Raw genomic sequence first — 72,089 nt, forward strand, 5'->3', positions numbered from 1 at the left:
TTATGGTACAAAGATCACTTATACCTCTGTAAGAATTCCCAACTGAAACAAAAGATTCTTCTGGAATCGCACACCTCTCCTTTAGGAGGGCACTCAGGATTTTTAAAAACTTACCATAGGGTTAAGAAGGAATTTTATGGGATGGCGTTAAATCTGATATTCAAAGGTTTGTGGTGGAATGTTTGGTTTGCCAACAAAATAAAGTTGAGACAATTAAGACCCCGTGTCTGTTACAACCTTTATTCATTCCAAATCAAAGTTGGGAGGAGCAATGGATTTTATCACAGGTTTACTCAAGTCCGAAGGAAAAAGTGTCATCATGGTGGTAGTTGGGAAACTTACCAAGTATGCACACTTTTTTCCATTATCTCATCCATTTAAAGCTCGTACAATTGCTACTACATTTATGGAAACAATTCAAAAGCTACATGGACACCCAAAGATTATTGTAAGCGACAGAGATCCCATTTTCAATGGAAATTTTTGGACTGAATTATTTTCTTGTCTGGGTATTCAGTTAATTCATAGTTCATCTTATCATCCTCAATATGATGGGCAAACTGAGATGGTGAACAAATGATTAGAAGGATATCTTTGTTGCTTTGCATCTGATAAACAAACACAATGGGTCAAGTGGTTGCGTCTCGCTGAATGGTGGTATAACACTTCCTTCCATACTGCAACAAAAAGGACCCCATTTATGGCACTTTATGGATATCATCCACCGTCCATCACAACATCTTTAAGAGAAAATTCTAAGGTTCAAGCAATGGAATATCACATCGAGCATCAACAACAGGTTCTCCAACTCTTAAAGGATAACCTCACTTTAGCGCAGAATAGAATGAAACAACAGGCATATCAACATCGTAGCAAAAGAAGTTTTGATGTAAGTGACTGGGTATTTCTATGACTACAACCATACAAACAAATGTCCCTCAAGGAAGCTAAGAAGGATAAGAAATTATCACCAAAGTATTATGGTCCATACAAGGTGTTGCAAAATATTGGTACTATGGCATACAAATTGGAGATTCCTACATCTTCTCGAGTGCACTCAGTTTTCAATGTTTCATGATTAAAGAAGGTTATAGGTGACAAGCTCCCAGTTCAAACAATATTGCTAGAACTTGATGAGGAAGGAAAAATCATACTGGAACCTGAAACAGTCACAGAAACAAGAGCTCCGCAACTACGAAATCGATCAATTTTAGAGTATCTCATTAAGTGGAAGAACTTACCCACTGAAGATTCCATATGGGAGGATGAGAATTTTATCAAGAAGCATCCAAAACTACTCAAGCATTGAGGACACCACTTTTTTGAAGGAGAGGGGCATGTTAGGTCCCTATAATACTAGTGATTCCCCCATTAATATCGTCACTGTAGCCCCTTATTGTTATTGTTGTGCCCCTATTGTCCCCACATTGTTATTATTCTACCCCATAGAAACCCACTATTGTTATTGTTGTGTTCTTACATTATTATTGCTATGTCGACTTTGATTATATTGTGACCCCTTAGACTCCTATATATAGAAAGGAAGTTTTGTCATTTGTATCATCCAAGAATTGTTCATTTGTGTAATGTAAAGGAGGTTTCCCCTTCGAAGAGGCTGATTTTGAAGTCGTTGATCTATCTTTTCTATCTTTTGTGAGCCGGATTCATAATAGTAATAATCATAGAGCGAGGTCTAGACTCATATACAACATGTCGCTTCCACAAGTATGGTTGTCCTAATAATACATCACAAACTTCAAGAGGAGAAACATCACACAATACCTCAACCGTGAAGAGCTTGATGTTGTACTGCAGGGAAAATTTTAAGAACCACCCTAAATTTATATGTATAATAAATGGGCTAATCCCCATGATACATAGGAAAAATGGGAGGTGATTTTATCAATAATATAATATGTATATATAATTTTTTTGGTGAATCTCTCACCAGATTATATTATCTTGTACAATGATGGAGAATCTTTCATTGAATTATAAAATCTTGTAAGATCTTGGCAAATCTTTTACTGAATAATAAAACATTGTGAAGTCTTGGCGAATGTTTTGTTAAAGTATGAAACCATATATGATAATAAGAAAACATATTCATTAAACTGTAATATACTAACATACATGTTTGGAAAAAGAAACATAATTTTCTCTTCCTACAAACAATGTTCCAAGTTTCAGTGGCCGTGTTTGTCAAGGTTCTTACAATACACTCTTTCATATCCTTCTATTAGTTTTGATAATATTCCACAACAAAGTTCTTGTAAGTGTTGATATTGACAACGAGTTCTGTGAAGGTAGGAGAGATTAATCTTTTCTCTACAACTTTTGTCAAGCTACCACTTTTTTCAAGTTATCAAATTTCTTTCTTATTCCACAGACTCCAACTGCGAGATAAAAAAAACACATCAAGTTTGTTTACCCCAACACGCCAACAAGTAGCAAGCCCCAACTATATTATATAAGAAAGTATTAGGTATCCCAAGGGCTTGAAGGGGATCTAATTGAAAGAAGTGACCATTGTGAGAATCCTTCCAATCAATATATGAATATATAAATGTAGATTTATTATTATTTTAATTGGAAATCTTCAATTAAATAATAAAATTTAATTACGTCTCTCCCAATCTAAATTGCTTATTAGCATAATTCACTACCCTCATAGGTCTCGCATTTTTTAACAACGTTGTAACATGTAGATTAATTTCCTTTTTGGTGAACAATCTCCACCTTTTAGGAAAATATGGTGCAATGGCTCCAACCCTTACAGATCATTAGGACAAACTAAGAATAACACAGAAGATGAAAGTTTGTACAAACCAACTTATTTTTCAAACAACTAATCCAACATCAGTACCTAAACTTTTTCATGAAGATATCATATTGAGAATGTTTGAAAAATGGTGAGAAATCTTCTGCGAGGGTGATGCGGAAAGAGTGATAAGGTTTCATTGTTTTGAATTTTTTTTGTTAAATCAGAAAAAGTTAAAAACCAATATTAATGGAGATATTGGTATTTTTTACTAAATTTTGTGAAGTGACTAAATGTAGCTTTAACCATTCACCTTAAGATGTTTTTACAATATAATTTCCTAAGTCTATTTAATATATTCATTATCATAAAAACTAACGTATATCCATCTTAACTCCACATCTACCACTCTTAGGGGGATGAAATCTATTTATCTCTCTGAACACTTGGTAGACCCGGAATTAAGATGGACCTAAGATGATAGAATTTCCCCTTTAAATAGTCTATGCTCACATGAATACCATGGTATTACCATGGGTTATCATAAAACTGGAGCTTAAAAATTACTATTAGTAATTCATAAAAATTAATAAAATTAATAATTGATTTTTATTTTAACCAAGTTAAAATGTTTAACATACATTAAATTACAACATCCATTTTTACTCTTGATCCACCAAGCCCCGAGAGGGATAAAATATCTTTTCACTCTATTCTAGTTTGCATATCATGATATTTGATACGTCTCGGGGCTTAGTAGATTAAAGATGGATCTATGCTAGTTTAATTCCCCCATTTAAATAGGCTACATTCCACATGAATACCATGGGTCAATACCATGTGCCATTTTTATTTTTATTAATACTAATATTAGGGTTAATAATGTTTTTTTGCATGGTATTAATAATAATCTAGCCCATGGTATTTGGCCCATAGTATTTTTCCCATATGTTTCACCTAAATATAACGCATTTTTTGAGTTTCCTTAAATATAAGGTGAATTATGGAGTAAATATAAAAAAAAATAATGTTTTATTTGTTTACCATACCTCTAGTTTATTTATATTTTTATTAATTTACCATACCTCTTTTACAAATATGGTATTTGGCCCATAGGATTCACTTAAATAAAACCTCTTTTTTGAGCCTTCATAAATAGAAAGAGTGTTATGGACTAAATATAAAAAGAGGTTCTATTTATTTACCATACGCCTAGTTTATTTATATTTTTATTTATTTACCATACCTTTTGAGTAAGTATAAAAAGAGGTTTTATTTATTTACCATACCTCCACTTTATTTATATTTTTATTTGTTTACACCCTTGCATGTATATAAGGTGACTTATGGAGTAAATATAAAAAATGTTTTATTTATTTACCATACCTCTCATTTATTTATATTTTTATTAATTTACCATACCTCTTTTATAAATATGGTATTTGGCCCATAGGATTCACTTAAATAAAACCTATTCTTGAAAATTAGGGCGAATGGAAGGTTGTAACTCCTAATTTCAAGGGCTAAATTTACCTTTTTTACCCTCTCCCTTAAAATAAGGTGGGCTATTTGAGGCGATTTGTAAAAATGTACTATGATACAAAATATTCGCCCACTAAAAATTTAAAACCCCTTAATTTCGCCAAAGGGCGAACATTCGCCCCTAAAATTTTCCATGTGTTGTAGGGAAGACAACATTGTTGGTTGACGTGAAGATCTCGTCCTTGGTGAAGCCACGCGATGGTGTATGGTTGTGGATGTGCTATAGTCGGTAGGCCTAACCGCTTCATGACCTCTGTTGAAATGATGTTCTTTTGGCTCCCGTTGTCGACAATAAACTGCAACGAAGAACACTTCACCTGCATTTGTGAGTGGAAGAGGCGTTCCCCCTCCTCTGGATCTCTAGGCTCATTCTTTTGGATCTTAGTGGTGGCCACGGTGGCACTAGGATCCACATCAATGATCTGCTTCCCTTTATCATTCTCCTTGTCAGGTTTCGACTCAGAGTTGGAACATGCGTCTGATTCGGAAGCCTTCGGCTCAGCCACAAGTGATTGCTTGGCCTGACACTCACTTGTGTTGTGAGTGGAGCTCTTATGCAACTCACACCATCTTCTTGTGTCCTTCTTTGTCTTCATCATGTTGTTATTTTCTTGCAGCTTCCGTGGGTTGTCCTGGGTCTCCCCGCCTTGGTTTATCCTTTGTTATGTGGTTTTTGGGCGCCTTTTCCTTGCTTCGGATTCACAGATCCAAAGTCTCGCTTCTTCTGTTTAAACTTCTTCTCAATCTTGACAGTGTATCGGTACACCATCCGAGCGAGGAGATGTCTAGGAACTCCATCTCGTCTTGGATGTACTTGTGTAGACAGTTGCAGTACTTGAGTACCAAATGTCGCTCAGAATCCTTGATACCCAGCTTCATGCGAAGGGTATGGAAAACATTTGTAAACTCTGGCACATCTTGGTCCCTTCCCTACCGTAGCATGGTCCACTTTATGTATTTATTTTCATAGCTCCCAATAGGGTAATATTGTTCCTTGATGGCATCTCGGAAAGAATTCCAAGTGGGTGCAACTGAAAACAGTGAGGATTCTCTCTCGTCCTTTTATTTACAGTAGTTTTCCCATCAGTACTTGACGTGTGGGGTGGATTTAAGAAGTGAAAGTAATATTTTCTTGGTTGGAAAAGTCATGAACCAAAAAACATCCTTCGAACAGATTTGATCAATTATCTACGACGTCTACATCTATCTGGCCCTCAAATATGGGAATATCAAAGTTAACTTGTGTCTTAAAAGGAGTGGCACCTCGACAGTGGCTGCTAGATGAAGATGTGTTGCCTGTGGGTAATAGTCGAAGGATCTAGGAAAAGTTATCCATAATTGCATTCGTCTAACGCTGGAGAGCTTCCATGAGTAGTGTTTTTAAAGGACCTCCTGCCCCTTTGTTTTTTTTTTTCTTCTGCCATGGGAGGCTGTCAGGTTTTGCGAGGCTGGTCTTCCAAAGGTTCAACCAGATTGAGCCCTAACTCCTTATACCCTGACCTCGTTGGGGACATGCAAAGAAAAACAGAGAAAGAGTAGACTGCTTTGATACCACTGATCTAGACTTATGCAGGAATGCAACAAATACATAAATACCCATATACACAAAGATGCAACAGAAATAAAACTTCAATTTATTAATATGAAAGAACTGAAATATGCTTACATACAGAAAAATAAAATAGCTCGGGTGATGGTAGTTTATCTATGAGAATATATGTGGCGAATACATGCCTCTGAACTGTGTTACAATGAGTTTCAAAGACCTATTTATTATTGAGAAACAATGTAAAACCCTAAACATCGAAAAACCTAACCCTAGGAGATGAAGCGCCAAAACTGGAGCCTTGTTTAGGTAAATTGGTACATCAACTTCTTAGGGTCGTTACTTTGGCATATGATCTCCGTTTGGCTATCATATTACCTCGTTTTAGAGATCTCAAAGAGGAGGAAAAAAAACGAATTCAAGACTTTTCTAGTCTCTCTGTTTTCCCTAAAAACATCTTTTAGTCCCTCAAAACAGCTCTAGAAGTTTAGGGCTCGAAAAACTAACAAAAATGGTAAATTGTGATACAATTAAGGAAACTGAAAAGAAACAAGGGTGGGGGTACAAGTGGAATAGGTGGGTGGCCACCAATATCCACTTGGATCAGTCCTCCCCCCTTACAAAGCAATGGTCCCCATTGCATTGAGTGCCTCCATGATATGGGGAAACTTTTGCTGAACTTGGTCCCTCGTGAGCCACTTGCCTTGGTGCAGGAGTTGGCTAGCTTTGAAAACCCAATACAGTTGGATCTTCTGCTTGTGAGTGTTCTTTATCTGCATGTCTATGATCCAATCAGTTGTGGCCTATTCCATGCAGTCCGGGTTTAACTCTGTTGGTGTGAGTTGTTCTATAATGTGTGATGTGTCTAGTAATCATGGAACGTATGGTTGAAGGTGATCCACATTCAAGAAAGAGGGATAGAAACTTACTTGCAAACATTGTTCAAAAGATGGCCATGATGAAGACCATTGTTGGAAATTACATCCAAAATTGAGACCAATTAAGTTTAATAGTAAGGGGAAACAAAAGACTGCTGGTACAACTCAAGAAGATCTAGGATCTGGTTTAGGTGATGAAACTAAAATCATAGCCATGGGAATGGAAGGTATAGGTTCTAACACAAGTAATAGTTCTTCTAGGAAGTTTGTTCAATCTCAAAATGATAAAGAAAAAAGTGAGCTTTTTCATATCAGGGTCATTACAAAACATACAAACGTTGATACACTATTTGATAGTGAATCTCAATTCATTCTTATTTCTGAAGAAATTGTCAAGAAACTTAATTTAGAGACTACACCTGATGCAAAACCTTACCCTTTTGGTTGGGTATGTGATGATTACAAATTTCAATTGACAAGAAAATGTAAACTCAAATTTGCCATCACTGCTAATTTTATAGATGAGGTTAGGCTTGATGTTGTACCACTTGATATTTGTGGGATTGTCTTAGGGAGTCCATATTTATATGACCGAAAAGCCATATTCTATTGTCATGAGAACAAGTATATTCTTTTCAAATATGGAATTGAGTATATTGTCAAAGCACATCGCAAGAAGATGAAATTTTCTCTTTTTAGTGTAGGACAAATGAAAAGGCTTATGAATGTTAGTAATAATTTTGTGTTGTTGATGATAAAAGCTAAAGATACTGCTGAATTTGAAGCTTTCTCAATATGTGATTCCAAACTCAAGCATGAATTGGTTGAAGTTGTTAAGACTTATGACAAGATGTTTCAGGAACTTGAAGGGTTACCTCCAAAAAGAGGAATCCAACATGAGATACAATTGGAGCAGAATGCACCACTTCCAAATATTGGAATGTATAGAATGTTAGTCCATGAGAATGAAAAGATCAAGAAGCAAATCCAAAAGTTGCTTGACAAAGGGGTCATCAGACCTAGTACATCTCCTTATGGGTCTCCTATTGTTTTGGTTCCAAAGAAATATGGTACACGACGCATGTGTGTGGATTTTTGAGCTTTGAACAAGATTATTAGTTAAAGGATGTTGTTTATTTTACTAAGTTAGACTTGAGAAGTGGTTATCATTAGATAAAGATTATTGAAGATGATATTTTGGAAAACTTCTTTTAAGACAAAACAAGGATTGTTTGAATGGTTAGTTATGTTGTTTGGGATTTGTAATGCACCTGCTACATTCATGAGAGTTATGAATGAAGTATTGTGACCATTCCTTGAGGATTTTTTCGTAGTCTACTTTGATAATATTCTGATTTTTAGTAGGATTCGAGAAGAGCATGCAAAACATGTAACAAAAGTTCTAGATGTCTTGAAAAAGGAAAAGTTGTATTTGAAGATGTCTAAATGTAAATTTGGGAAAACTTATTTGGTTTACTTAGGTCATATTGGAGGAGGTGGTGAATTGAAGATTGATCCCTCCAAAGTCGAAGTCGTTGTGAATTGGCCTATACCCACCAATGTAACAGAAGTTAGGAGCTTTTTGGGAGCAACCCAATATTGGAGAAACATTATCGCTAACTTTTCATCTATTACAGTATCATTACATGCTTTGACAAGTGTGAAGTAGGTCTTTCAGTGGGGAGGAAAGCAACAGAAAGCCTTCGACACTTTGAAAGAATAAATTAGTACAACACCAGTCTAGCACTTCTAGATCTCAAGCAGCCATTCGAAATTCAAACTGATGCAAGCGAATATACTATGGGGGCAGTGTTGATGCATCATGGTAAGCCAATATTTTATCATTCCGAGACCTTTTCCAATACAATAATTAACTATCCAACTTATGATAAAGAGTTGTGCACTTTGGTACAAAATGTGAAGAAGTGGAAGCATTATTTGATGGGTAAAGAAATGATTATTCATACAGAGCATCAACCCTTGCAATATCTTCAATCACAAACCAAGCTACAACATGTTAGACATTTTAGATGGATGGGATTTCTGCATCAATTTCATTTCATCATTAGGTATAAGAAAGGTATTTACAACAAATTTACAAATATGTTGTCAAGGCTTATTGTTAATGCATATGTCATTCTTAAGCATAACTTAATCATGCATGAAATTTATATTGAACAATATGCTCAAGATGAATATTTTAAAGATGTTTATGCAACTTTGAGTCAAGAAAATCATGTTGAAGAGTTGGATTATCATGTTCATAACAAGTTGTTGTATCATCTTGGCAAGTTGTGTATTCCACAGGGTGAAAGAGTTAATGTCATAAGGGAAGCCCATACTTCTCTTATTGTTGGTCACTTTGGTGTAGGCAAAACAATTTCTCAATTGCAGAGGTATTGTTATTGGCATCGTATGAATGAAACTATATCAAGATATGTAAAAGGATGTTCTATGTGTGCTACTAGTAATCCAAGTAATAGGAAATTAGGTTTGTACACTCCACTTCCTATCCCTTCTCATCCTTGGGAAAGTGTTTCTATGAATTTTGTAGGGGGACTACCTATGTCTAGAAAAGGACATGATTATTTATATGTTGTAGTGGACCATTTTAGAAAAATGTGTGTGTTAATACCTTGTAAGAAACAGGTCACAACTGAACAAACTACACATATGTTCTTCCAAAATGTATGGGTTCACTTTGGGTTACCTACTTCTATTATTTCTGATCGAGATTCTCAATTTATCGAGAATTTTTGGTCAAGTTTATGGGAACTCATGGACACCAAGTTAAAGAAGAGCACAACATTTCATCCACAAACCAACTGTCATACAGAGGAAATGAATAGAACAATAGTGCATCTCCTTCGAGGATATTGTGGTAAGCATCCCAAACTTTGGGATGAGCATTTTCATTACATCCATCATGCCTACAATCATGCCAAACATTCATCTACACAAGTATCTCCATTTGAAGCTTGTTTGGGTTATTTTACAAAGTTTCCTTTGGATTTCATCTTTGGTAAAGATATTGCAGTAGATGGACATAGTGATGTGGACAAAGCCAAGCATTTTGTTGAACAAATCCATTTAGTGCATCAAAGAGTACACAAAAAACTAGAGAAAACCAAGCCGAGTATAAAGAAAGACATGATAAGCATTGGTTTGATCATGATTTCCAAGTGGGAGATCAATTTTGGTTGTACATTAACAAGGAAAGATTACACGGTGAAGGTAAAAATCTCAAACCAATCAGATATGGTTCTTTCAATATTTCAGAAAAGATTGGTAACAATAATTTCCAATTAGATTTGCCACCTTACATGCATATTGATTATGTTGTGAATGTGCAAAACTTGAGATTGTGTGAGCCTCCTATGATCACTGATCAAGAGGAGAATGTTTAGATTCCATCTATAGAATATTTTTTCTCCTGAATACTTTAATGAGTTGCAAAAAGACACTATTCTTGACAGGAGAATAAAGACTTCATGTAGGGGCAATGTGGAGTAACTTTTTGTGGGCCTCAAAGGTATTAATACAAGTAAAGGAAGGTGGATAGAGATTGAAAAATTGAGCCAGTTGTACCCCCACTTACTTGCTGAGTAAAAACAAACTTTTGGTGGTCCAAAAGCTTCGAGTGGGGAGGAGTGATCTAGGGGATCTAGAAAATGCACAAAAATCAAATTTCTTAAATTCTATCAAAACCAATGCCAAATCATAGAGCTTGTCGTTTTGATTCCAACGACACTTGAATTTAATCAATCCAAAACTGTATGAGAAAGTTATTGCGTTCTGAAGTTTTTGCCAAACAATAAAAAATTCAACTTCCAGGGTACATATGTTGACATGGAAGTCCGTACACTGACATGGCCAGTTTTCCTGGGTCATATGGATGGAATGTGGACCAATGGTGTGAGGACATTTGGTAGTCGAGTTGGAGGTACGGTTGGTGAAGTGGCCCGATAATAGGCCACCACATGGGAAAATCAGATTGTTGAAATATGTAATTAGGTTCGGTCTTTATAATGACATATGTAATCATGATTTTATGTATTTGATGTAAAAGAGAAAAATAATTTTATTAGTGTTATTCTTTGAGGCATGGGTTTCATGCTTAAGGGAAATTTATTTTTAGGTCAAGCACCCATTGAGTGCTTCTAGGTTTGTCATAAAATCAATTAAGTCATTGTCATGTATTGAAGACCCATTCGGGCATGTTACATACTGTAGAGAAAAATTTATTTGATTCAAAAGACCCTCCAAGACCTTGTCATGATGCAAATTTCAAATCAGCCTACACAAGGTGACATGTCGGCCTAGGAACAATATCAAATCGACTTCCTAGGATGGGTGAGAAGCCTATACAAAGGAGACCTTGAATTCACTTCGAAGAAACTTACTCAAGCATTGAGAACTTCAATCTAACTAATATAAGAAGCCTAATACCTAGCAAAGGAAAGGAAGGAAGAGCGAAACATATTTTGGTTTGTTTTGGGTTGTTTCTCTCCACATATGTGAAGGAATTAGGACAACTCTTGCAGTAAGAAGAGATTGAGTTGCAGAAATCAAGTTTGGGTATCAAGAAGGACACTTTGCAAGTCGAGTTCTCTAAGTGAGAGAATCATATCAAGTGAGGAGGACAAGAGGAAGAATCTACCATTATTTTCCACACTTGCAAACGCTAGTGTTTTTGTAGAAGAATTTGATAGGGAGGTTGAAGTTGTAGAAGAATTTGCTGGGGAGGTCGAAATTGTAGAAGAATTTGCTGGGAAGGTTGAAGTTGCAGAAGAATTTGCTGGAGGTCAAAATTGCAGAAGCTGATGAGGAATTGCTGGAAGGAAAGCTTGTCAAAAGGAAAGATTTGACTTGGTCTTGAAGGGTCTTGGTAAAAGGTCATAGATATGGAATTCGTTAATTGAAGTTCTATAAGAAGAGAATAATTGTAGTGGGTTTTAATCTCAATTGGAGAGGTTTTGGCCCTAGCTAATCGCCTATATATTGTGTCTTCATGTCTCAATGTTATTTATGGTTTGGTAGTTGTTTGATGATAAGAAAACAATAATAATCAAGTTGAACAAGGATATAATCTAGGTAAGTGAAAAAAAACATCACAAACGATTATCAAAGCAAGAGAAATCACCTTATCTAGCTACCATAGATTTCTTAAAATAGTATCAAAGCTAAGGTGACTACATCAAGGAAATGTAGCTTAAAGGAGGATACTCAAGGGCCGAAGCACAAGAAGATCATCTGGGAAACATCAAGAGCATCAACCATCAATAAGGACTAACCCTCTCATCATCTTGGAGAAAGTAATTAAGAAGCATCAAAGAAGACCTCAAAACCCTAGCCCATTTAAAGAAGGGTTCTTCAATTGAAGCATTGTTGGTAAGCTTACACATTGAACAATCTTCATCACAAAGAAAATAATACCTCAAGGACTCAACATCCTCTAAATCAAGGAAAGAATCTACATTTGAAGCACCTTGGGAAAGTCACCATAGTCTACATTACCATATGAAGAAGCAAGAAGGGCGTTGTCATCATCATAAAGGAATCAAGGTGATCTCCCTCTCTTTGAGTCAAGGATTACTTTTGAAGGAAGACATATTCATTATGAAGACATCTTCTATCATCAACATCATCAAGAAAAAGGGAATCAAGTTGAAGATATCATCAACAAAGAAGCATATTATCTTGACAAGTAAGTATCTTTATATCTATCAAAATGACTTCAATTTGCAAGTAGAGCAACAAAGGTTGGGTCATCAAATTTCCTTACATGGAATAAGAGGACACCTTTTATCCTCATGTAAAATGAAGTCGTTGGACATGTTAAGGGTTCAATCACTAAGCCTCCAAAGGAATAAGCTCAAGCTCTAGCCAAATATATGAAAGGGGAAATAGGGGCTCAAAGGATCCTTATAATGTCCATTAAGGATCCCCTCATACCATAGGTTGCAAAATTGGAGACATCAAAATAAATCTACTAGAAGTTAGTAGAATTATTCTTTGTAAGCACTGTTGGAGAAGTCATATGCTTAAGAACTGAGCTATATAAGATGGAGATATCAAAGGAGATATGATAAAGAAATGACCACCGTGGTGCTCAATGCACTACCTGATGAATGGGGCAACTTCGAATCAAGCATCTATGGAAAGAAAGAAGCCACCCCATTCAGTGAACTTTGGTCACTATGTAAAATTGAGGAAACCAGGTTGAAAGCAAAAAGTGATGTGGGATCAAGCGAACAAGTTCAAGCGCTTCCTGTCATGACTAAGAGAAAAGGAAACTTTGGAAATCTGGTTCTCATAAAAAGAAGAATAATATGTCAAAAGTCCAATGCTATGGTTGTCAAGAATATAGGCACTACAAGAGAGATTGTCCAATGCTCAAGAAATACAATAGGAAAAGGAATGAAGCCCATATCACCAAAGAAGTGGAAGAACATGAGAAGAAGAAATCAAAGAAGGAGGAAGTGAAAGATCTCTACCATGATTGAGATAATCTCCTTCACTTGGTCCTTTTTAGTTTTGTAAACAATAGCTAACATGGTAGGAAGCATTGTCGTTATGATAGAATGCATCATAGTAGAAGATGGCATCATATTAGAATCATACTGTTGAAGTAAGAGCTCATGACAGCTTTAGAGAAGCTTGAAAGAATAGTTGAAGTAGAATTCTACATGGATGTAGTAGTCATCTAATCTAAGTAGCACTTGGTAACCTCATTGAAAGCATATATAGTGCATATGGGTAGAATAAAGTCATCTAGCATAGAGTTCATCATACATCATCATCATTAGGAAGGAGCATTTGCAGGATGAGGATAATCAAGATTCTCCATTGGAATCTTCATTAGAAGGTTCACCTCTCTTGGAAGAAGCAAGTGTCTTGTTGATCATTTCACCTTGTGTGGAATCCATTGGTTAGAAGGATGATGGCATGGTGACCAAGGAATGAATCATGTCAAGATGGTTGAAGTACTTTCAATCAAGGAAAGAAAGCTTCCAAAGGAAGTCTAGATGACCCAAAGAAGAAAATAGCTATTTATATATTTGATAGATTAAGTCATGTCATCATATAGTTGCAGATAGCTTCGGTAAATGTGCTACCTCATGAGCATGGGCCTCTTGCCTTGGAAAGATGCATGAAGGCATGGTTCACATAATGAAAAGATGAAATCAACATAATATGTCCTCATATGAAATATGAGGCAGTTCAGAAAAATGAAGGAACTATGGATAAAAGTTCCAAGGAAGCAATATGTAAAGAGAGAAAGAAAAGATCATGAAAGATGCAACCATAGTCACATAAGGAAAACGGAAGTCAAAATATGATGACTAGAAGAATTGTTCATATCATCTCCTTAGAGAAAGAGACCATGATAAGTTTTGTAAAGAAAGGAAACCCTTGACATATGAAGTCTTGGAGATTTGCTTATGAATGTGCAGGATGTTGATATTATAAGCAAGCGAGATGTCATGATGAAAGACCACCACAAAAGGTAACTTTGAGTTGATGTTCATTCTTGATTTTTGAACAACAACTGGATGGGTTAATACAAGGCTATCGTAAAGAGAGTTGTAGATGTCACCTACAACCAACACTCATGAGATTGGATGGAAGATCCTAAACATGGCGTGGAAAATGTAACAGTATGAAGAAAACCCAGATGGACTAGAAGATCACTTTCAGATAAAGAGAAGGATGACATGGCCGATGTGGTTTTTGAAAGTGATGGATGGCTGATGCCCTACGAAAGATGAAGGCTCGATAATGACGAAGATGAAATTCACGACATCGAAAGAAGGAGCTTTATAAGAAGCAGATAGGACCATGATATTCACCAAAAAGCTAAGAGCTGTTGTTGGAAACAAGTCCCTGGTTAAGAGGGAGCTTGGAAAAGTCCCTGGATAAGAGGGAGTGATCCAGGTGGATGTCGGTGGCCACCCACCTATCCCATTTGGACCCCCACAATTGTCTCTTTCAGTCTTTCAGTTTCCTAAATTGCAGCACAGTTTACTATTTTTAGCAGTTTTTTGGGTCCTGAACTTCCGGAGCCGTTTTGAGGCCCTAAACGACGTTTTTTTGGGATTCTGGGGCAACATGGGTCCATGGACCGATGCTGCCTCCCAAAGTGGTAGTACTCAGATAGATCTTTCTAACGAGCTATCGTACGCGTCAAACAGAGATCGTATGCCAAAGTTACGACCCCGGGAAATTGATGTACCAATTTACCCAAACGGGGCCCACAATTTGGCGTTTCATCTTCTTGGGTTAGGTTTCGGGATGTGAAGGGTTTTCCATTGTTTCTCAACAATAAATAGGCCTTCGAGCCTCATTGTAACACAGTTCGGAACAGTTCAGAGGCATGTAGCCGCACATCTCTTCTCAGAGATAGCTACCATCGCCCTAGCTGGTTTCTTTCCATTTCTGTTTGGAAACATATTTCAGTATTTTACAGTAATGAAATGAAGTATTATTTCCGCTGCATCTCTGTTTTTATGGTTATCGCATCTCTGTATTTATGGTTATCTCTGTAATCTATTGCGTTCCTGTCTAAATCCGGATCAGTGGTATCAGAGCGGTCTGCTTTTTCTCTGTTTTTCTTTGCATGTCCCCAACGAGGTCGGGATATAAGGAGTTAGGGCTTGAACTGGTCGAACCCTTGCAAGACCAGCCTCAAAAATCCCGACGGCCTCCCATGGCGGATGAGAAGAAAGACGAGGGGGCAGGAGATCCTATCAAAATCTTGCTCGAAGAAGCGCTCGAGCGGCAAAGGAACGTGATGATGGATAGCTTTGCGCAGATCCTTCAGCGGCTACCCAGAGGCGACGCATCGACTTCCAACAGCGACTCTGGAAACGCCAAACCGTTTAAGGTACAAGTTAATTTTGAAATCCCCATCTTCGAGGGTCAGATAGACGCAGATGCCGTAGATAAATGGTTAAATCTGCTAGAGGGTTATTTTTCTGTTCATGAATTTTCAAGTCGGGAAAAGATTGTTTTCGCTCTTCTCAAAGCAGACCCCACGTCAAGGACTGGTGGGAAACCTACTGCGAGCAGAAGGATGAATGTACAGGCTCACTATTTTCAGCCACACCCACTTGGAATGACTTCCGGGATGCCATCAAGGAGCAGTATTACCCTGTCGGAAGCTATGAGGACAAATACATCAAATGGACCACACTGCGGCAGGGACGAGACCAAGATGTGCCGGAGTTCACAAACATTTTTCATACCCTTCGCACACAGTTGGGTATCAAAGATTCTAAGCTGCATCTGGTACTCAAATACCATGGCTGCCTGCACAGATACATCCAGGAAGAGATGGTGTTCTTGAACATCTCCTCACTCGGCACAGCCTACCGATACGCTGTTAAAATCGAGCAGAAGTTCAAACAGAAGAAGCGAGACTTTGGATCTGCAAATCCGAAGCCCAAAGGACAAAGCCAAGGCGGGGTGACACAAGACAACCCGTCGAAGCCGCAAGAAAAGAACAACACCACGAAGCCGAAGAAGGACACGGGAAAGTGGTGTGAGTTCCACAAAAGTCCCACTCATAACACAAGTGAGTGTCGGACCAAGCAGTCACTGGTGGCCGAGTTGAAGGCTTCCGAATCAGATGCATGTTCCGACCCTGAGCCAGAACCCGACAAGGGGAATGGCAAAGGGAAGCAGATCATTGATGCGGATCCCAGCGCCACTGTTGCCACTGCCAAGATCAAGAAAAATGAGCCCGAAGATCCAGAGGAAGGGGAGCGTCTTTTCCACTCACAGATGTGGGTGAAGGGTTCACCGCTGCGATTCATTGTCGACAGTGGTAGCCAAAAGAACCTGGTTTCAGCAGAGGTCGTGAAGCGGTTGGGCCTACCGACTACACCGCACCCGCAGCCATACAGTATCGGGTGGCTTCATGAAGGACGAGATCTGAAAGTTCGCCAGCAGTGCCGCCTTCCATACAGCATCAAGCCCTTCACAGACGAGGTATTGTGTGATGTTACACCTCTGGATGTTTGTGATGTATTATTAGGCCAGCCATACTTGTGGAGGCGACATGCTGTGTATGAGTCAAGGCCTCGCGCTGTCATTATTTCTTTGGGTGATTCATTATACAGGATACCAGAGGTAGCTCCACCTACTGCCACATCTTTGATCACTGCTAAGAAAGGCAACAAGCTCATATCGCAGACCAGGAAATTCATTTGTCTGGTTCACTCCCAAAATAAGGGGAAGATTGTTGTTACATCCATGACCCCTGTAAAGGGTTCCTTCATGCAGCAGCAGCAGCAAAGGGATACGGTCATGACAAAACACAGGAACAACTTCTCCTCACCCACATGGGTACCACACAAGTTTCAGGTGGGCAACAAAGTCTGGTTGCATCGACAGAAAGAACGCCTTACCAGAACCCATCAAAAGCTCAGATCACTCCGACATGGTCCTTACAGCAGTACCAAGGCTATGGGGAACAATGCTTTGGAGCACATCATTCCTCCATTCCTTCACCTGCACCAAATGTTCAATGTGGACCATCATCGACCATGCTTCCCACCATCACTGGATACATCAGAGATTGCAGGACAAGTTCAGCAAATGGAGGAACTCAACGCAATGGGGACCATTGCTTCCTAAGGGGGGAGGAATGATCCAGGTGGATGTCGGTGGCCACCCACCTATCCCATTTGGACCCCCACAATTGTCTCTTTCAGTCTTTCAGTTTCCTAAATTGCAGCACAGTTTACTATTTTTAGCAGTTTTTTGGGTCCTGAACTTCCGGAGCCGTTTTGAGGCCCTAAACGACGTTTTTTTGGGATTCTGGGGCAACATGGGTCCATGGACCGATGTTGCCTCCCAAAGTGGTAGTACTCGGATAGATTTTTCTAACGAGCTATCGTACGCGTCAAACAGAGATCGTATGCCAAAGTTACGACCCCGGGAAATTGATGTACCAATTTACCCAAACGGGGCCCACAATTTGGCGTTTCATCTTCTTGGGTTAGGTTTCGGGATGTGAAGGGTTTTCCATTGTTTCTCAACAATAAATAGGCCTTCGAGCCTCATTGTAACACAGTTCGGAACAGTTCAGAGGCATGTAGCCGCACATCTCTTCTCAGAGATAGCTACCATCGCCCTAGCTGGTTTCTTTCCATTTCTGTTTGGAAACATATTTCAGTATTTTACAGTAATGAAATGAAGTATTATTTCCGCTGCATCTCTGTTTTTATGGTTATCGCATCTCTGTATTTATGGTTATCTCTGTAATCTATTGCGTTCCTGTCTAAATCCGGATCAGGGAGCTTGGTACATTCCTTCTATAGGAATGGGTATATCTTCCCTAGTTGAGAGGGAGAGATAGACACATCATTCTTGTCTTTATACTGTAAAGAAATAATGGAGGATTGAGTAAGCATCTTGCATCCAATACTCCTTGAGGATGAGGTAGGGCATCAAAGATAAGAGTAGTTGAAGAGGTCCTATATTCTTTGAGGATTGGGAATTCAAGATAAGAATAGTCCAGAAAGGACATACCCTGTGAACAACTGGGTGGGGTATGTGCCTTGAGAGACAATGATGATGGTGTCTCTATCAATCATTGGTCTCGCCATCATTGTGCTCTGAACTTGTGGATATATAGAGTTTTTAGTGAGGGCCTTGCTACGTGACAATGCTGGTTGGTATGATGCAAATATATGGCTTACTAATTTGGCTCTTCTTATGAGAATTATTCAGATTTAGAATGTCCAAGTACCTTGTATGGATTATGAATACCTTCCTAGTTAAGAGGGAGTCTTGAAATATGTAACTAGGTTCGGTCTTCATAATGACATATGTAATCATGATTTTATGTATTTGATGTAAAGAGAAAAATAATTTTATTATTGTTATTCTTGAAGCATGGGTTTCATGCTCAAGGGAAATTTATTTTTAGGTCAAGCACCCATTGAGTGCTTCTAGGCTTGTCATAAAATCAATTAAGTCATTGTCATGTATTGAAGACCCATTCAGGCATGGTTCATATTGTAAAGAAAAAATTATTTGAGTCAAAAGACCCTCCAAGACCTCATCACGATGAAAATTTCAAATCAACCTACACAAGGGGACATGTCAGTCTAGGAGCAATGTCAAGTTGGCCTACTAGCATGGGTGAGAAGCACATATAAAGGAGACAGTGACCTCACTTGGAAGACACTTGCTCAAGCATCAATAAGTTCGATCTAACTAAGAGAAAGAGCCTAATACCTAGCGAAGGAAGGGAAGGAAGAGAGAAGCATCTTTTGGTTTGTTTTGGGTTGTTTCTCTCCACATGTGTGAAGGAATTAGGGCCCCTCTTGCAACAAGAAGAGACTGAGTTGCATAAATTGAGTTTGGGTATCAAGAAGGACACTTTGAAAGATGAGTTCTCTAGGTGAGAGAATCATCTCAAGCAAAAAGGAAAAGATGAAGAGTCTACCATTATTTTCCACATGTGCAAAGGCTAGGATTTTTATAGAAGAATTTGTTGGGGAGGTCAAAGTTGCAAAAGAATTTAATGGGGAGGTTGAAGTTGCAAAATAATTTTCTAGGAAGGCCGAAGTTGCAGAAGAATTTGCTGGAGGTCAAAATTGCAGAAGTTGTTAACAAATTGTTGGAAGGAAATCTCATCAAAAGGAAATATTTGACTTAATCTTGGAGGGTCTTGGTCAAGGGTCATAGGTCTTGTAATTCACCAATTGAAGTTTTATAAGAAGAGAAGAATTCTGGTGGGTTTGCCTCTCAATTGGAGAGGGTTATGCCTTGGATGATCGCATATATCTCGTGTCTTCATGTGTCATTGTTCTTTATGATTTGATAGTTGTTTGATGATAAGAACATAATAATAATCAAGTTGAAGAAGAATATAATCAAGATAAGCGAAAATACATCACAAGAAGTTATCAAAGTAAGAGAACTCACTTTATCTAGCTACCCTAGATTTCTCAACACAAAGGGCACCACATGGCCCTATGAGAGGCAGCCAGGTGGTTTATGTTTTAGCGCTAATTTTTTTCTTAATTGGTGGACTGACCTCGTGGGAAATTGAACGCATAATCTCTGACATATCAAACCCACACTTGACCAAAGAGCCACACATATCCCATGTTAATCAATGTATAGCGGTTATATTTAAAGTGGGCAGTTCGACAGTTGGGGGGATGAACGAGTCGACGGGCGCGTCTCACTGGCCCAGCTATTGGTTACATGGTAGGTAATGTGGCCAGGTGAGAAGGCATCGAGCGAGGAATGGGTTCGGGTGTGTGACACCACCGCCTTTGACCCCCAACCATAGTTATATGTGTTGAATGCGACCAGGGGGAATGAAATCAAGGGCACCAGAGGACCCAACAAACCATTGGTCACATGTCAGCTCACACGAACACGAAGGGAGAAAGGGTGCGGAGCCACAATGAGAGTGTAGGGTGCAGGCTGGTGGTTCCATGGTATATCATATGACCAATAGCAGAGGAAATGGAGTGGGCCAACGACCCATTTAAAATTTTAATATTAAACCAAATCAACGTAACCTCCGCCAAAATTTGTGGATCGAACGCACGACCTACAAGGTGTCTACAACACACCCAACCAATTGGACTATAATCATTTTGTTGAACATTTTAGAGGGCAAAGAGAAAAGGAGGAATAGTTTGCAAACAATTTGAAAAAGGGGCATATTTTGCTCAATTTTTAACCTTTTTGAGCTTAATAAGAGCTTAGATAGGGGTCTTTGAGAATTTTGAGTAACATGAAAGTGTCATATTTTTAGTTTGGAGCTTGTAAACTAATGTAATGAATATTTGAAAATTTTAATAAAGTGTTCACCATTGGAAGTTGGACCCGAAGACGTAGCCCAAGATGGGTGAACTCCGTTATCAATTTGCTCTTGTCTTATGTTGCATTTTTGTCCTCTTATTACTATAAAATTTCTGCAAATTAACTTATGTTTGTGTACTTTTGCAATTTCGATCTCTTGCCTAAAAGGACATAAACAAACCTGCAAATTAATCAATGAAACCTTCACTTTCATTTTTGGATCACCATGAGTCTCAAACACTCAACTACTCATGGGATTTTTAAAAAAATATATTGATGTTTAATAAATCTAAAATTAAAATGAATGATCCTATTTTTATATTATATTATGATCATTATTATTTTTAATTTTGATTTATAAATAATTTCATATTTTGTTCCCTGATCGGGGTGCTCGAGGGTGTGATGAGTGGTGATGGGGAAACACTGCTGCCATCTCATCTAACCTCAACATTCCAACCAAAGTGTTAATGCATTGCTAGGCAAATTTAATGGTCTCCTCCACGAATATCTATGTTGTTCACTTCATTTTCCCCAGATTCCTTGCTAGCATCTCTATCGCTCTATTCCTTTATGCCTTGAATCTTTATGGGCATATTGTTGTTTCCCTCATAGCATTAAGGGCGAGTCTTGGTCCTCCTAATCATGCCACCTTGCCTCCCCTTAACGATGTCATTTCTCTCAATTAGACTATGAATTTTGTAGCTGGTTCAGGTGCTAGACTCACCTCTTGTAGTGAATTCTCCTCTAACGACTTCTCCAGAAGATCATGCATACCCATCTCCATTAGCAGACGAGGGACACAAGAACCTCTATGTAATGTCCACTAGCGCAATGACAACATGTTAGATACTTTTAGTGAGGTGTGGCTCAAAAATATGATCCCCAACATAAGTTGCATCCCTTAGGTGGTTCTCTTTGGCATAGGATGCATCTCTTAAGTGTCGTCTCTTTGCGCATTCAATCCCTAACTAGAGGTACCATAAATCCATGTATTCCTCAACAATTATTTCATAAAATTGTTCCCCTCTTTTATGATTAAGTAAAAGAAATTATTGAGGGTCTTTTTCTTATGGACTACCATGCTCGTGGTATATTTAGTGCCTCAGTACACTCCTTGGGCTTGTCTACTTTCCACATTGCCTTGCCCCCCCCCACTTATCTGCAACCTTGTGCACCTCCCTTTCCACCTCACGTACACCTCCTCTTGTAACATCTTGACATCTTGCTATGTCTCTTGGCATCCTATGACTCTCTTCTTTATGATTTAGTGTTGGATACCTATTGCGACAACACTCACTATAGTTTTGATGTGTCACTCGCCATCCCTTCCCCTTGGGACCCATCTCACTAGATCAACCTTACCCCACCTATAACCCCCCAAGAGTCTCATAGTATGCCTCATGAAGGAATGCATTACCGTAGGGGCTCCTCGAGTTACAGTGTGGGAAAAGTCTGAGCTTGTCTCAGAGCCTTCTCAATTATTAGACAATTCAAAGCCCTCATTTTGAAACCAGCTCAAATTAACTTGAACAGAGCTTCATCTTCTACCATGGCAGAAAGGAACAAGTTCATTGATGCAGATTTTTGACTGCTCAGTGGCTCTCAAATCCAAGGCATAGTCGCTGTCAGGGAAACCAATTTATTTGCATGGTAGAGCCCTATTGGAATATAAAAACTTTGCTTGGATAGGTGTGAATAGAGACTCATGAGGTCTATCATGAGATCTTCGTACATGTCAACGATCTTATCACTGAGTGTAAATAACAATCCATGGAGTACCAAGACTTAGCCATGTGTTTGGGTCGCATTGAAAGAATCATCCTTTGAGGCAAGGGGTTGCCTCCCCTAGCACTTTGGCAACCCTAATTGATGTTTCTACATCGACTTGATTTCTAGCTTACATGCATCTTGAGTTTTTATTTTTCCATGCTTAAGAACTATCTTTTGTTTCTGCAGTAAGGATACATGCAAGTTTTATCTAGCTATCTTTTTTGTTGTAGATGTCATGTCTTTTACAATATGTTATTTGAATATCTTCGTACACATACAATATTTTTTTAGTCTAAAATCCTCATCTTCTATCAACGACCTGGTTTCGAAAAGCAAACCATAATGGCAAGAATAGGTGACTATGTATGTAATTGGAAGCTTTCATGAATGAGCAATAGAAACCGAAATTGCAAAAAAAAATATTATCGTATTTTGTTATTTCAAAAGACAAATATTAATACACACACATAAACATGTTTTATCCCTTTATAGGGTGATTGAAGGCTCGATAAGACAACACAGATATTTGGATGATTGTATAACCTTGCAACCCTCCACGTATAGGCTCAAGGATCTCCCACATGTAGACTTGTGTGTTTGGATGATTGTATAACCTTGCAACCCTCCATGTATAGGCTCAAGGACAATCTCCCACATGTAGACCATTAACACTTGAATCAGATTTTGATTAACGAGAATAATGGAATACGATTATTGCCAACAAAGTTCGGTTCTTTTGGTGTTGTAGGATATAATGATTATCATGAAGGAAATAGGTGCTTTAATGCAAAAGGGTTTGAAGCCTATCCTTGGCCTCTGGTTCCTAGAATTCAAAATGGATCTTTGCACTCCCCTTTCCCTAGCCAACATGCAAGTTGTGGTTATTGCAAAGCATAGTTCTAGTTCAATTTTGCTTGCTTTATCCTTCTGTGTTAGCTCTGCTCCTTATGGTGACTCATGCTACCTCTCGTGGTAAGGCACCTTTAAGGCGTACTAGAGCTGAGAATGATGTTGCTACTACAGATAAAGGATTTCATCACTTGTCCTACCTGCCATTCAAAAAAGGGTTGCATTTGATTGAGAACTTGGTTAAAGAGGAACGAGTCTCCTGGAGTGATGAGGCAGTGAATTAAGTGGTCCATGACTTTCTACCATACCTTGGCTTTAGTCACATTAAGGATACTATCATGTCAAATGTTTTGTGGCCAATGATAACTAAACCAAGAACAATAATTTGTTGATCTTTGATAATGTATGGATAATTTAGAAAAGCAAAGTTACCTCCAAGTTATTCTCAGCTCCAAGTTGGTTAAGAAGCATGGCACATCTTCCTTTAAAGTTCTCTTGGCCACCTGTAGGACAACCCCATTTGTATTTTGAACACAAATAATGCTCATGTGGATCTTGCTTCACCCTTATTATAGGCCTCGTTCATGAATTCAACTTATACTCTTCATAGTTTTTGTTTTTTTCCTTCAAAGTTTGCATGCATTATAGACCTCCAATTTAGAGAGGGTTTGGTTTCCTTCATGGAAAACCCTTTGTGTTATTTTTATAACCTTAAGGTTGTGACTCTTCCATTTTTGGTTCAGTGTTGCTTGGTTTCCCTCATGGCATGATTTTTGGGTTTTTTATTTCTAGATATTTGCTATGTTCAAATAGACTATTTGGGATTTGTCCTCTACTTTGGTAGAGGAGTCTTATTGTCTTGTTGTAAACTGACCCAATGCTCTTCATGATTTTTGGCCAACATGCTATATTGTTTTTATTACAATATTGAAATTAAATGGCTTATCAACAACCCCCTAAAGGAAAAAGAACATTTAAAATAAAATAAAATGGAAAATCTCACTATATTTTTGACCCATCAAAAGAGTTGTGATGTCCTATCTTCATGAATAACACAAACATGAAACCCAAGATGGTGAAGAAAGAAATAAGTGAGAGTGATGCTAAGATTGAGATTGATCACCATGGTGGAGATTCAAGCAATTTTGATAAATTGACAGGGAACCGAGGAACCAAGAAGAGGAAATTTTTCTATGTAATCCAAGCTAGTGAAGAAGGCATGGGAATATGGCTTCTAATGCTTGTAGGTAGAGAAATTTTTTCTCATAACCCAACATTCAGAGTGGGGGGTTGAGGAACTTGGATTAGGTGACCTCGATCTTCTTAACAATGATTCCCAACTTTCAAAATGTATGCAGAAGAAGTTTGAATCCAAGGAAATTGATGGAAATGCTAATCCTTATGATGGAGAGGTTAAGAAGGCCATGAACAAGTGCACCACTTGCAATAAGTTTTTTTTTGTTTTTTATTAGTCATAGAAAAAACATGTTATGTAAACTTGACCTAGTGATAGAGTCAAGGTTTCCTGGGCTAAGGTGTTGGCAGGTTTGGCTACATGTCAAGGAAAATAATAGATCTATTGTTACATGGTTTTTCCCTGTTTGGTAATTGCTAGGGCAAATAAAGTGTACATGGTTTATGTCTGTGTTTCTTTATAATTAGTTTTCTTCTCATGTCAATTTAATTATTAACAAGTGGCATCAAAGCCAAATGTAAGACGGAAAAGGAGAAGCCACTACTGGGTGAAGAAAGAATTCTAATGTTTGGTCAACTTAGGGCCTAGAGCAATGCAAGGATGTCCCAACTAGAGATGACATGAAATCATTGGTTTAGCAGGAATATGTAGAGGCAAATACCAAAACAAAACAAGATGTTTGTTGTGATGAAGAGAGTGTTTGGTGTGAGTAGGTGTGGGTAGCAATAACCCAAAAAATAATTGCGTTGGAGATGTAAATTTGTAAAGTACATGTAAATGGCATACATTGTGAGACTTGGTTATCGATTTCCTTGGTGATAAGAAAGAGGAGCATGCAGGTTTTTTTAGTTTGGATTTGAAGAATTTCCCTAGTCATTTTAAAGAGGGATTTTTTAAGGAAACTTGACTTGGTGAAAGTCTCAATATTGTTAGGTCAAAAATGGTAATTTTTGTAGAAGAATTTGGATTTTCCATAGTGATATTTGAAAATCGATACTGATTTTTGCAACAGAACTTTCGAATAAATCACATCAACAATATTTGATGGTCGACGTTTCGAACCTTCTAATGAGGTTCATTTGTAGAACCAAGGTTTTGAATCCATAAGAGGATCCATCTTCGAGACAATGGTTGAAAGAAAGAGGAGGAATTTTTTTTTTATATAAATACAAAAAACAAAAGAAAGAGAGAATTGTTGGTTGAGAAAACTCTAAACCTAAATTATATAAAAGCCATGATAACTCTAAATTTCTTTAATCTACATATTATTAACAACAATGGTATTACTTTCAATAATAGCACTATTCTGAATAATATTTATTATTAATAATTTTAATAATAATACAAATATATTAATTATTAATCTCAATAATATCTCTGATCTAAAAATCAATAATGTTATTACTACTTATACTATGTAAATAAAACCTATATCATTTATATTTTAATGTAAAACATTATTATTAATAATACTAATAAAAATATTATAGTTAATAATATCATTTTTAAAGACCTTGGAGTATGTCCTAAAACTACTTCTGCTCGTCTACTCCAGTGGCGTGATTTTCCTTGAATAATGGTGATGAGTCAGCCTATATTTGGGGTTAGTAGCTAGAGATAGTTGTCCTCACTGCTAGTTTGAGAGCCAAATTATGATATCAGTAGTGATATATTATTATAATTAATAAATAAATATTATTAGTAATATAATATTATAATTAATATATAAATATTATAATTAATATATAAACATGATTAGTAATATAATATTATAATTAACCACATATATATATATATATATCTATATATATATATATTGACCACATATTATATTATATCAACTATATTATAGCCCAATATAATGTGTAGCCCTCTCGTCTGTTATTACATTTGAAATTTTGCTCATGTGGACCAGATTAAAAAAAAAAAACTAAAAACTAAAATATTTAAATAATTATACAAAACATTTAAACAATGTTGGCTCATAAAAAAAATTCACGTGAAGTAATTGGATCTCTCTGAGCTCATGTTATATCCGTATTTAAGATGGATCTATGTTGGTTTAGCATAATGGGATGTTATCTAAATCTCATGAGAGGACATCTTTAGTCTATTGTGATAAGGCTTCAAGGAGTAAGCTTTCCCTTCAAGGAATAGACTCTCCTTTTATGGAATTTAGGCTTTTGCTAAATCAAATACTTGATATCTCTCACTTGTTTTACACTTAGTATTATAATGGTAGCCATTAAATTTAATCTTGAACTTCACCCAAATTACTATACCTATTCAACATAATAATAATAAAAATAAAACAACCACTAAAATTCATAACCCATAATATTATATATTAAGTGACTTAATTATATTTAAATAAAAAAATATATATATACTTTTAAATCATTTTTCCATATTGAAATTTTCTCAAATAAATCATATATACATAATTCATGTGTATATAATGCTTTGTAATGAAACAAAGCAGTGCAAAGACGCAAGGAGGAAACAAATTAATGAACTAGAGAAGTTAAGTCATAAACGTAGGGTAAACAGATTGATTAAATTGATTAATAAACATGCTGACTCAATTAAGTTAATCAAATGGGAGAGAGGAGAATCTCTCCCTGTGGGAGGCGAGGGATACTAACACACTGGAGTTAAAACCGTTAATTTTTTATTATAAATATGGTTAAATTTTTAGTATTATAGATATCCAAAAATCAGATTAATTAAAAATTTTGATAATGTTTTTGGGATTAATTTTGATAATTTTTTTTGGATTAACTATATTTTAAGTTGTTTACCAATGTTTTGAATTAATTTTAACTACATTAATTGATTCAAAACATTTATAAACAACTTGTCCCGACGATGAACCATACTAGTTGGTGTAGTTGGTTCGAAACGCTTCGACAAATTGTATTCCATGTGATTTTTCCCCAAAAATCTCTCACAAATTTGATATGGATCAGAGAAGCGTGAACTCTATAACTTAAAATGTAGTTAATCCAAAAAATATTATCAAAATTAATCTAAAAGACATTATCAAAATTTTTAGTTAATCTGGTTTTTGTATATCTATAATAAAAATAAAAAAATAAAAAAATATAAAATTTAACATTACTTGGTCCAACAAAAATGAAAATGAACCACTGGAAATGTTGACCAACAACATAAATATAATTATATCCTAAAACTATTGGCAAAATCAATATAAATCACAAAAGTCTAAAATCAAACATTTTAACCACAAATTATATATATATATATATTAAAACCAGGTCAGAGCTATTTTTGCATACATGGAATGGATAAATGTTTGAACAGTAGCAGCGTCAACTAAAAGAGAGCTGAAATGGCAAATCCTATTTCATCGTTCTCAATACAGAGGATGTTACTAAAAGAAAACTAAATCTGCAGACTTTATCTTATCATTTTCAATAAAAAATGAAAAAAATCACTCCATATAAAATAAAATGAAATAATATTTAAAGTCCACGAAACTAAAAATAATCCGCAATAAATTCATGCCCGACTGGAAAGAAAGGCGCCGGAGTCCCTCCGATGAGCGGCCTGAGAATGCCACCGCCACTTCTCAAGAGACTTATACTCTCGGGTTGGAAAGTCCTATTGTTATAAGCAGGACTGCATGCATAGTCAAGGTAAACACGTGGATGGTTGTTTATTAAAACAAGTAATATTGGGGGACAAAAGCTCTTCCTTCATATCTGCCTTCGGCATAATTAAGTGAGAAGATCTCGTTCCCAATATTCCTTGGCACAGCAGAATTACCATGCCAGTAAAAGCAGAAATTTTATTGCATAGGAACCTGTCATGGTAAATGGGCACTTCAGAGTGAACATTATTATTCAGCTCATTTGAATTAATAGACAAAATAATCTCATTTTTGGAATATTTTTAGGTTAATTTTGTCAAAATTGCGTAAGTTGTTTAATTGGTAAGTATTTTAGAGTCTTTTTAAAAAAGTGTTTAATTTATTTATGCTTTCAAAATTATGTTGTAAATCATAGTTATTAAATTTAGCCAAATTTTTTTTTTTAAAAAGATGTTTTGTTTAAAGATTACATGGGTCGGGAGATCTCAAAGAACATCAAAACTGATTTAATAAGAATTTTCTCTTCTCCAAAACATAAAAACAAACACTAATGCATTGTTGTTTATATTTCTGAGTGCTCAAAGAGTAGGACTAAGTTAGCAGGGTAAGCCAAAGCTGCAAAATATAAATGATTTTTTTGAAATATTTTTATTAGAATCCAAATTAGAATTTGACCACTTTAAATAATAAAAGTAGAAGAAATCATTATCTAACCCAAAATTGTATTGCCAAATTTTAAAGGAAAAAGCTATTTTATCTATTAGTTAGTAGTTAGTGTTGGGAATCATGATTGCCGTTAAACCAAAACTTGTAGGTATTAGTCAACAATAGCATCGCGAGAGAGAACGATCCACGAGAGGTGGTTAATCCATATCATATCGCATCATATCGTGACGAGAGGTGGCTAATCCGCATCATATTGCAATCCACGAGAGGTGGTTAGTCCATATCATATCACATCATTTCGCGACGAGAGGTGGTTAGCCCATATCATATCGCATCATATCGCGAAACACATGGGGAGCTGGTTAGTCCATATCATATCGCATCATATTGCGAGGAGAGGTGGTTAGTCCATATCATATCGCATCATATCATGAAACACATGGGTAGGTTGGTTTATCCAATGTCCAATAATCTCCTCCGAACGCGAGTTGGGTGTGTATCGAATTCGTGACCTATCCTTTCATACCACTTGTTGGGAATCACGCTTGTCGTTAGACCAAAACTTGAAGGTATTAGTCAATGATCGGATCGCTAGAGATGAGGATTCACGAGAGGCGGCTAGTCCATGTCGCCTGGTGCGTATCGAACTCGTGACCTACCCTTTGATTGCCCGAACTAGTTTATTTGCATTTCTGTATGTAAGCATGTTTTAGTTCTTTGATATTAAAGAATTGAAGTTTTATTTCTGCTACATCTCTATGTTTATGTGTATATATGTATTTTGTTGCGTTCCTGCATAAGGCCAGATCAATGCACAACCTTCAGGAGCAAGGCAGTGATTAGAGATGTTGTTGTTGAGAGGAAGCATGATTTAGCTCTCAAGAGGAAGCCTTAGCTAGTTGGCAATTGGGCTGACCAGGAGGACGATGATGAAGATGACCAGTTAGAGACCTCCAATAGGAGGAGAGTTTGACCCAAGTGGGCAGAGGAAGCACATGCAACCATATCTCTAGGAATGAGGTGGGGCGATGTAGATCTTTAGTCCAAGACTTACAAAAATTTGGGCAGGATCCATTGAAGTATGTTTGTCTCATGGATAATTAACTTGCTACCAGGGCTCACAGTCTTTAGTAGCAGGAGGATGAACGTCAGCAAGATACTAAGGACTGTTGACAATAGAGCAAGAGGCTCAGTAGCAGCACAATTTTCCCAGTACATAGTTGTAGATTGATTCGGTGTTTTTTTTTTTATGCTTCTCTATTGAAGATGTTACAGTAGCAACAGGAAAAAAGAGAAGTGTTGCATGTAGTAAATTCAAAAGGTGCTAGATCAAGGTATCCGATAATCCCTTTCTTGCTGAGAGGGAGTGTTGAAAATGCAGTAATAAATTCCTAATTTGATTTTGCATTGATTAAATTAGGAGAAATTCGGATTTCAATTTCAGTAAAATACTTGGAGGTAGTTAACTGAGATGACATGGGTCTTTTCACTCAATTAACTCAGTAAATTTGAGTTGGAGACACTTGAGCTCAGTTCTACATGGCTGATTTCTAGTTTGTAGCAATCTATTTCAGTTAATTTGAGTTATTGTCAGTGTAACTAGTTCTCACTATTAGTAGAATTAGTGGAGGTTCAGTCAAGGGTGTGTAACTTTTTTCAGACTTAGCGATCATCCAGTTAAACTGATCAATCCGATTAAATTAACTCATGCATGCAGAGAATTCAAGTTACCCAGTTGATATTGGAGTTCAAGGGTAGTGTACTATAAGTTGTAGAATTTTCCAAGTTGTACATGTGGTGCATGCAGTCAGAGAATTGGCATAAAGGAATTGCGCAATCCAGATGAGGGAATTTCCTAATTAATAGGGGCCTAATTCCCAGAGGAACAATGCAAGGAAATAGGAGCTTGGAAGGCTAAGAAATTGTCTAAGTATTGGCTTGAGTTAATCTATGAGACAATGAGATAAATTGTACTAGTGTAGAGGTTTCTCAGGCTTGAGCAAGCATTGTATTTCTTCTCTATTATTTGATTAATGCAATACAGATAGTAAGGGGTTTTGAGAAGTTGCTTTCCCCTAGATAAATCTCTGTGTATATGTGGTGAATCTTGATGCATGTTAATTATTTGTGTTCTCGATCATGATTTTTTTTCCGCAAATGAGTAGAGTAGCTTCAAGTCCTATGATCTAGTGAATTTCATGAGCAATTTTGAATCTACACATTAAATTTCTACACCTTGCTAGCTGTCCCTGCCAACCACTTTGCGGCTCCACATCCTTTGTCTATGCATTATGACTAAGGAGGAGAGAATCCAAACATGAAACTAGGACTACAACCAACTCCCCTAGAAATAAACCCAAGCAACCAATGCCCAATCCATTGAAAATTGACAACAAAGTATTTTGGGAAGGCTCTAATTCCCCCCCAATGCGATGGTAGAGAAAAAAAGTAGCAGAAATCCAAGGGATCAACCCACCTAGACCCCAAGCAACGAGGTAGCTATGAGAGGAAATTCACTTAACAAAACTAAGTTGAGAGGCGATAGACTAGAGGAAAGGAACCACAACACATCTGCCATAAAAGGGACCAGGCTTAACAATTGACAAAGGAACGAACGATTGAGCAAAGACTTGGAAACTCAATTGATATAGAAGCAATGGACCAAATGCAGGAACCACAATAGAAGCTAACCAACCGCCAATGAATAAAAACAATGAAAATCCAATAACAATAAGGAGAACATTACTCAGACATCGCTACCCAGGAAGACTGGGGTCGACAAAAGCCATGGTTGTGGCAACTGAGTGAAGGTTCCTACGAGGCCCACAAAACAAACTTGATATATCCAAATTATCCCACTTCATAATTATTTGACAACTCCAGGACCTGGTGCAATGCTTCCACCCATCTCCACAAAAGGCCAACATTCACATGCTGATATTAGGAGCACATTAAATTGAAAGAAAATCTAAGTCACTTCCTTTGTTGTACCATAGGCAAGTGACCCACATTGGTAAAGGCTGGATCTCACACCATCTTCCAGCCAAGAATACCATGAATCTAGGCATCTTAGAGAAGGACAAAGGGAAGTTTAATCCCGCTATCGACATGGGTGCACTCCCACTGAGATACAAATAACCAACTCTGTTGAGAACCATCACAATCCAAGGTGCCTTAAGAGGCAAGACCATAACACCATGGGAAGTAAAATATCACATGCATCTTGCATGAGAGGGGCTAGACACACAACCCACCCCTCTTAATTGCAATGGGAGGTAACAGGGTGACAAACACCTGTTCCAACCTCCTTTCACAAATGTCCATTCAACCCAATAAGGGGAAAGTAATTTTGTATAATTTCAATCTTTAATTTTTGTTTAGAGTTAATGATGATGTTACGTCTTACAAAGTCAACAAGGAAAAAATGAAAGGCCTATAAGATAGAATAAGCTAGATTTAATGAAACTAGAGAATCCCTCAAAACTATTCTTGACTCTTTTAATCATGATTTGGAATAAAATTAAATTGATGATGTTACATATTAAAAGACAACAAGGAAAAAATAAAAGGCCTATAAGATAGAATAAGCTAGATTCAATGAAACTAGAGAATCCCCCAAAATTATTCTTAACTCTTTTAATAATGATTTGGAATAAAATTAAATTATGTTAAAATAATCATTTCAAATTTCAATATAACGAGCCCATATCCATCTTAACTCTGGATCTACCAAGTGCCAAGAGGGATCAAATCTCTTTTCATTTTAACGTAGATTTTCACCTCAAGGGATTTGATCCCTTTGGATGCTTGGTAGATCCAAAGTTAAGATGGATCTAGGCTGGTAAATGTTATTTGTTAATTAATAAAATACAAATAACTACTTTTATTTATATTTTTTAAGTAATTTATTACAACTTTAATTTCTCTTTTTTTCTAAAGGGTGGCAAAGCTTATCATAACTCATTTGCTAATGGGTAAAATTAATTTTTATTTGTTGTTTCTCTTGGTAATGTAAACTAACTCATTACTATTGTTCAAAGAACCACATCAATTAAAACAATTTACTAATAATTTACAAAAAAATTATAATTTCACTATTAAAAGGTTAACTTATTTCCAAAAACAAAAAATACCCTTAACAAGTTAAAAATAATTTGAAATCTTTCTATAAAATTAAAATATAATTCTTAATTAATAATAATTATAATGAAGTCTTAGGGGGTAGCTCAATTGGTTATCGAAGTAATGTGAGTCATGAGAAAATGAATAGGTCCAAGGTTCAAACCCCAAGGTTGTGACTCCATTTACCTTAGAGGATTACTTAAAATGAATCTCCAAAACGAAAACAACTATCACTTAAAATAATTTATTAGTAATTTATAATTTAGTATAACTCCTTTTATTTATATTTTAAAAGTAATTGAGTACAACTTTATTTTCTCTTATGTTCTTAAGAATGTGGTAAAACCTAACATAATTCATTGGTTAATGGGTAAACATAATTATAATTTGTTATTAACTAACTCATCACTATTATTCTAAGGAAACCACATCACTTAAAATAATTTATTAGTAATTTATAAAAATAGATTTTCACTCTTAATGATTTAGCTTATTTACTCATTTTCATAGAACATGGACTCTTACAAATTAAAAATAATTTGAAATCTTTCTATAAAATTAAATAACAAAACTAATCCCCTATTAAAGTTAATGGAGAAATGTATTCTTGGAGTGAGTTAGTTCATTAGTTACGTGTGAGACTTAGATTACGAATTTGTTCCTATTTCTAGGTGGTTGTTCTAACCTTCCTATTTGCTTGTAAACTATATATTTATGATTGTTAATGAGAAGCTGTAGAGCGTTCTGCTAGAGGCAGTCTCTAGGTGAAGCCCTCACCTAAGAGTTGCTCAGTTTGATGAATAAAGTCCTTGTCTTCCATTTTAGCAAGGTATCAGAGCTTCAAGGTTGAGTGAGGTAAAGCGAGAGTGCTTTGGTGATTGGGTCAGTGCCTCGGCAAGATTGTGGCCCCGAGTCGTGCAAAGAAGGTCTAGTGAGGAGGTGGAGCACGGGGAATTTTTTTTCTCAGGAGTTTAATCTGATCAATGCCCATTTTTTCTCATAAAACGCGCATTTAGGTGTTGACCGGTGCCCTTCCTTGAGAAAAAAATCACGTTGTTTGACCTTCTCTTAAAGAAATTTGTTTCAGCGTAGGCCATCAACGCGAATTTGGATTTAGAAGTCGCGCTGCTTCGTTGACTAGTCTGTTGAATGCCGAGTTCGTGGTGTGAAGGCTGCCAGATTGTGGATCTATGGATAGCTGCCATCGAAGATCGTGGTGGATTGGCACAACGAGGTGAGGGGTGATCGGTGGACCGATTGTGCTTGATTCATGGTGGCCATGGAGAACTCCCATTGTGTGTTGCCGTTTGAGTGAATATGCAGTAGTGGGAGCCAGATTCGTTGGTGTGCTATGTGATCTGTCTAGATCATTGGAAAATCTACTGTCTGTTGGTGGAGAGCAGCAGATCTGGTGTAGCGGAGGCATGGTGTGGCTACAGAGAATCTGGGACTTCTCTTGAACTCTGGATGTTCCTACTTGTACTTGGTATTATGTCTTCTGTGACGATACCCATGTGATCAGAGTGGTCTTGCGCATTGCAAATCTTGATGGTGAATTAGTGCAAGCTTGGAACGCTTCAAAATTTACAAAATTTGCTGCTTGATAGAAATAAAATAAAAGGAAGCATTCCAATGGAATTGGGCAATCTGAAGAATCTGAATTACTTGGATTTGGGTTCCAATCAATTAACGGGTCAATTCTCTGCATCACTTGGGAATTTGAAGTCTCTTGAGACCCTCAAGGCTGAAGTGCGTGAACACTCCAAGCCGATAGCAAGTCGTGAAGACTTTATAGACGATGGCGTAGTTGACACTTCAAAGTCCTGTGTACGTAGTTTCTGAGTCAATTTCAAGAAGCTTCTTAGTTTGATCAAAGAATATTTTTTTGAGAGGTCATTTTTTTTGGGTCGCATTCAAAAAGGGGGATTTTGTTTTTTATTGAAGGAATTGTTTGAGAGGGATTGTATTTTTTTTATATATTTTAATAGAGGGCACACATATAATTTTTTTTTTTTACAGATCCTTGCTTTGGATCTAGAGATATATCCATTTTTTTAAGCAATTGCCAGAGGACAAAGTTTCCTTTGAGGTAGACCTGTCAAGATGAATAACCAGATGGCATAGGCATATCTAAATGAGAGCAATAATCTCGACGGATCTAATTACTCTAATTAGAAATTTAAGTTGCAGACCCTATTGGAGGGGCAAAAAGCATGGGTGATTACAAGAGGTGATGAGTTGAAGCTGACCCTAGCTATAAGCGAAACCACAACAAAAATCCAGGACTGGGAAAAGAGGGAGAACAAAGAAAAAGTGTTGTTAAAATTGTGAGTGAAAGATTGTATTATCCCTCACATCTGTGAATGTAAATCAACAAACGACATCTGGAAAACCCTCAAGGACCTATATGAGTTCAAAAACACAAATCACTTGTTGTTTTTGAAAAGAAATATTTTCTCCATTAAAATGGAAGAGAATGAATTAGTGGTTGCGTTCATATCTCGAATCAAGGAGCTCAGAGATAAGTTGGGCGACATAGGAGAGATAATGTCAAACATTGATCTCATCACAATCACCATGAATGGTATGATTGATGACTATCAGATGTTTATCACAGACTTAAATGCAACAAAGAAAGCCCCCAATTTCGAAGAATTGACAGGGATCCTGATACAAGAGGAAGAAAGGCAAATGACTCTGAAGCCCTAGAGTTCATGTCTTGCTCTAATGGCAAAGAAGAATACATTCAGAGGGAAGATAAGTGCAGGACTGAAAGGTGGAAGTACACCACAAAGAAAACCACCTCAAGGTATGTCCTAAAACATAACTGATTCAGGACCCAAATGTTTTTATTGTGGTAGAGTTGGTCACATAGCTAAAAATGGCCATAAGAAGAAGTTTGATGAAGGGTGTCATAGACATAAGAAGCATGCGGGACACTTTGCTGATGAAGATCAAAATCAGAATCTCAGATTGTTTATATCTCATTCTGCATTCTCTGTTGAGGATGATGAAGCATAAACTTGGTTTGTGAACTCAAGAGCTTCCACCCACATGACAAGTAACAGACATTGGTTTGAGAATTTTAAAGAAACCAGTAGTGGTGCAAATATCTACCCTGGTGATGATAGAGGGTACCAAATCATAGGGTATGGTATTGTTCTTGTATTTTTGCTTGATGGAAATATTAGGCATATTCAAAATGTAATGTATGTACCCGGAATCAAAAAGAATTTGATCTGTGTTTCTATGATAACAAATCAAAACCTTAAGGTAGAGTTTTTTTTAAGTCTTATTGTGTTATTAAAGATCTGTTGGATCATATGAAGCCAATTGCATCAGGTATTCGAGTGGGAGGATTATATAAGATGAATGTAAGAAGCACACCACACCAAGACTTGGCCTCATCAGTTATGACTACATAAGACTTATGGCATCAAAGATTCAGTCATATCAATTTCAATGACCTGCTGCTACTTCAGAAACGAGGTACGGTAAATAGTATTAATGTTTTAAAGAATGTTCATGTTGATCTTGAAGCATGTGCTCTTGGAAAGATGCATAGATATGAGTTTCTGGAAAATGTAGATAGAAAGAAGAGAGATACACTAGAGCTTGTGCACACTAATTTGTGTGGGCCGATTCAAATGAGGTCATTAGGAGGTGCACATTATTTCCTAGTATTTTTTGATGATTGCACGATATTTACTTGGGTATATTTTCTCAGAAAGAAGAGCCATACTTTTGAATAGTTTAAACAGTTCAGAAGCATGATTGAAAAACAGACAAGAAAATTCATCACAATTCTCCACTAGGATCAAGAGGGAGAATACAAGAAGGTGGTTTCATCAAATATTGCAAGGACCATGGGATAGTTCAGCAGTTCACAGTACCCCACACTCCTCAATAGAACAAGGTTGTAGAGAGGAAGAATAAACCTTGTGGAGTGTGCTCGAAGCATGTTAAAAGGTAAGAATCTGTCTAATGGATTTTGGGCAAAAGAAATAAATACTGCAGTATATTTGAAGAATAGGAGTCCAACAAAAAGCCTTGATTTTAAAACTCCATTTGAAGCTTTATTAGGTTTTAATCATGTAGTTAATCATTTAAGAGTTTTTGGCTCCAAATATTTTTCTCATGTTCCAAAAGAGGATAGGAAGAAACTGGATTCAAAGGCCATTAAATGCATTTTTGTTGGGTACTATGCAAAGTTTAAAGCTTATAAATTGTTTAATTCCTCTACTCATAAAGTGTTTGCAAGTAGAGATGTGGTATTCCATGAGAAGGTTGATGATGGAAACCATGAAAGAAACAATGAAGAATGGCACATGCCTTTGCTGGTGGAAGATGGAAGTGATGAAAGGGACAACCATGAGTAACAACAAAAACAATAGAAAATGGAAGATGTGGATGGTACAGATGCAGGTAGCAGGCGAGGTCCACAAAGGGATGATAGGAATAGATTTGAAGCCAGTCCACCACTCAAGAGATCAGGTAGGCAAATTCAATTCCCAGCAATATATAGTGATCATGCTCTTATAACTAGTATGTTAAATCTTATTGAACCCTCTAATTATAAAGAAGAAAATCAATATAGTGAATGGAGGGAAAACATGGAAGAGGAATATGAGTCAATACTTGAGAATAAAACTTGGGATCTAGTTGAACTACCTAAAGGAAAACAACCCATAGGTTGCAAATGGTTATATAATCCTAAATTTAAAGCAAATGGGAGCATAGATAAATATAAAGCTAGGTTGGTTGCAAAGGGGTATTCATAGAAAGAAGGCATAGAGTACGAGGAAACCTTATCCCCTGTAGCTAAATTAAAAAAAATTAGAATGTTATTTGCTTTAGCTACCAAACATCATTGGATGATAGACCAGCTCTATGTGAAATCTGCATTCTTAAATGGGGAATTAAAAGAAGAGGTGTATTTAATGCAACCTGAAGGGTTTGTTAAACATGGGGAGGAACATTTAGTCTGTAGATTGAAGAAAGCATTGTATGGACTAAAACAGGCACCCAAGTCGTGGTATGATAAAATTGATTCTTTTTTCCCATAAAATAGTTATAAAAGAAGCAAGAATGACCCTAATTTGTATACCATGTTTGATGAAAAGGGGAAATTGTTTTGATTTCTTTATATGTAGATGATCTTTGCTGATGAAGATCAAAATCAGAATCTCAGATTGTTTATATCTCATTCTGCATTCTCTGTTGAGGATGATGAAGCATAAACTTGGTTTGTGAACTCAAGAGCTTCGACCCACATGACAAGTAACAGACATTGGTTTGAGAATTTTAAAGAAACCAGTAGTGGTGCAAATATCTACCCTGGTGATGATAGAGGGTACCAAATCATAGGGTATGGTATTGTTCTTGTATTTTTGCTTGATGGAAATATTAGGCATATTCAAAATGTAATATATGTACCCGGAATCAAAAAGAATTTGATCTCTGTTTCTATGATAACAAATCAAAACCTTAAGGTAGAGTTTTTTTTAAGTCTTATTGTGTTATTAAAGATCTGTTGGATCATATGAAGCCAATTGCATCAGGTATTCGAGTGGGAGGATTATATAAGATGAATGTAAGAAGCACACCACACCAAGACTTGGCCTCATCAGTTATGACTACAGAAGACTTATGGCATCAAAGATTCAGTCATATCAATTTCAATGACCTGCTGCTACTTCAGAAACGAGGTACGGTAAATAGTATTAATGTTTTAAAGAATGTTCATGTTGATCTTGAAGCATGTGCTCTTGGAAAGATGCATAGATATGAGTTTCTGGAAAATGTAGATAGAAAGAAGAGAGATACACTAGAGCTTGTGCACACTAATTTGTGTGGGCCGATTCAAATGAGGTCATTAGGAGGTGCACATTATTTCCTAGTATTTTTTGATGATTGCACGATATTTACTTGGGTATATTTTCTCAGAAAGAAGAGCCATACTTTTGAATAGTTTAAACAGTTCAGAAGCATGATTGAAAAACAGACATGAAAATTCATCACAATTCTCCACTAGGATCAAGAGGGAGAATACAAGAAGGTGGTTTCATCAAATATTGCAAGGACCATGGGATAGTTCAGCAGTTCACAGTACCCCACACTCCTCAATAGAACAAGGTTGTATAGAGGAAGAATAATCCTTGTGGAGTGTGCTCGAAGCATGTTAAAAGGTAAGAATCTGTCTAATGGTTTTTGGGCAAAAGAAATAAATACTGCAGTATATTTGAAGAATAGGAGTCCAACAAAAAGCCTTGATTTTAAAACTCCATTTGAAGCTTTATTAGGTTTTAATCATGTAGTTAATCATTTAAGAGTTTTTGGCTCCAAATATTTTTCTCATGTTCCAAAAGAGGATAGGAAGAAACTGGATTCAAAGGCCATTAAATGCATTTTTGTTGGGTACTCTGCAAAGTTTAAAGCTTATAAATTGTTTAATTCCTCTACTCATAAAGTGTTTGCAAGTAGAGATGTGGTATTCCATGAGAAGGTTGATGATGGAAACCATGAAAGAAACAATGAAGAATGGCACATGCCTTTGCTGGTGGAAGATGGAAGTGATGAAAGGGACAACCATGAGTAACAACAAAAACAACAACAACAAAAACAATAGAAAATGGAAGATGTGGATGGTACAGATGCAGGTAGCAGGCCAAGTCCACAAAGGGATGATCATAATAGATTTGAAGCCAGTCCACCACTCAGGAGATCAGGTAGGCAAATTCAGTTCCCAGCAATATATAGTGATCATGCTCTTATAACTAGTATGTTAAATCTTATTGAACCCTCTAATTATAAAGAAGAAAATCAATATAGTGAATGGAGGGCAAACATGGAAGAGGAATATGAGTCAATACTTGAGAATAAAACTTGGGATCTAGTTGAACTACCTAAAGGAAAACAACCCATAGGTTGCAAATGGTTATATAATCCTAAATTTAAAGCAAATGGGAGCATAGATAAATATAAAGCTAGGTTGGTTGCAAAGGGGTATTCATAGAAAGAAGGCATAGAGTACGAGGAAACCTTATCCCCTGTAGCTAAATTAAAAAAAATTAGAATGTTATTTGCTTTAGCTACCAAACATCATTGGATGATAGACCAGCTCTATGTGAAATCTGCATTCTTAAATGGGGAATTAAAAGAAGAAGTGTATTTAATGCAACCTGAAGGGTTTGTTAAACATGGGGAGGAACATTTAGTCTGTAGATTGAAGAAAGCATTGTATGGACTAAAACAAGCACCCAAGTCGTGGTATGATAAAATTGATTCTTTTTTCCCATAAAATAGTTATAAAAGAAGCAAGAATGACCCTAATTTGTATACCATGTTTGATGAAAATGGGAAATTGTTTTGATTTCTTTATATGTAGATGATCTTTGCTGATGAAGATCAAAATCAGAATCTCAGATTGTTTATATCTCATTCTGCATTCTCTGTTGAGGATGATGAAGCATAAACTTGGTTTGTGAACTCAAGAGCTTCGACCCACATGACAAGTAACAGATATTGGTTTGAGAATTTTAAAGAAACCAGTAGTGGTGCAAATATCTACCCTAGTGATGATAGAGGGTACCAAATCATAGGGTATGGTATTGTTCTTGTATTTTTGCTTGATGGAAATATTAGGCATATTCAAAATGTAATGTATGTACCTGGAATCAAAAAGAATTTGATCTGTGTTTCTATGATAACAAATCAAAACCTTAAGGTAGAGTTTTTTTTAAGTCTTATTGTGTTATTAAAGATATGTTGGATCATATGAATCCAATTGCATCAGGTATTCGAGTGGGAGGATTATATAAGATGAATGTAAGAAGCACACCACACCAAGACTTGGCCTCATCAGTTATGACTACAGAAGACTTATGGCATCAAAGATTCAGTCATATCAATTTCAATGACCTGCTGCTACTTTAGAAACGAGGTACAGTAAATAGTATTAATGTTTTAAAGAATGCTCATGTTGATCTTGAAGCATGTGCTCTTGGAAAGATGCATAGATATGAGTTTCTGGAAAATGTAGATAGAAAGAAGAGAGATACACTAGAGCTTGTGCACACTAATTTGTGTGGGCCGATTCAAATGAGGTCATTAGGAGGTGCACATTATTTCCTAGTATTTTTTGATGATTGCACGATATTTACTTGGGTATATTTTCTCAGAAAGAAGAGCCATACTTTTGAATAGTTTAAACAGTTCAGAAGCATGATTGAAAAACAGACAAGAAAATTCATCACAATTCTCCACTAGGATCAAGAGGGAGAATACAAGAAGGTGGTTTCATCAAATATTGCAAGGACCATGGGATAGTTCAGCAGTTCACAGTACCCCACACTCCTCAATAGAACAAGGTTGTAGAGAGGAAGAATAACCCTTGTGGAGTGTGCTCGAAGCATGTTAAAAGGTAAGAATCTGTCTAATGGCTTTTGGGCAAAAGAAATAAATACTGCAGTATATTTGAAGAATAGGAGTCCAACAAAAAGCCTTGATTTTAAAACTCCATTTGAAGCTTTATTAGGTTTTAATCCTGTAGTTAATCATTTAAGAGTTTTTGGCTCCAAATATTTTTCTCATGTTCCAAAAGAGGATAGGAAGAAACTGGATTCAAAGGCCATTAAATGCATTTTTGTTGGGTACTACACAAAGTTTAAAGCTTATAAATTGTTTAATCCCTCTACTCATAAAGTGTTTGCAAGTAGAGATGTGGTATTCCATGAGCAGGTTGATGATGGAAACCATGAAAGAAGCAATGAAGAATGGCACATGCCTTTGCTGGTGGAAGATGGAAGTGATGAAAGGGACAACCATGAGCAACAACAAAAACAACAACAACAAAAACAATAGAAAAAGGAAGATGTGGATGGTACAGATGCAGGTAGCAGGCCAAGTCCACCAAGGGATGATCAGAATAGATTTGAAGCCAGTCCACCACTCAAGAGATCAGGTAGGCAAATTCAGTTTCCAGCAATATATAGTGATCATGCTCTTATAACTAGTATGTTAAATCTTATTGAACCCTCTAATTATAAAGAAGAAAATCAATATAGTGAATGGAGGGCAAACATGGAAGAGGAATATGAGTCAATACTTGAGAATAAAACTTGGGATCTAGTTGAACTACCTAAAGGAAAACAACCCATAGGTTGCAAATGGTTATATAATCCTAAATTTAAAGCAAATGGGAGCATAGATAAATATAAAGCTAGGTTGGTTGCAAAGGGGTATTCATAGAAAGAAGGCATAGAGTACGAGGAAACCTTATCCCCTGTAGCTAAATTAAAAAAAATTAGAATGTTATTTGCTTTAGCTACCAAACATCATTGGATGATAGACCAGCTCTATGTGAAATCTGCATTCTTAAATGGGGAATTAAAAGAAGAGGTGTATTTAATGCAACCTGAAGGGTTTGTTAAACATGGGGAGGAACATTTAGTCTGTAGATTGAAGAAAGCATTGTATGGGCTAAAACAGGCACCCAAGTCGTGGTATGATAAAATTGATTCTTTTTTCCCATAAAATAGTTATAAAAGAAGCAAGAATGACCCTAATTTGTATACCATGTTTGATGAAAAGGGGAAATTGTTTTGATTTCTTTATATGTAGATGATCTTTGCTGATGAAGATCAAAATCAGAATCTCAGATTGTTTATATCTCATTCTGCATTCTCTGTTGAGGATGATGAAGCATAAACTTGGTTTGTGAACTCAAGAGCTTCGACCCACATGACAAGTAACAGACATTGGTTTGAGAATTTTAAAGAAACCAGTAGTGGTGCAAATATCTACCCTGGTGATGATAGAGGGTACCAAATCATAGGGTATGGTATTGTTCTTGTATTTTTGCTTGATGGAAATATTAGGCATATTCAAAATGTAATGTATGTACCCGGAATCAAAAAGAATTTGATCTCTGTTTCTATGATAACAAATCAAAACCTTAAGGTAGAGTTTTTTTTAAGTCTTATTGTGTTATTAAAGATCTGTTGGATCATATGAAGCCAATTGCATCAGGTATTCGAGTGGGAGGATTGTATAAGATGAATGTAAGAAGCACACCACACCAAGCCTTGACCTCATCAGTTATGACTACAGAAGACTTATGGCATCAAAGATTCAGTCATATCAATTTCAATGACCTGCTGCTACTTCAGAAACGAGGTACGGTAAATAGTATTAATGTTTTAAAGAATGTTCATGTTGATCTTGAAGCATGTGCTCTTGGAAAGAAGCATAGATATGAGTTTCTGGAAAATGTAGATAGAAAGAAGAGAGATACACTAGAGCTTGTGCACACTAATTTGTGTGGGCCGATTCAAATGAGGTCATTAGGAGGTGCACATTATTTCCTAGTATTTTTTGATGATTGCACGATATTTACTTGGGTATATTTTCTCAGAAAGAAGAGCCATACTTTTGAATAGTTTAAACAGTTCAGAAGCATGATTGAAAAACAGACAAGAAAATTCATCACAATTCTCCACTAGGATCAAGAGGGAGAATACAAGAAGGTGGTTTCATCAAATATTGCAAGGACCATGGGATAGTTCAGCAGTTCACAGTACCCCACACTCCTCAATAGAACAAGGTTGTATAGAGGAAGAATAATCCTTGTGGAGTGTGCTCGAAGCATGTTAAAAGGTAAGAATCTGTCTAATGGTTTTTGGGCAAAAGAAATAAATACTGCCGTATATTTGAAGAATAGGAGTCCAACAAAAAGCCTTGATTTTAAAACTCCATTTGAAGCTTTATTAGGTTTTATTCATGTAGTTAATCATTTAAGAGTTTTTGGCTCCAAATATTTTTCTCATGTTCCAAAAGAGGATAGGAAGAAACTGGATTCAAAGGCCATTAAATGCATTTTTGTTGGGTACTCTTCAAAGTTTAAAGCTTATAAATTGTTTAATTCCTCTACTCATAAAGTGTTTGCAAGTAGAGATGTGGTATTCCATGAGAAGGTTGATGATGGAAACCATGAAAGAAACAATGAAGAATGGCACATGCCTTTGCTGGTGGAAGATGGAAGTGATGAAAGGGACAACCATGAGTAACAACAAAAACAACAACAACAAAAACAATAGAAAATGGAAGATGTGGATGGTACAGATGCAGGTAGCAGGCCAAGTCCACAAAGGGATGATCGGAATAGATTTGAAGCCAGTCCACCACTCAAGAGATCAGGTAGGCAAATTCAGTTCCCAACAATATATAGTGATCATGATCTTATAACTAGTATGTTAAATCTTATTGAACCCTCTAATTATAAAGAAGAAAATCAATATAGTGAATGGAGGGCAAACATGGAAGAGGAATATGAGTCAATACTTGAGAATAAAACTTGGGATCTAGTTGAACTACCTAAAGGAAAACAACCCATAGGTTGCAAATGGTTATATAATCCTAAATTTAAAGCAAATGGGAGCATAGATAAATATAAAGCTAGGTTGGTTGCAAAGGGGTATTCATAGAAAGAAGGCATAGAGTACGAGGAAACCTTATCCCCTGTAGCTAAATTAAAAAAAATTAGAATGTTATTTGCTTTAGCTACCAAACATCATTGGATGATACACCAGCTAGATGTGAAATCTGCATTCTTAAATGGGGAATTAAAAGAAGAAGTGTATTTAATGCAACCTGAAGGGTTTGTTAAACAGGGGGAGGAACATTTAGTCTGTAGATTGAAGAAAGCATTGTATGGACTAAAACAGGCACCCAAGTCGTGGTATGATAAAATTGATTCATTTTTCCTATAAAATAGTTATAAAAGAAGCAAGAATGACCCTAATTTGTATACCATGTTTGATGAAAAGGGGAAATTGTTTTGATTTCTTTATATGTAGATGATCTTATCATTACAAGAAATGCTGATGAACTCATTAAAGAAATCAAAGAGAAAATGTCATAGGTTTTTGAGATGAAATACCTCAGAGAGTTACACTATTGTCTGGGTCTGGAAGTCTGCAGGGATTCTGGCCAGACTTTTCTATCTCAGGGAAAGTATGTTAGGAGTTTATTGAAAAAGTTCAGAATGGATCAGTGTAAAGCAACATCAGTGCCTTTACAACATAATACCAAACTTCAGAATAATGATGGTTCTAAGGAGGTCAATGCAACACCGTATAGATAGTTGGTTTGGAGTCTAATTTACTTGACTACAACTAGGCTAGATTTGGCTTTTGAAATCAGTGTCTTGAGCCAATTCATGTCAAATATTCTTGAGAATCATTGGGTTGTAGCGAAAGGTGTCTTAATGTATCTTCAAGGAACCTTAGACTTTGGTATTAAATACACTGATTTGTTTGATGTTATATTGACGGGTTTCTCAGACTCAGATTGGGCTAGAAATCTAGATGACTAACGATCCATAATAGGTTATGCATTCAACATTAAGTCTGGGGTCATTGCATGGAGCAACAAGAAGCAGAACATTGTATCATTGTCTTCAACAGAAGCAGAGTATCAAGCAATGTGCACAACAACATGTGAGGTAGTTTGGTTGAGGAGACTTCTCCAGGATGCTGGAGAAGAACAAAAAGATGCAATTGTTATCATATGTGATAACTAGAGCTCAATCAAACTTGCAAATAATCGAGTGTTTCATAAAAACACCAAGCATATTGATACACAATTTCACTTTGTTAGGGAGAAGGTTCAGTCAAAGGAAATCCATATTGAATATTGTAATACTTGTGACAATGTTGCAGACATTTTTACTCAGCCTCTTGGAAGAAATAAATTTGAGTTATTTAGGGAGATACTAGGAGTTCTAATGAACCCTTTCTCCATTAAGGGGAGTGTTAAAGTTAATGGAGAAATGTATTCTTGGAGTGAATCAATTCATTAGTTACGTGTGAGATTTAGATTAGGAATTTGTTCCTATTTTCTAGGTGTTTGTTCTAACTTCCCCATTTGCTTGTAAACTATATATTTATGATTGTTAATGAGAAGAGGTGGAGCGTTCTGCCAGAGGCAGTCTCCAGGTGAAGCCCTCACTTGAGAGCTGTTTAGTTTGATGAATAAAGTCTATGTCTTCTATTTTTAACACCTCCTACAGCTTGTAAATAATGGGGTCTTCGTGAATATTGAGTTCATTGAGTTCCAAGGCTCTGAACTTTAGATCTTCAACACTTTGAAATGATTTTTATGCTTATAACACCCTATTAAATAAAACATCTGTAATCAAGTAATTTAAAAAAATGCTCAAACTAACTAACTTCATAAAATTAAGCATAAATCAAGTGAACAAATGAAGATACTTGTCATTTTCACCTTTTATCGTTTTGATTATGATTATTCTTGGATTCAATGTTTAACCATAGAATATGAGTAGGGAAACCATTATAACCATGACTTAAATCAAGTGAACAAATGAAGATACTTGTCATTTTCACCTTTTATTGTTTTGATTATGATTATTCTTGGATTCAATGTTTAACCATAGAATATGAGTAGGGAAACCATTATAACTATGACTTTGATTCTCATTAGTGTTCCGTCTCAATGTTTAACCATGGAACATTAGCCAGAAATGACTATTATAATGTGTGGGGATACAACAAAGAGATATCACTCAAAACCCCAATCAAATCCTTCTATTTGGAGAAACAAAAAAATCATGCCTTTAAATAGCCTACATTACAAAAAAGAACACCATGGGAAAAACCATGCATTAAAAACCATAGGTGAATACAATTACTCAAAAAGTTATTTTTATGTTATTTTAACATATAGCTATTTTATTTTTATTATTTTATTTGTATTGTTTATATGACAAGACAACCACTCTTACATACTAGGTTCGATAGGATGCACAGTAAAAAAATGAGTAATTTTTTTAAAAGAAAAAAATATATTATATTATATTTTCAAATAAAAATATTATATTCAAAATCTAGAATCCATAAATTTCCAATGGTAAATAAACTATTTTACTTTAATTATTATTTTATTTTAATTTTATTTTTATGTAATTTGACCAAATCAAAATGTTAAACAGGACACCACAAGACATGACATGAAAGGACATTACAACATCAGAGTAGTCAACTTATAGACGAAATGACATTTTTTCACGACATTTTTTTAGGTTAATTTTATTCAAAATCTGATAGAGAATTTTAAATTGTTTAATCTGCATAAGAGTGCCCTACGGGTTTTTCAGGGTGATGAATCGATTTATGCATTCAAAAATGTATTTTAAACAATAAAAATATTGAAATTGTATTGCCATTGTAACACCCAATGATGCTCCAACATTTAATTTTACAAAGTTTTACTTATTTACTGTCAATTTTACTTTCGTATTAACCTGGAATGTTAAAACTATTAGGCTACAAAGCCAGAACATGTGTTGTTAATTATTAATTTAAAGAATCTGATTAGTTATAAGAGAATTGAAGAATCAGTTAGAATAACTCCAGAAACAGTTACAAGCAGTTTTCCCATCTTTCCCTTGAAAAAGAGGAATGACAGAACCCTGAGGGGGTTGGAAAAATCGGTTGGAGAGAGGATGCTGTTGTGAATGGTTTCTTCCTAGAGCTGGACAAAATAGCCAGTGGGAACAAGACCTTGGGCAACAACTGAGAGGTACGAGACTTGAGGCTGGACATAGTCCGGACGCCCAAGGTACCAAGCTGATTAGCCACTGTTAGGAGCTGGAAGAGCTCGGGGGGGCTCTGGACGTAATTGCCAGGTCCATGGCTAGGTGGTGAGCATTCAACGCAGGGACAAATACGTACACACTTACAAGTAAAGCAGGGAAACAAATAAGTAGAAATTATATATTTATTAAGTATCAGTAGGTGACAGATTCTCTATTCTATTTTATGGATTGAACAGGTTGATATGCTAAGGAATGAATATTACGATTCTGTCAATAATAAATTTTAGGCATACTGTCATCCTCTACAATCTCAATATAGTCAATTAGTTACCGATATCATTGCTTCAAAGAAAATAAAGTAACGGATTTATTTCCATCTACTGAAAAGAAATACTCGAATTGTTCCAAGCTTTAAGTAAAAGAATCATTTTCGTGGAAGAACAATTAACTTGTATTATTCCCTAACTATCATCTATTGCACTCTAGATTTTAATAGCCTTTGGATTCATTTCAACGGAAACTATATTCAGATAATACATGAATCTTGATAGGCATTTATGCAAACCCTTTTAATAAAAGAAAACACACAAGAATGTCAACTCTGGAGTTCATTTGCAACATGAAATTTAACGATATCCACTTCATAGCAATTACAGTATCTAACTAAAATAATACATCTCAGTAAAGGTCGCTAACCTTAAATTTATAACCATAAAAACAAAGATAAGGACCAATCCTTTTTAATCACCATGCATCTGTATAGCTATGCATTGAATAATTGCTTAAGTAGCCAACCCCATTTCGGGAAAACACCTGACAACGAACCGTTTAAGAAAGAGAAGAGAAAACATTTGAATGTGAAAAATACAGTACAATATTCAAACCCTTGGATACAAACTACATTCATGAATTCCGATAAAAAAATATTAGTATAATTAGTGTACTAAAGACTGGGCCCATTTGTCCCCCATCTCTCTGTTCTACCATAACCCTAAAGCCCTTACATCCTCTGCACAACCTTAATAATTCGGCTGGCAAGCTACTCAATAAATTAAGGAAAATAAAGTTGAACTCTCCTCCAGCTAAAACCAAAGTTTTCCACCAAGGATTCGCCAGATAATCAAAAGGAACCAACCTAAATTCAAAGGAATGAACCAGTGTTAGAACGCAGTTCCACTATGAGGAATGTCTGCTGGAAGGTATGCATAAACCTTGCAACGGAATGTACCTGCAGACATTGAGAGCTTTAGAATAAGCCTGAGAGAAATCAAAAGGATTTTCGTAGAGCAAGGCAAATATTGAGAAGCAGGCTTACCTAAAGATAGAGTGGTCGAGCAACCGTGGCAAGTTGCACCTGCAATCCACATTTTATCATATAAATTCACCGAAAACATAAAAGAACCTTGTACGAATTTGCGCGGGCCTATTTACCTTACCTCGAGTTTGAATAACTAAGGCCTCAATGCATTCATCCAGATCCATGAACCCGCCATTGACAGTCCCATTTGTGAAGGAGCCGAACCGAGGGTTTTCATAGCATATCCAGAAAAATACATAACATAAGAGATAACAATTCAATGAATGAAGGTCGAAGACGGGTCTACTTTTACCCGTAGGCCTGTGGAAGCCTTTCTCCACCATTTTCACCCTCCGGTTACCTACTATTGCAGAGCCACATCTCACTTGTATAGGCATAAACCAAATGAACCCTACCTCGCTGAAATTGCATTAACTTACTGCTTTCAAACCCAAATTTTCGTGACCGTGGATCTTCTCAGATCCAATGGTGGACGGGTTGCTAGATGTTGTGGTTCGAGGTCATTCCGAACAACCACATAAATGTAGGTCTGTAAAGCCAGTGTAATGTAGAACAAGGATTACATGCAAAGGTCTCGAGGCTCTCCCACCTTAATGGAGGGGCGCCACCCAAGGTATGCCAACGTGGGAGATATTAAGTGAAGCTACGTGGATGTACAACTAAGGTTGTTGTGTACCTACAACATTAATCAAATAGCCCAGTTAATTTAAATGCAATTAAAGAGTGAATATACCATAGCAATCATAAGGTTTGCGTTTCAAAGTTTAGTTAGGAACTGTTATCACTCAGGTTGTTCCCTTTGACTCCTAAGGGAATACGGCCGAGGTAACCACAAACCAATCTTTGGATTGCAGGTCCTAGCCTACTAGCAGTCAGAGAGGGCTCTCCCATTAGGATTTAGCTTTGTTTAAGGGATGATTTTAGGCTAGATATGATGCACATGGGTTTTGTTGATTTTGGTGGGATGGTTGATCTATTCAAGCAGAGTTGGCATGCAAAGTGTAAGAAGTTCAAACCCTTGGGCATGGAGTCCATGAATGTGTGTTTTCCTTGGCAGAAGAGGGGAATATGGAGTAGGATAACTACACATGGCACAATGATTAATGCTGGAATTAAGATGAAATGGAGGTTAGGGGATGAGAGGCAATTAAGGATCTCTCATCCAGCCAAAGAGGGAAAGTGGATGAAGACTATATAGGAGCAATGAAGGATTCTTAAACAACATTCAGAAATGAGAAATAGCTTAAACATGATCAATTAAGTATGCATATTTATCACTAATTCAGAGGAAAACATAGAAAAGTTACAAGAATTGAGCACAGAGGGCATGAAAGCTAGTTCTGAACTATTCCTTCTTCCTGCAACTTAGATTATGATATACAGATGATACAGATACATATAAACTGATAAACAGAGGGAGGAAAGACTTATTGAACCATGAGCAAGCACATGAATTCCACATCAAGCTCTTCAGCCATTGAAAGCACAACTAGCCAGTTCAGATGCAAATATTCTAGCAATCTTTGATTACATAAGTTCTTAAGCTTACAACGCAAGTCTGGAATGAGAAATACAACCAACCAACCCTTGAAACAATGCACAGGGTGGTTTAAATAGAGAAAATATCTAAAAAAATATCTACAACAGCAGATCTGAGACAGATCTGAAGAAATAAATGCTTCTAACCTAACATTTATTGGAATGAATGTAAAAAATATCTATCTAATAGCTGCACTGGGGCAACAACCTTCAGAATGAATTAATGTGGTCCTTTTGCTGCAATGCGCTAGCATTTAGCCATAACTGTGCTTTGGGACTTGCAGCACCGCTCATATGTGTCTTCATACACAGTTTCTACAAAATCTGGGCCTGGTTCACTTGAACTGCCTCTTTCAGGCGGTTCCGCTGCCTTAAGTGGCTTTAAAGCTCATAACTGCGATCTGGTGAGCCTTTAATGGCTTTTACTGCTCCACTGATACTCTTTGACTTTGTGCGCTATTCTTTAATGCCATCTGCTTTGATATTTAAGTCTTTCACTGATACACTTTAATCCTCGGCTAATCTGATACTCTTTCGCTGAATCAGGCCTCTATCTCACATTGCCGAATGCTTTAACTGTCAAATCGCCCCCTTTGTAGCCGCCTTCAAGGCCAAAATAGCTGTGGTGGCACCTCTGCGGGCTTCTGGAGGCTTTGGAGGAGTTTCGACGCTTGGCCGATCAAAATATATTTAAATATAATGGAAAACTGAAAAACTGGCAGAAGGATGGGATCGAGGATGAAGTTCTCTGATCGGAAAAAGGTATGTATGCTTTATAAAGGGTTTTGAGGCCTCGGAAGGGGTCCGATAACCTAAAAAAGAGGAATTTCATGCTTTGGAGAAGTCCAAAGGCACTTGAGAGGGGTTTTATGGATTTGAGAAGGATTTTAGGCCTTTAAAAGGGTTTGTGCCTTGGAAAAGGTAGAAACAAGGCCAAAAAGATGGATTTGATACATTTGGAGGGGGATTTTATGCTTAGGAAGGGGTCCTTTGCATTGGAAGATGGTTTAAAAGGGGCAAAAGAGGGTTCTTGCTAAGTTTCAGGCAAACTTAGCAATTCCCAAGCATGGTTATGGTTATTTTTCAACCAGGGGGAGGGGATAAGTATATAGGGGAGTTATTAACATTGTTATAGTAAGGGGAGGGGAGATAGATAGGGAGTTACATAGTAAAGTTAGTAGTTAACATGATAATGATAAGAAAAAGCGCTAAGTATGAGATCTTAGGCTATTAGGGGGAAAATGACTCATAGAGGAAGTATGGACATTCCTTGAGTAAAGCAGATCTTTACCAAGGCAACTGATATGAAAATGATGAGACTAAGAGGTATCAAGCAGATCTTGACCTCTTTAGGGGAAGTTAGTGAGTGATTTGGGGAAAGAGGAGGAAGGGGAAGTTAGACATGCCTCGCTTGAAGTCCTTCAAATGGAAAATTGCCTCAAACTTGTGATATGAATAGATATGACACTTGAAAATATGAAATGGATCACAAGTCATGATTCTGCAACCACAAAGCTACCTACCCGGCCTACTCACCTAACATTTTCTCTTCTTTTTGGTTTGGGTGCACTTGAACTCGCATACCCAACTTTTCATTATTTTCTTCTTGCTGTCCTCCTATCTAAATCTACACTTATTGCATCCAGGGGCTCAGATTCAGCTGTTGAGCACCCTTGTTTCTCTACCTATCTACAAATCTGCCATGATTAAGCTATTTGGACAGATAATGATTCTCTATATTCTACAACAGGAAATTGAAACCTAGGGAGACCAAGATTAAGCTGTTTGGTCCTCCTTTAACTGAAAACTCATCAAAATGGATCAACTCATCAAAAATGGAACACAGCAATGGCACTTAGACTAGCACACTCTCATGGACACTTCTTTGGCCTCTATAGCAAATATGGAACATTGCAGCATGCAAAGTATGACATATTTGGCATGTAAAAATGTCGATCATGAAAGATGAATACCTGCTGCAGCAGGAGGCTAACAGTGGCTCCACTTGGGGATGGCTTTTCCTTGTGAAAAGCCAAGAACAACAGGTCAGATTGCCTTGAATTCAATTGTTGCTGTACTCTGCAAAATCTTTTTGGCTGGCTGCCTTATTAATCCTACCCACTTACCCTAACCAACACTTACTTTGCTGTTAGGTGAAATCAAATAGCCAATGCAACCACTTAAGTATTACAAACATCACTGAGCTTTGCTGCTTGCGCTTGCTGGTGCTTGAAATGGAGATCTTGCCATCAGATATAACTTTGTTAATCTTTGAGAAGATCAGGAAATTGCTGATCTCCTTTGCTGAATCTAAACACTGTACAAGAGGGTCCTGCATAATATATACATGATTCTTGGGCGGAATTAAACAACTGTACAAAGGTTTGGGATCACTATCATGCCTTGGAGTCGGGAGATCATCAACAACTTGATATTGAGAGTTGCAGCCTTCTAGTGGAGAAGAGCACTGATTTATTTCATCATCTAATCTAGCAGCAGATGAATCATTCAAAACCTGGAGAGAAACTTGCAACTCATTATAAACAGGCTCGAATGGGACCTAACTGATCTGCGCTTGTTGTTGTTCTTCTTCTTCAAATACCTGAGATGGCTGAAAACCAAGAGGCAGGGGATCCACTTGGATCATTTGGTCACATGCTGCTGCTTCTGACTCTTCCTCGATCTGACATTCGATGGCTCTTTGGAGCTGCAAAACTAGAGGCAATACATTTTGAACAATGATTTGGGCTTCCTCCAGATGATCAATATCAACACTTGTTGATACTTGCTTATTAATTGCATGATAGTTCTGCTTAATAAATTGAAAAGACTCAAAACAGAAAGGTAATGTTCCTCTACTGAAATCAAAATTCTCTGCAATTTCCTCCTCCTCTTCATAGCTGAAATGAGCAAGCAGATCACTGATTTCAGGCTGCTGATCCTGAATTGTGATGTCTGCCAAAATAAGCTCTGACTCCTCTGCAAGGCTGATTTGGCTTTGAGGCGCATAATCTTCATCATACAGATCATATTTGGGCAAACAATTGAAAGAAGAAAAGCTACCATATTCACATAGTATATCAGGAGATTGCTCCTTCACGTATGGATCTATGAATATGTCATCTGATTTGTGGTAGGTTTGTTCATGAATATCATTACTTTCCTTTTGCAAAACAGATCTGTTCTGGTGCTCTAAAAATTCCACTTTCATTGTGATCATTTGCATCATTTCCTCTGACTTTTGTAACAAACTATGAAGCTTTTCCTTTTCCTCTGCTTTGCGCTACTCCTCCATCATTTTTCAGATTTGCCTCTATGTCCACAGCTATGTCCTGCATCTGTTTCATAGTGGATGGGCTCCTTTCTCTTAAACAAAATTCTATTTCTGCATCAAAAGCTCTTGGATAATTCAATAGAGCTAGATCAGGAGGAGGTCTTATATTCAAAGGCATAGAATGATAGACTTGATTGAACTGATCAGAAAATTGCTGAAAAAATTCATTAGGGAGCCTTTTCAACTGATCATAATCTTGAATGAGCGAGAGGAAATTAATTTTAATCATCCATCTATCAAGGAAGAGTTTGAATAACTACTGCAGATTAGAGATGCTAGCCTCAAGCAATGCTTTAAACCAAGTCCTAACTTCGCTTTGCAAAGAAAGGGAAAACAGCCTAATACTAACATCCTCATCTTCTACTTCAAATATATTAAGATAGTCTTCAAAAGCTTGGATATGCTTTTGAGCAGTAACTCCATTCTCTCCATTAAATCTCGGGAGATACTCAGGATGATCTTTAGGCAAAGGATTGAGCACGGGAGGCAAAATGAGAGGCTTGTATCTATCAGGAACCTTACGAGGCACGGGATTATGTACAGGGATTGAATGACTGGGCTCGATATGAACAGGGATAGGATGATTTGCTTTGACATTCGCTTCCTCCTTGGACATATGATGATCTTCAACGGCATTTAAAGGTTGTTGCTCTAATGTGCAAGGAGGGCTTTCCTCAACATTTTCAAAAGGCAAATCATAAAAATCAAATTTAAACTCGTCTTTAAAATACAATATACACAAAAAAATATTATGGAAGAGAAAGAACATGATCTTTTGAACAATAACATAGGTCAAAAGCCTGATCTACTCATATAGTTCTTTTGGGTTCATTTCTCCATCGGAGTCTTTATTATGAGGATGATGTGGAGTCGCCAGGTGGATAAATTAACTTTGAAGTGTCTGATCTCTGTCCACCAACATAGACCAGAGCTAATATGAAATAAATCTGAAGAAAAGGGAGATTTCCTCCAGGAAACAAAATATTTTTGAGATTTTTTGATCTTTTGAGATTTTTCAAAATAAGTTTAAGACTTATTCGAAAGGCAAACTGATAAAAAATGGGGATTTATAGCAATAAACAAATGATTCATTTACCTAGTGGAGTCGCCATTATGTTATCACTCAGGTTGTTCCCTTTGACTCCTAAGGGAATACGGCCGAGGTAACCACAAACCAATCTTTGGACTGCAGGTCCTAGCCTACCAGCAGTTAGAGAGGGTTCTCTCTTTAGGATTTAGCTTTGTTTAAGGGATGATTTTAGGCTAGATATGATGCACATGGGTTTTGTTTGATTTTGGTGGGATGGTTGATCTATTCAAGCAGAGTTGGCATGAAAAGTGTAAGAAGTTCAAACCATTGGGCATGGAGTCCATGAATGTGTGTTTTCCTTGGCGGAAGAGGGGAATATGGAGCAGGATAACTACACACGGCACAATGATTAATGCTGGAATTAAGATGAAATGGAGGTTAGGGGATGAGAGGCAATTAAGGATCTATCATCCATCCAAAGAGGGAAAGAGGATGAAGACTATATAGGAGCAATGAAGGATTCCTAAACAGCATTCAGAAATGAGAAATAGCTTAAACATGATCAATTAAGTATGCATATTTATCACTAATTCAGAGGAAAACATAGAAAAGTTACAAGAATTGAGCACAGAGGGCATGAAAGATAGTCCTGAACTATTCCTTCTTCCTGCAACTTAGGTTATGATATACAGATGATACAGATACATATAAACTGATAAACAGAGGGAGGAAATACTTATTGAACCATGAGCAAGCACATGAATTCCACATCAAGCTCTTCAGCCATTGAAAGCACAACCAACCAGTTCAGATGCAAATATTCTACCAATATTTGATTACAAAAGTTCTTAAGCTTACAGCGCAAGTCTGGAATGAGAAATACAACCAACCAACCCTTGAAACAATGCACAGGGTGGTTTAAATAGAGAAAATATCTAAAAAAATATCTACAACAGAAGATCTGAAGAAATAAATGCTTCTAACCTAACATTTATTGGAATGAATGTAAAAAATATCTATCTAACAGCTGCGCTGGGGCAGCAGCCTTAAGAATGAATTAATGTGGTCCTTTTGCTGCAATGTGCTGGCATTTAGCCATAACTATGCTTTGGGACTTGCAACACCGCTCATATGTGTCTTCATACACAGTTTCTACAAAATCTAGGCTTGGTTCACTTGAACTGCCTCTTTCAGGCGGTTCCGTTGCCATAAGTGGCTTTAAAGCTCATAATTGTGATCTAGTGAGCCTTTAATGGCTTTTACTGCTCCACTGATACTCTTTGACTTTGTGCGCTCTTCTTTAATGCCATCTGCTTTGATATTTAAGTCTTTCACTGATACACTTTAATCCTGGGCTGATCTGATACTCTTTCGCTGAATCGGGCCTCTATCTCACACTGCCGAATGCTTTAACTGTCAAATCGCCCCCTTTGTAGCCGCCTTCAAGGCCAAAATAGCTGTGGTGGCACCTCTGCGGGCTTCTGGAGGCTTTGGAGGAGTTTCGGCGCTTGGCCGATCAAAATATATTTAAATATAATGGAAAACTGCAAAACTGGCGGAAGAACGGATGCTGGAGGCATGCCGAGGCTGAAATCCTGCATTTTGGGGCTCATATGGGCTTGGAGCGATTCAAAAATAGCTGAAAAAACCATCGTTCTTTGCAGCTTGGGCGGGCGCGGGCACCGCATGAACAAACTTAGACAAATGCCCCTTTTTCCACAAAACAGGCGGAATGCCATATAACTGTAAAATTCATAAATTTTGGGCGCTGGCGGCAACTGTTCATTTTATTAAATGCTGGCCGTTGGATTCGGCGCGGGCCGATCCAATGGCTGGCGCTAAATCGACGGTTTGGCGGATCGGCAGTCCCAATACATAACACCTCCGATGGAGCGATATAGCCCGCGGACCCGAAATTGCTTTGAGGCCTTCTTTATTTGAAGTCGGGTCCGGCCCATCGGTGGAACCCAAATCGGCGGTTTTGTAATGGAACGGGTCCGCGGACCCGAAATCCTTTAACACTACACTTTATTACTTTTCGGGTCACGAAACGGAGGGTACAGTACCACTCCTCTTCGGACTCGAAACCTTTATGCTCCATTTTATTGCTTTTCGGCTTCGGCATATCGGTGCCTTTCCTCTTCGTTGTACAAGGGGCCTTTACGGACCCGAAAACTATATATGCCATGCCTTTATAATATTTCGGCTCCGCTGGTTGGAGCCATATATGGGCCGCAATGCGATTTAAATATGGGTCGTTGATCTTGAGGGCCCGATCCAACGGCTCCCGATAAGTCGGCAATATCGTGTCGGCAATGGACCAGGGTGCGGGCCTTTGTTTATTAGCGATGCGATATATATAAGCGATGCATTGGGCGCGATAGCAATATCGCTATCGGCCGGAAAAAGGGAGGCACTGTAATCGGGGGTATATATATATATATATATATATATATATATATATATATATATATATATATATATATATATATATATATATATACATATATAAATGCCAACAGTTGACCACACCTCCGACAGCGATATCGCTTCGGAGGGGGTCAAAGCATTCAGAGAAGGCTTCAAAGGGATGCGATGAGGCTTTATGGGATCGGGGATGAAGTTCTCTGATCGGAAAAAGGTATGTATGCTTTATAAAGGGTTTTGAGGCCTCGGAAGGGGTCCGATAACCTAAAAAAGAGGAATTTCATGCTTTGGAGAAGTCCAAAGGCACTTGAGAGGGGTTTTATGGATTTGAGAAGGATTTTTAGGCCTTTTAAAAGGGTTTATGCCTTGGAAAAGGTAGAAACAAGGCCAAAAGATGGATTTGTACATTTGGAGGGAGATTTTATGCATAGGAAGGGGTCCTTTGCATTGGAAGATGGTTTAAAAGGGGCAAAAGAGGGTTCTTGCTAAGTTTCAGGCAAACTTAACAATTCCCAAGCATGGTTATGGTTATTTTTCAACCAGGGGGAGGGGATAAGTATATAGGGGAGTTATTAACATTGTTATAGTAAGGGGAGGGGAGATAGATAGGGAGTTACATAGTAAAGTTAGTAGTTAACATGATAATGATAAGAAAAAGTGCTAAGTATGAGATCTTTGGCTATTAGGGGGAAAATGACTCATAGAGGAAGTATGGACATTCCTTGAGTAAAGAAGATCTTTACCAAGGCAACTGATATGAAAATGATGAGACTAAGAGGTATCAAGCAGATCTTGACCTCTTTAGGGGAAGTTAGTGAGTGATTTGGGGAAAGAGGAGGAAGGGGAAGTTAGACATGCCTCGCTTGAAGTCCTTCAAATGGAAAATTGCCTCAAACTTTTGATATGAATAGATATGACACTTGAAAATATGAAATGGATCACAAGTCATGATTCTGCAACCACAAAGCTACCTACCCGGCGTACTCACCTAACATTTTCTCTTCTTTTTGGTTTGGGTGCACTTGAACTAGCATAGCCAGCTTTTCATTCTTTTCTTCTTGCTATCCTCCTATCTAAATCTACACTTATTGCATCCAGGGGCTCAGATTGAGCTGTTGAGCACCCTTGTTTCTCTACCTATCTACAAATTTTCCAAGATTAAGCTGTTTGGACAGATAATAATTCTCTATATTCTACAACAGGAAATTGAAACCTAGGGAGACCAAGATTAAGCTGTTTGGCCCTCCTTTAACTGAAAACTCATCAAAATGGATCAACTCATCAAAAATGGAACACAACAATGGCAATTAGACTAGCATAATCTCATGGACACTTCTTTGGCCTCTGTAGCAAATATGGAACATTGCAGCATGCAATGTATGACATATTTGGCATGTAAAAATGTTGATCATGAAAGATGAATACCTGCTGCAGCAGGAGGCTAACAGGAACAATGCATATAGTCGTTTGGACTATCAATCCGATTATGGATATTTTAATTAAACAAAAAATATAATTAACATTCTTTGGTTTAGGTTGTTACAAATGGTATCAAAGCGACAGGTTCACACAATGAGACTTATGGGCTCAATATATACACCTTTAGACATGAACAACAAAAGAAATATATATATATATATATATATATGAAATATGCCTGTGTATAATCAGTAATACTAACCAAGTAAGTGTAAATGTGTACACAGAGACAGAGGACAACATCAAAGAACAGAAATGAAGGGAGGCCCTAGAATACCACACCAGCCGGAAGTGCCTTATGTGGAGGCCAACCCAGACATATGGATACAACTGGGAGAAGAATCCCGGCAAGCCAATGTTGCTCTGCTTGAAACAGTGCAACAACTACGTGTAGAAATGATGAATTTAAGGACATACAATGAACGACTGAGACAAGAACAAGAAAATATCCTTAAAATCTTGTCTGACTGACAGAATCAACGAGGACCAGATCCCAGTACGGAGAATAGGGAGAAGACTCTAATACCCCATCATGACGATGATAATGCCGAGTCAATAGAGGGACATAAGGAGGATGAAGAAGGGCATTTGAATAATGTTTTTGACTTGAGAAAGTCCAAAAGACAGAAAGTGGAACTACAAGGTGAGTTCAAAAAAATAAAACTGTCACTGTTTGAAGGAGAATCTAAAGAAGCAGCTGAAGCATGGCTGATCGACATGGGTAAATATTTTCAGATTTATGAATATACTGACAAACTTAAGGCACAATTGGCAGTCTACCAGTTAAGGGGAAAATCTACTCTCTGGTGGGAAGAGATTAAAACTGTAATAAAAATCGACGAAGAACAAGTGACGTGGCAAGAATTCCAGAAACATTTTAAGGACAAATATTTAACTGAACGTTATTACGATGAAAAAGAAAAAGAGTTCCATGAGTTAAGATTGGGAACCTTGACCATGGACGAGTATGTGAAGCGTTTTACCTCCCTGTTGTGATATGTCCCATACATGCAAGAGGAAAAAGCTAAAATTCAGTGGTTTATTAGCAGTTTACCCAACTTCATGAAGGAAAAGTTAGAATTTGATTATCCTAGAACAATGGATCATGCGGTGCGAAAGGCCCATATCTATTATCAGTAGATGAAACAGAAGAACGAGGGTCCTAAAGGAACCATTGGCAGGAAAATGAGGAACTTACCCCCAAACAGACAACCGAAAGTCACAAATAATAGAAATAATCAGCAAAGAACTTTTGGAAAATTTGCAAGGAATCCACCCAAATTCCCAGCTTACACCGAGAATAGACAGACAGATGGAGTGAGTAAACCTACTACTGATCAACCACCAAAACAACCTCTGCAATGCTGGGGATGTGGGGAATCTCATTACTACAAGAATTGTCCACATAGGGCCAAAACAAAACAACTCTCAAATATGCAAGAGGCCTCCATAGTGGGAGATGTAGCAAGGAGCATGCCTAGAATTAACGCTGCTCTGGATGACCACCAAGTAGAATACCAACCCACCATGATCGAGTGCGAAGGTATGATTGTTGATCAACCTATTTCTGTTTTATTTGATCCAGGCACTAGCCTAAGCTACATTAGTCCTAAAGTGGTAGAGAAATGTTAGCTGCCAAGCAGTAAATTTAGGAAATCTTGGCTAGTTCAACTAGCCACTAGAACAAAGAGAAGGGTGTCGGCAAAAACAAAAAATTGCCTTATGACAGTTTCAGGACAACCCATCCATGTTGATCTGAATATACTTCCCTTAGGTTCTGTTGAAGCCTCGAAAATCAGGTCTACAACAAGGGGGATACCCACCCGGTCCGGACCTTGGTTAGTAGCTCCTTTTCCGTTTGGTATAATGGGTCCGACTGGGGATATGGGACCAGTTTCCCAATTTGTGTGTGTGTGTGTGTGATAGACTGATATTTCTCTTTCTAACAGTTTCTAAATGGAATACTTTTACTCTAACTCTAATATAATAATATGGAAATTATATTCTAATAAGCAGAAATATCTAAATCTACACTAACCCGGGGTGTAACCTTTCTTTTATGCGATCTAAAATGATTTAAAATAACAACTGATAATAAAGATCATTCAACTATTATGAGAAAAGAATTCAATAAAGATGAACCACTTCGTATAAAAAGTTAGAAAAAACAGTTGTGAAAAACATATCGCATAATAAGCTATTCATACATCAAGCTAAATAAATAGCTATCACCATACAAAAGTGCCAAATGATAACTCAGGCATTCATACATCAATACATAAATAACTGAACATGAAAATCACTTTAACACAAGGGTAGAAATAGTTAAGAGATAGAAGTACCATTTATAACTAGTCCTACGAGCTTCAAGGCATAATGATTTATCTCTTCTTGATCAAACATCCACTAAGAGTACAAAAGTGAAAAATCAGTAGTAGATATTAAATGCAAATATCAATAAATCTTGTTCCATTCAATCATCAAAACCTCCTCAGAGGGTATAGAAGTGCATGTTCTGGGGATAAGTTTTTGATAAATTTTAGGACCCTTCTCTAAATGCATGAGAAGGGTTTAAATACTACTAACTAATTCTAAAAATAACTTATTACAAAAATGTAGGATGCGGTTTAAATGACCATCCTCATTTCAGGAAAATAAAACAAAATTAAAACTAAAATTGAATCTAAAATTAAAACTACTTTTGTATCTGGTCCTTGAAATCGCACGCATGCAGCATCTGTTTGAGAAGAGTCAGCTGGCCGACTTCCGATTTTAGCTGAGCTGAGAAAATAGAATCGACAAGAGCTGGCGCCATATTTTCGGCTGAATTGATAATACACTTAAGAGTCATCCACTGGCTATGTGGCTTTACCAAGTATGCGCAATAATAATCCCAGTTCAACTTGGTTAACCCTTGGATTGCTTTTGGCTTTTCTTGAGCCTTCTTCTTCCACTCTGTCTCTATTTGTTGTACGTTAGGTAAATAGCTTGGAGTGGTTTCTGCGATCAAATTTGCCTTGTGCAAATTTTCATTTACACAATCAATAATACTGTTTGCCACCATGGCTGCTCCTTCTGCTGCTTGCTCTACCTCCCTGATTTGTTTGTCCCATTTGTGAAGGAGCATTTCTTTGTGATTTTCATTGATCCTTGGTGCACCTGCTCTTTTTCCCTCGTCTGTTTCTTGCCAAGCCAGATATTCAATAACCCATTTATCAACTAAATCATAATCACTTCTTAAATCTACAACTTGATTAGTGGTTTTATCACTTATTTCACAATAATAGTTCCACTGCGATATTTTTTGGCCCAACGCTTCCTGCTGCTGTAGTAATTGTTCATTCAAGGAAATGGATTCTGTGATGAATTCTGTAAGTTTAGGATTGTCCTTGTGCATCTCCTGTAAATCCTGTAATTGCTTTCCTTTCTTATCCAAACTTTTCTGGTAGCCTATCTGCATTTGTTGGAAGTCCTGCTGTAACCTTTCAAGCTGTTTCTGTGCTTCATTGTTGGTGTTGGCTTGTTGCAACTGTTGTCGCAAAACTTGTATCTAGTCTTCCTTTTCTTTTAGCAATTGCTATGCCTCAGATGCTTTATCAATAGTTGCAGAGGCATACACTCCTGCGATCTGAGATAGTTTGGTGAGATTCTCAGTGGAATTGCTAGTGGGATCTTGCCACAGTACGTCTAATTGTTCTGCGTCATGAGAGAGCACATTTTCCAATTTCCTTTTCTTCCTCTATCTTCTCACTACTACTTTGTGTTGTGGGCTATAAAATATATCAAGAGGAGGAATTTCTTCTATTTTGAGCATAAGCTCAGAGGATGGGGCAATAGGAATATGCTCCATATCTAAGACATTGCTAACTATTCTTGTGACTACTTCTTTTGTTGCCTGTGCATTGATCACAGGTGTTTTTATGGTTTGTCCTTCAAGATTGATCAAGTCATTGAAGGTTTCCCATTCTTTATATAGCTCGGCTGTGACTGATGGCTGCTGAACGACGAGAGGGGGAGGATCTCTTTCCGGGAAGGTAAAAACCTGTTTCTGTAGAAGTTCCGTTGACTGGGAAGTATCCTTTACTGACCCTTCACTCTTATCCTGTTCACTTTCGGATCTTTTAGAATGTTCAGGTGTTTCTTTTTCAGACTTGGATTTAGATCCGTTTGTGCCTGAACTTCCACTAAGACTAACACTTGGAGTTGGTTCCCTTATGGGTTCTAGGTGTAGTTTCTCCAAAGGAATACTAGCTAACCTTCTTTCCCTGTATATTTTGAACTTTTGAAATTCTTCTGGAGAGAATTGCATTTGGGCTACATGCAGAATTTCTTCAAGTGTGCTTTTCTGTTGGAATATGTCATCGAATAAATCATCTTCTCCAGAAAACACCTTTATCTTGACTGTAGTAGTGAAATTCTTAGCAACATCATGAGGGTCGAATGGTCTTCCTAAAAATTTGAATAACTGTAAACACGTTATATTTTTTACTTCTGTGAATGCATGGCCTACATCAAATAGCGAAAAGGCCCCACAGGCTACAGGAAACTGTGGCCATATAGCCTTCTTTTTGTCTTTCAAATATTTAGTCAAACCTCCTTCTCCACAGGTTTGATAAGCAATCTCTCGAGCCAAGAGTTTATCAGGGACATACAAAGGTAGGACATGAGGGGGAGCAGAACTTCCAAATACCTTGACATAAGTAAACAATTCCTCCCCGAACCATCTTGCGACGGGGAGTATGTCTACCTCTGCTTCAGGAGAGCATCTTGGAGCATCTTTATCATACAACATTCTGTACAAGGGCAGCATGATTCCATGACAAATCTGGTAGAAGTGTGGAGCGAACTTAGAGTCCCACAATTCTTTATGATAGATATGGATGGGTAAAGGGTCTTGAGTTGTCCATTTCCAACCCATAACCGGAAACTTAGAAACATAACATATCACATCCATCACATACGCAGATAGGTAAATGGGGGGATAAATTCTTTGAGGAACAGTTCTTTTAGATTGGTAATTTACAATGGCCGTGACTAGGTTATCAGACAATATTTTAGCCCAATCTACAATAGTGGCATTCGTGGTGGCATCTAATAACGGTAGCCATTCAGATGAAAATTTGTTAATATCTGGCATTCCAAACAGTCTACAGAGCATGGCAGCAGCAAAGCAATATGGGGAGGTGAGGGAACCAGTACTGTACATACCATGTTTATCTTTCTTGAGTGGTTCGTCCCTCCTTGACCAGTCTTTAGTGGTTTCTGCCAGATCTTGATTTTCTTTTGCAAATTTCTCCATAAACTACTTGTTATAAGTTTCCTGTGGCTCTGGTAAATGATACATGAGCTTTAAATCCTGTGCAGCGAATGAGCCGATGAGTCCTTGACCCTGAGTCTTAAACTGTCTATTTCTGATATCAACGCTGTCCAGTATCCACTTAACCATGTCCGTGTATGGGAGAATTTTGGGCCTTGCTGCTATCCAATGCAAGAATGAGCAAGCTAGCTCAGCGATGGATGCCTCAGAAGAACTATGTGAGCCTACAGTAGCAGTAACTTCCATTACTTTGGGATTCTCCACCTCAAGCAGATTATACATGCCTTCCCGCGTAGCAATTCCTGCGCCTCTGTTACAGGCCGTGTTTGTATACAAGGGCGTTATTTCTTTCTCTTCAGAGCTCGGAGCTTTGCTTTTCTTTCCCATAATATCCTGCGTATTGCTTTGTATCGTTCTCTGTTCTTCGTTCCTGCAATTCACAAGTGAAGTGAAAATAATGGTAAGGCAGGGTGATGGGAAAGTTTTAAATGTCGAAGATGCATAAAGTATACCACCTTACGTGAGATGATTTTTTGATAAGCACGAAACCATATTCCATTAATAACTGGAAACTAACTCATTTATTAGCATTAAAGCGCATAACCAGGTGTCAGTTTATGGAAAATACTTTTTTGAATACGAGCTCGAAAGATCTGCGATGAAGCGATTTTGCGATTTGCTTCGCAATATCGCAGATCACAACATCGCAGAATCATAACATCGCTGAGTTGATCGCTCGTGACATCGCATTATCACATTGTCGCTGATATCGCGAAATCGCAATATCGCAGATCGCAGGAATGTGATATATGACAATCTTTGTTATTCTGTTTTCTGCGAAATGCGATTTGCGATATGGGTCATCGCATATCGGCAATTTAAGATGTTTCAATGTAAGTTGTGCTTGATGTATGCGATGCGATATTTGTTTATTATTGCGTATCACGATCTCGCAATGTTGGAATTCGGCTTATAAGGAGGTATCTTGTTATCCTTTTGCGATGCGATATTTCCTAAGGAAAGATTTTGTCTTACCTTATCATAAAACTTAGATTTTTTAGATTTTTCAAGGGGATTTCCTAAGCTTATGATGGTAAGTTTTATTAGGAAAGGAACTTAAGCACTACTTTGATTTTTTAAATTTTTAACTAAGGGTCCCCAATTATTTAGTATTAGGAATAACACTAAATAAAAAGGGGGGTTGTTGCTGGCCACAACAGGTTCGTATGATGTTTTAATAGGGATGGACTGGTTGGAAGGGCATTGGTCCCTAGTCGACTGTAAAGAAAAATCTGTAAGCTATCTCACAGAGTCAGGGAAGCGAAAGGAAATTCTAGGAATCAAGAAAAACCTTAAATTATGTCCTATTATGACTAACCAGCTCAGAAAATGCATTAGAAAGGGATGCCAGATTTATGTTGTCCAAGTAGGATACACAAATGACCGAAACAAGATGACTTCACGGGAGAATATTCTCGTGATTAAGGATTTAATGAATGTGTTCCCTGTGTCAATCTCGAGGTTGCCACCTAGACGTGACATTGATTTCATTGAGTTAATACATGGAGAAAATCCTGTTTCGAAAGCCCCTTACCGCATGAACATTCCTGAGTTAACAGAACTCAAAATGCAGCTTCAGGACCTTTTGGATAAAGGATACATTCGCCCTATTGTATCTCCTTGGGGAGTCCCTGTGCTGTTTGTGCAAAAGAAGGATGGGACCTCAAGGCTATGCATTGATTATTGTCAGCTAAATAAATTAACGGTTAAAAATAAGTACCCTTTGCCTCATATGACGATTTATTCGATCAAGTGCAAGGGGCTAGCGTATTTTCAAAAATTGACTCAAGGTCCGGTTACCACTAGATCAGAATAAAGGATGAAGACATCTGCAAAACTGCTTTTCGAACTTGTTATTGTCACTATGAGTTTGTGGTAATGCCTTTCGACCTTATCAATGCTCCAACCACTTTCATGAGCTTGATGTATGGCATTTTTCAGCCATATCTAGATAAGTTTGTACTAAATTTTATTGATGATATACTAATTTATTCAAAAAATCAGGACGAGCATGAGAAGCACTTAAGGACAATATTGAAGATTTTGCTAGATAATCAGCTGTATGCAAAGTATAGTAAGTGCGATTTTTACAAAAGTCAAATTCAGTACTTAGGCCATGTTATATCAATTGAGGGAATAGCGATGGATCCAGAGAAGATCAAAACTATAATGGAATGAACCACTCTGAAAAATGTTATTGACATAAGATCCTTTTTGGGCTTGGCAGGTTATTACCATCGATTCATCAAAGGCTTTTCAAAAATAGCTTTTCCATTGACCTCGTTGCAGAAAAAGGGGTGTACCTTCCTTTGAACAGTGGAATGTTAGCAAAGTTTTGAGCAGCTGAAACAATTACTTACTACTGCACCGGTGCTAAAGGTAGCATATCCGGAAAAATCATTTATGGTATGCACAGACGTGAGTAAGGAAGGTGTCGATGGTGTATTAACACAAGAAGGAAAGGTCATAGCCTATTAATCATGCAAACTAATGGATTATGAACAATGATACTCAACATATGATTTGGAATTGACAACAATAGTACACGTGCTCAAAATGTGGCTGCACCATCTCCTAGGAAAGAAATTTATGCTATTAACTAATGTTAGGAAACCAACTCACAAAAAGATAGAAAAGATAGATCAACGCCTTAGAATTCAGCCTCTTTGAAGGGGCAACCTCCTTTACATTACAGAAATGAACAATTCTTGGATGATACAAATGACTAAACCTCCCTTCTATATATAAGAGTCTAAGGGTCACAATATAATCTAGCCGACATAACAGTAATAACATAAGGGCACAAAAATAACAATAGTGGGTTTCTATGGGGCATATTAATAACAATATGGGTACAACAGGGGCACAATAATAAAAAATAAGGGATACAATGACAATAGTAATGGGGGAATCACTAGTATTATAGGGGCCTAACATGTCCCTCTCCTTTCGAAAAGCATTGTCCTCAGCGCTTGAGTAGTTCTAGATGCTTCTGTATAAAATTCTCATCCTCCCATGTGGAATATTCAATGGATAAGTTCTTCCACTTGATGAGATACTACGAAATTGATTGATTTCGTAGCTGTTGAGTTCTTGTTTCTGTGACTGCTTGCGGTTCCAATATAATTTTTCCTTCCTCGTCAAGTTCTGGCAATATTGTTTTAACTGGGAGCTTGTCACCTATAACCTTCTTTAAACATGAAACATGGAAAACTGGGTGCACTCGGGAAGCTGCAAGAAGCTCCAATTTGTATGCCATAGTACCAATATTTTGCAACACCTTGTACGGACCATAATACTTTGGTGATAATTTATTATCCTTCTTAGCTTGCTTGAGGGACACTTGTTTATATGGTTGTAGCTATAGGAATACCCAGTCACCTACATCAAAACTTCTTTCGTTGTGATGTTGATCTGCCTGTTGTTTCATTCTATTCTGCGCCAATGTGAGGTTATCCTTTAAGAGTTGGAGAACTTGTTGTTGATGCTCTATGTGATGTTCCACTGCTTGAACCTTAGAATTTTCTCTTAAATATGATGTGATGGATGGTGGATGATATCCATAAAGTGCCATAAATGGGGTCATTTTTGCTGCATTATGGAAGGAAGTGTGATACCACCATTCAGCCAGAGGCAACCATTTGACCCATTGTGTTTGTTTATCAGATACAAAGCAACGGAGATATCCTTCCAAACATTTGTTTACTATCTCAGTTTGCCCATCAGATTGAGGATGATAAGATGAGCTTTGAGCTAACTGAGTACTGAGACAAGAAAATAATTCTATCCAAAAATTTCCAGTTAAAATGGGATCTCTGTTGCTTACAATAATCTTTGGGTTTCCATGTAGCTTTTGAATTGTTTCCATAAATGCAGTAGAAACTGTACTGGCTTTAAATGGATGTGATAATGCATAAACGTGTGCATACTTGGTAAGTCTGTCAACTACCACCATGATGACACTCTTTCCTTCGGACTTGGGTAAACCTGTGATAAAATCCATTGAAACTTCCTCCCAACGTTGGCTTCGAATGGATAAAGGTTGTAATAGACTTGGGGTCTTAATTGTATCAACTTTATTTTGTTGGCAAACCAAACATTCTGCCACAAACTTTTGAATATCCGATTTAAGGCCATCCCAAAAAAATCCTTCTTAACCCTGTGGTAAATTTTTAAAAATCTTGAGTGCCCTCCTAAGGGAGAAGTGTGCAATTCCATAAGAATCTTTTGTTTGAGTTGGGAATTCTTACATAGTTATAAGTGATCTTTGTACCATAACGAATCATTTTTCCAGCTACTGGGATCTTGTTGTAACTTTCGAATGAGTGCCCACACTTCTTCGTCATTCTTCCATTCCTCCCTTACTTCGTTTATCCAATTTGGTTGGATAATAGAAATGGCGCACAATAATGCTTCCATATCCTCATCCTTTCTTGAGAGTGCATCTGCCACAAAATTTTGCTTCCCTTTTTTGTAGATTATTTCAAAGTCATAACCGAACATCTTTGTGACCCATTTTTGCTGCTCTTCAGAGGATAATATTTGTTCTAAAAAGTATTTAAGACTATCATGATCCATTTTTACCTTGAAGTGTCTTCCCATTAGGTAGGGTCGCCATTTCTTAAGTGCATGTAGTATTTCCAACATTTCCTTCTCACAAATAGATTTTTGTAAATACTTTCCCTTGATTGGACGACTTTCAAAAGCAATGGGTCTTTCCTCTTGCATTAAAACAACACCAATTCCATTTCTTGAAGCATCACATTCCACAATAAAGGTTTTTGTGAAGTCTGGCATAGCTAAGACCGGTGCTTGGCACATTGCCTCTTTAAGATGTTTTTAGGCCTTTGTTGCTTCTAGAGTCCATGAAAATGCATCTTTCTTCAATAATGTTGTTAGAGGTGCTGCTATTCCCCCATAATTCTTAACAAACTTGTGATAATACCCTGTCAGCCCAAGAAATCCTCGCAGATGCTTTATGGATGTGGGGATTTTCCATTCCTTAATGGATTTAATTTTTCTAGGCTCTACCTTAACACCTTCATGAGATACAATATGACCCAGATATTCCACCTCTTGTACTCCAAAGAAACATTTGGAGCTTTTTTCATATAATTGTTTCTCCTCCAATAGTTTGAGCACCCTATCAACATGTTCAACATGATCCTTCCAAGAATTGTTGTAGATTAGTATATCATCAAAAAATACTAACACAATTTTTCTAAGGGTTTGAAAATGGAATTCATCAAATATTGAAATGTAGAAGGTGCATTGGTAAGGCCAAAAGGCATGACCAAAAATTCATAATGACCCTCATGTGTTCTAAATGATGTTTTCGGAATGTCTTCAGTCTTCATTCTGATTTGATGGTATCCTGAACGAAGATCCAACTTGGTGAAGTAAATTGATCCATGTAATTCATCCAATAATTCATCAATGACAGGAATGGGAAATTTATCTTTAATAGTGAGCTTGTTGAGCTCCCTATAATCCAGACATATGCGCCATGATCCATCCTTCTTGTGCACCAATACTACCAGAGCAGAGAAAGAACTTTGACTAGGTTGAATTATACTAGCCTCTAGCATTTCTACATCCATACGTTCAACTTCACTCTTTTGGGCATAGGGATATCTGTATGGCATGATATTTGGAGGAACAATTCCTAAAATCAAATGAATAACATGATCATGATCACGAATAGGTGGGATACATTTGGGAGTCTCAAATACCTTGGAATGACTGTCGAAGGCTTTTTGGATATCTGGAGAAATAGATGATTTCGATGTGGGAACCTCTAGCGAACATAATTGTGCAATTACACCTCGTTGTTCCTTCTTTAGAAGCTTTTTCATACCGTTAGAGCTTATTATCTTTCCCGGTTTCCCTGCAATTCCCCTTAATTCAACTTCCTTTCCTTCCGCACAAAATTTCATGAAAAGTTCTTGAAAATTAAAAGCTATTGTACCCAAGGATTGTAGCCATTGGACTCCTAATACAAAATTAGCACCACCCATTGGAATGGAAAGCATTGGGCTATTCAATACATATTCTCCCATGGATAGTTTGATATTATGGCACTTTCTAGAGCAATTTATGGTTCTTCCACTTGCAACCATTACTTGACACTCTGGTGCTGGATATAGGAAGCAATTGAATTCCTTTGCTATCTTACAATGAATAAAATTATGGGTACTTCCCGAATCAATCAACATTATTACCTTTTCTTCTTGGTATGTCCTTCTATCTTGATAGTTTGAGGAGTGGTAATTCCAGCCAATGCATTACATGATATGGTCAGATTCATTTCTTCTTTATCTAGGGTTTGTTCCTGGAGTGTATCCTCTTCATTTGAAATTTCTTGTTCTTTTTCTTCCTCCTCTTCACAATCTATGTAGAATAATCTCTTCTCAGCGCACTTATGACCTTTAGTGTATTTTCTATCACAACTATAACAAAGCCCTTTTTATCTTTTTTCTTCCAATTGTTGTGGTGTCAAACTTGTAGGTTGTGGAAGGCTATGGGCAACAACACTTCCATATTTATAGTTGTGAGTAGTAGGCTTCCTGTTTGCCATAATTTTTCTTTCCATTTTTCTTGCTAACCTGAATGCCTTCTCTAATGAATCAGGTTCCCAAAGGAGAACCTCATGTTGGATATTATCCTTTAAAGTCCCTATGAACACATCAATCCTATGTACCTCTGGAATATCTTTTACCCTTATGTTCAATTTTTGGAAGTCCTCAATGTGCTCCATCATTGAACCCTTTTGTTTGAGATTTATCAATTGGCTAAAAAATGTGTTGCTTTTTGTATCCTCATAATGTGCTATCATTTCTTCCGTAAAAATTGCCCAAGTGACAATTTTTTTACAAGAGCAAAGCCATCAATACCATACAAACTGATTTGGTTCTGTTGAGGGCCCCGAAGTAGGGTCGACAACAAGGGGGATACCCACCCGGTCCAGAACCTGGTTGGCGGCTCCTTGCCCGTTTGGAGTAGCGGGTCCGACTGGGGGTAATGGGACCAGTTTTCCAATGTGAAGGATGTGCGTCTGTGTGTAGAGTTTGATGATATTAATCTAAAAGGTTTCTCTGAACTAGTCTTAATTCTAACAGATAAACTACTTCTATACTAATGTGATCTAATGAAGAGAAACAATACATCTAATATACGCTAACCCGGGGTGTTCTCTTTTGTTATGCGATCTAGAAAGATTTCTAACAACAGCTGGTAATAAAGATCATTCAACTGTTATCAGAATATAAATCGATAAAGATAAACCATTCTGCATAAGAAGTTAGGCAGAGTAGTTGTGAACAGCATATCGCATAATCAGTTTTCTATATGTCAAGCATAAATAAATGACTCCACCGTACAGAAGTGCCAAATGGTAATACAGACATTCATACAGTAACATATAAAGAACTCAGTTGTATATCACATTGGGGATACTAGCAGAATTTAGTCAAGAGATAAAAGTACCATTTATGACTGATTTCACTAATAAACTTCAACCAATAATGATTTACTTCTACTTGTTCTAATATCTGCTAAGAGTACAGAAGTGCAACATCAGTAACAGACATTAAAATGCAAACATAAATAAATCTCGATCCATCCATTCATCAAAAACCTCCTCTGAGGGTGCAGAAGTGCATGTTCTGAGGACAAGTTTTTTAACAGATTTCCGGACCCTTCTCCAAATGCCATGAGAAGGGTTAAATACTACTAGCTAATTGATCTTAATTACACGAATTTAGGGAATCGGCTTCAAATGACCGCCCTTTACTAAAAGAAAATTTATTTCTAAAACTTTAAATCTAATTTCTGACCGTTTCTGTATATTCTCTTTAGTGCTGTCAACTGCGCAACACTTTCCTGGGAAGAGTCGGCTGGCTGCCTTCTTCTTTTGCTCGGGAGATAAAAGTGGAAATAACAAGAGCTGGCACCTCCTTCTGACAAACCAGAAGATATTTTCGAAAACCTTTCTCTAGCTGGGTGTATTCGCCGCATGTATATTTAGCACAACCCAGGTTCTTCTCGAACTGATTTTGCTGTTGTTGTTTCGGTTTCCGGTCGTGCGAATGACTGAGTGGGTTAGGAGTCGCGCTGTATGGACATCCCCCTGTTTCGAGAATTGTTTCCGTTCTTTGTTCCAGGTTTTTCTGGAGCGTCTTCCTTCCT

The sequence above is a fragment of the Pinus tabuliformis genome, chromosome 5_1, assembly GCF_031772625.1.
Source record: "Pinus tabuliformis cultivar Carrire ecotype Pingquan chromosome 5_1, CPIR1, whole genome shotgun sequence".
In the NCBI taxonomy this organism is placed as follows: domain Eukaryota; kingdom Viridiplantae; phylum Streptophyta; class Pinopsida; order Pinales; family Pinaceae; genus Pinus; species Pinus tabuliformis.